The sequence below is a fragment of the Salvia hispanica genome, chromosome 4 (genome assembly GCF_029641045.1).
Source record: "Salvia hispanica isolate PSC_SH4W2 chromosome 4, Shi_PSC_v1, whole genome shotgun sequence".
Classification (NCBI taxonomy): domain Eukaryota; kingdom Viridiplantae; phylum Streptophyta; class Magnoliopsida; order Lamiales; family Lamiaceae; genus Salvia; species Salvia hispanica.
In genome coordinates, this window is record NC_142695.1 from 21,096,211 (window position 1) to 21,167,180 (window position 70,970).

The 70,970-nt window shown below is 36.6% G+C and overlaps 6 protein-coding genes, 1 long non-coding RNA gene, 1 other non-coding gene and 1 pseudogene across 20 annotated transcripts; 5 read left to right on the plus strand and 4 right to left on the minus strand.

The window, feature by feature from the left end:
* Positions 1-8,192: 8,192 nt before the first annotated feature.
* Positions 8,193-9,803, plus strand: LOC125196529 (putative cytokinin riboside 5'-monophosphate phosphoribohydrolase LOGL10). 2 transcript variants are annotated; one of them, XM_048095084.2, is made up of 7 exons: positions 8,193-8,535; positions 8,612-8,709; positions 8,797-8,827; positions 8,973-9,072; positions 9,159-9,229; positions 9,333-9,476; positions 9,554-9,803. In XM_048095084.2, exons 1-7 carry the CDS (start codon positions 8,419-8,421, stop codon positions 9,632-9,634), a joined length of 642 nt encoding a protein of 213 aa, XP_047951041.1. In that variant the 5' UTR covers positions 8,193-8,418; the 3' UTR covers positions 9,635-9,803. The 2 variants fall into 2 exon arrangements, with proteins under 2 accessions (XP_047951041.1, XP_088925987.1); XM_089069861.1 differs by having other exon boundaries at positions 8,406-8,535; positions 8,608-8,709.
* A 1,283-nt stretch (positions 9,804-11,086) lies between these two features.
* On the plus strand, positions 11,087-11,159 carry TRNAE-CUC (transfer RNA glutamic acid (anticodon CUC)). The gene has a single exon. It is a non-coding gene; the product is annotated as a tRNA-Glu (tRNA).
* A 324-nt stretch (positions 11,160-11,483) lies between these two features.
* LOC125197162 (uncharacterized) lies at positions 11,484-20,418 on the minus strand. 2 transcript variants are annotated; one of them, XM_048095872.2, is made up of 13 exons: positions 20,243-20,418; positions 19,789-20,113; positions 19,442-19,610; positions 19,324-19,373; positions 18,866-18,958; positions 18,701-18,789; positions 18,083-18,161; positions 17,852-17,934; positions 16,400-16,478; positions 14,800-15,502; positions 13,468-13,551; positions 12,704-13,355; positions 11,484-12,124 (listed from the first exon to the last, which is right to left on the minus strand). In XM_048095872.2, exons 1-13 carry the CDS (start codon positions 20,272-20,274, stop codon positions 11,986-11,988), a joined length of 2,577 nt encoding a protein of 858 aa, XP_047951829.1. In that variant the 5' UTR covers positions 20,275-20,418; the 3' UTR covers positions 11,484-11,985. The 2 variants fall into 2 exon arrangements, with proteins under 2 accessions (XP_047951829.1, XP_088913709.1); XM_089057583.1 differs by having other exon boundaries at positions 19,442-19,613.
* Positions 20,419-25,166: 4,748 nt separating this feature from the next.
* Positions 25,167-34,102, plus strand: LOC125192423 (uncharacterized). 11 transcript variants are annotated; one of them, XM_089056186.1, is made up of 10 exons: positions 25,167-25,261; positions 25,491-25,672; positions 25,755-25,856; positions 27,383-27,451; positions 27,869-27,940; positions 31,817-31,994; positions 32,067-32,196; positions 32,307-32,612; positions 32,678-32,785; positions 33,555-34,102. In XM_089056186.1, the coding sequence occupies exons 6-10, from the start codon at positions 31,819-31,821 to the stop codon at positions 33,948-33,950; spliced, it is 1,116 nt and encodes a 371-aa protein (XP_088912312.1). In that variant the 5' UTR covers positions 25,167-25,261; positions 25,491-25,672; positions 25,755-25,856; positions 27,383-27,451; positions 27,869-27,940; positions 31,817-31,818; the 3' UTR covers positions 33,951-34,102. The 11 variants fall into 11 exon arrangements, with proteins under 11 accessions (XP_088912312.1, XP_088912311.1, XP_088912314.1 ...); XM_089056185.1 differs by having other exon boundaries at positions 27,383-27,439; XM_089056188.1 differs by having other exon boundaries at positions 27,417-27,451.
* A 572-nt stretch (positions 34,103-34,674) lies between these two features.
* On the minus strand, positions 34,675-35,019 carry LOC125194833 (RNA/RNP complex-1-interacting phosphatase). Its single transcript, XM_048093050.1, has one exon. It carries the CDS (start codon positions 35,017-35,019, stop codon positions 34,675-34,677), a length of 345 nt encoding a protein of 114 aa, XP_047949007.1.
* Positions 35,020-40,146: 5,127 nt separating this feature from the next.
* On the minus strand, positions 40,147-41,612 carry LOC125192067 (uncharacterized). The gene is made up of 2 exons (XR_007171297.2): positions 41,229-41,612; positions 40,147-40,440 (listed from the first exon to the last, which is right to left on the minus strand). It is a non-coding gene; the product is annotated as an uncharacterized LOC125192067 (long non-coding RNA).
* Positions 41,613-46,230: 4,618 nt separating this feature from the next.
* LOC125197537 (subtilisin-like protease SBT3 pseudogene) lies at positions 46,231-48,652 on the plus strand (annotated as a pseudogene).
* A 1,444-nt stretch (positions 48,653-50,096) lies between these two features.
* Positions 50,097-55,178, plus strand: LOC125194178 (protein OBERON 4-like). The gene is made up of 2 exons (XM_048092249.2): positions 50,097-53,409; positions 54,365-55,178. Exons 1-2 carry the CDS (start codon positions 50,535-50,537, stop codon positions 54,931-54,933), a joined length of 3,444 nt encoding a protein of 1,147 aa, XP_047948206.1. The 5' UTR covers positions 50,097-50,534; the 3' UTR covers positions 54,934-55,178.
* Positions 55,179-56,436: 1,258 nt separating this feature from the next.
* Positions 56,437-58,405, minus strand: LOC125196699 (protein TEEBE-like). The gene is made up of 3 exons (XM_048095309.2): positions 58,244-58,405; positions 57,672-58,169; positions 56,437-57,070 (listed from the first exon to the last, which is right to left on the minus strand). The coding sequence occupies exons 1-3, from the start codon at positions 58,317-58,319 to the stop codon at positions 56,547-56,549; spliced, it is 1,098 nt and encodes a 365-aa protein (XP_047951266.1). The 5' UTR covers positions 58,320-58,405; the 3' UTR covers positions 56,437-56,546.
* Between the last annotated feature and the right edge of the window lie 12,565 nt (positions 58,406-70,970).

Below are 70,970 nucleotides of genomic sequence, written 5' to 3' on the forward strand. Positions count from 1 at the left end.
ATAAAATGAAGATAACAAGGTCAAGTAGACAACATGAAAAATGTACCAAAGCATAAGGAAAAAAAATGATGATCTCTTTTCCTGATGTAACAAATTGTTCACTCATTTGCATCTTGGATTGCTTGGCTCTTCGAATCCCTCCCCTGCTTCACCGTTTTCTCAAATTCCTTGTTCTACCGTATTCAACATCGATGAAAAAAACAACAGTTAAATGATGTAGTAGATATTGAGACTTGAAAGGAGACAAATTGAGATCAAACGACCACTACAAAGGAGGATCTTTACAGCATGACGAATACAATTTACAGACTGGAATTGCGTTAATCACACCTAATCGAAAACCAAAATATATAACACAAACAAAATCAGGTTTACGAAAAAAACCCTACTGCAAGGAAAGAGCCAATCATGCTTAAAATCAACACAATAAACAGAACTACATGCTTCAATCAAACCGAACAAAAACGTCCAAATAATGACGTAAATCACTGAAATTCTGACCTTAATGTAAACCCAACTGAACCAGACCACCAAAACATTCTCAACACAACCAAAATCCTAAGTATGTGTTAGATTGAGAAAACTGATACCAAACTACTCTCGATTACTGTTACCTTGTTGTTGTCGGTCGTCAAATCGACTCAGAACCACACGCCAGATGATTCAATCAACACAAAAACTCGAAATAATGTAGCGGATGAGTTCGCTATCTAACAGATTTGTCAGCGGCGTCTTCAATTGAGCATCAATCGGTGAAGACTAGGGTTTTTTCTTCTCAAATTGCGGAGAGGGGGCGTTGGAAATGGGAGAGAATATGGGAAGACAGATTTGAGAAGTGATGGAGAGAGAGTGTATCGTCCATTTAATTAAAATCCCTAATATCATGGACATGCAGTTTCTAAAACCGACTCTTCAGTTCCAAGATTCCAATATTACCCTTGTGATGTATCCGAAAATGGTATTAATGTAGAACGCTGATTTTAAATCCCCACCATCCAAAACTATAATCCAATGGATGATATTAGTGTTGTGTTTAAGAGTAAGGGGGTGTAAGGACCTTAATGCACCCCTATATATATATATATATATATATATATATATATATATATATATATATAGGGATGTGATCATATCATAACCCATATTTATGGTGATAACCTAATAACCCTCATTTTATGGACGAAAAATATCATTTTATGGAATAAAAGTATCATTTTATGCATGCTGAAAAAATATCATTTTATCGTGTATAAATATCATTTTTAGTAAAAATGATACTTTTGACCCATAAAATGATAGGGTTATTAGGTTATCACATAAATATGCGTTATGATATGATCGCACCCCTATATATATATATATGAAATTGAGATTTTTTATACTAATTGAGAAATGAGATACAATATCAGCCACTCATTTTTATTAAATGAGTGGTCCAGATTTTTCCATATGGAAAATATCTTTAGATTAATTAATTATGAAAGGGCAGAATGGTAATATCATAGTAAATTTTATTCAATAAATATTTTTTTTAATTTTTAATTTTAATTTTTTATTAATTTTTTTTAAAAAAATTTAAATTATTTTTTATTTTTTTTTATTTTTTTTATTTTTATTTTTCAACTACATATACAATTCATGTCAACTACACACATATAATGTCAACTATGTGTACAATCCATGTCAACCACACAATTCATGCCAACTACACACATATAATGTCAACTATGTGTACAATCCATGTCAACTACATATACAATTCATGTTAACTACACAATATAATGTCAACTACATGTACAATTCATGTCAAATACTCCCTCCGTCACGCTTTAGGAGTCCCGGTTGATCAATTTTGGGCGTCCCGCTTTAGGAGTCCCGATTGGGATAAATTAATAAAAAAATGCCTACAAAGTGTTAAAAATGGGTCCCAACATCCACTACAACATTTATTTATTGGACACTCAATTAAAAGTGGGTCCCAACATTCACTACAATATTTATTTATTACATACTCAAACACTTTTTTCATAAAACATGTGTCCGACTCAACCGGGACTCCTAAAGCGGGACGGAGGGAGTAGTATTTATTGAATAAAGTTGTTGACATTTGATGTGTAAGTTGACATGAATGTATATGTAGTTGAAAAAAAAAATTTAAAAAAATTAAAAAAAAATTACAAAAAAAATTTAAAAAAAATAATAAAAAAAAATTTAAAAATTAAAAATAATAATAAAAAAATTAAAAATAAAAAAATAAAAAAATTTACAATTATGCCCCTCTGTTGACATAAACTACATGCTCTTGACATTTCACAAATATTCTGGATGAGTGGCTGAGATTGCATCTCAATTCTCAATTAGGTTGATAAATCTCAACCTAACAAGACCCTATATATATATATATATATATATATATATATATATATATATATATATATATATATATATATATATATTTCTAATTTCATAGACCTTCAAATCTGCAAATCTGCAAATCTTCATACAATTCACACAATTGTGCAAAATCGAAAACCTTCAAAATCTCGCTGAAAAATATGTTGGTCTTCAAATTTCAATTCGTAGACCTTCAAAATCGAAGACCAAAATCGAACAATTTTCTGCAATGACGATCGAAGAGCAAAATCGAAGACAATCGGCTGAAGCGCCGATTGTAGCTGAATCGGCTGAAGCAACGATCGAAGAGAATCGGCATTCCAAATCGACGGAGATCGTGAGAGATGAAGGCGGAGAAGTGGATTTGACTAGCGTTGTTTCTACATTTCTGTTCCGGTTCATCGATTGATAGTTTCAATTTTGGCTCGGACTTTCACTTTTTTTCTTCACTCAGGTTAGAGATTCGATTTTTTTTTTCGTGTTATATGTCTTCTTTTTAATTATTTGTGTAGTTATTTTGATTTTGAAATGTCTGATGATTCTTGTGCAATGCACTGATTTACTTTTTTTGACATTTCTTTTAAATTTTATAGGCGATCTAGTAGTAATTAGGAATCTTTCATTGCGACTAGGTTCTTGAGGGCATTGGAAAATTTGAGGTTTATTTTGTCACTTAATTGAAATTTATTTTCACAGATTGTTTCAGGAAAGTGTTTGTTCTCGATATTTTGATTGGTAATAAGTAGTGAAAGCTTGAATTTTTAAATTTTAAGTAAATGATTCAGGTTAAGAAATTGATTCAAATTTTAAGTATATTACTTCGATTTTAGTGAATTAAAACACATCTGCATTTGTTTTCTTATGAATTCGATTTTTGCTGAATTTTTTTGTTGATTAGTGATGGTAGAATCAGAAGTGATGGATTTGTTTAAATTTTTAAGATTATTGACATTTTATACAATAGCTATTGACATAGCTATAATAACAAACTGTATGATTGTTGAATAGTTGTTGACATAATTTTATTCACATAGTGTATGCTTGTTTGAATAGCTATTAGGATGGTTGTAGAAAACATATGTATGGCTGTAGTAGTAAGTCAATAGCTATTGACATAGCTATAATAACAGACTGTATGATTGTTGAATAGCTGTTGACATAATTTTATTGACATAGTGTATGCTTGTTTGAATAGCTGTTAGGATGGCTGTAGAAAACATATATATGGTTGTAGTAGTAAGTCAATAGCTATTACTTTGATTTTAGTGTTTTAAAACATATGTGGATTTGTTTTCTTATGAATTCAATTTCTGATGATTTTTTTTGATTAGCAATTGAAGAAGCGCAAGCTAATTAGACAGACGTGTTCAAAGCATCAACATGCAGCAAGCCATCTTGATATATTTATGTTCAAGGCATCTTGTGTTCTTAACTCTCTATTAGCTTCAACTGTCACCACATGCAGCAAGACATGCTACATGTGATTCAGTTCAATTAATGATTAAGTTCATCCTCATCATCATTATCTATATTTCTACGTTTCAGTAACTATATTTCACAAGGGAGTAGAGAGTGGTTGGGAGAGTGGTTGAATGTTGCGAGCTCGACGTGGCTACTTTGCGCACTTCTTCTTGCAACGATTGTAGTTATTAGCTTTAGTGAACTTCCCAACAAGGTTCGGTTTAACTCGTTGCTTCATTTTTGTTAACTGTTTTAGTAAACTAGGGCAGCTGTATTGAGCTATATGTAAAAATATTTGAATTGCATTAGACGTTAAATCCTTGGTAGAAATTTATGTATTGATGAATTTTGGTGATGATCAAAATAATCCAGCTGATGTAAGTTTGTGCATATTAGGATAAAAAAGCTAAGAAATCTAACAGGTTGTGCCTCTTGGCTTGCTGCAGGAAATTCGTAAAATTCATGAACATTTCACAGTCACTAAATGCTTTCAAATTTGGACATTTCTTTGATGAAGTAAGTACATCATTTTATTTACATATGTTTCTCTGAGTTGACATTAGATTACTCCTACACTTTAGATACTAACATTGTAGTACTAATTTACAAGCAGTATGCAGAAGAAAGAAACAGAGAAAATATCCCTACATCACCAGTTTCTGATCCTAAAGGGGTGAGCCAAATCTCGTCTTTTGTTATTTAGAATTAATTCAAATTAATTTGATATTAATTATAAATTACTAATTCAATAGGCTGCTAAAAAAGTAGAAGGAACAAAAGAGGACACAATGGGTGATGACAATAATGAATCAGCCTCTCACCGCCAGCTGCAGGCCCAATGGATGACACACAGGTTGAAACGAAAAAAGAAAAGCAACAGGAGAAAGGGAAAGAGAAAGAAGAGAATATTGTTAAAATAACTAAAACTAAGATTAAATAACATATTGTTTTTATAAAATGACTGAATTGTTGTTGACATGGCTTGAAAGTGTAGTTGACATTTGGTTATAATTGCTGTTGACATGATTTGTACGTGTTGTTGACGTGACTTATAATTGTTGTTGACATTGTTTCTATGTGTAGTTGACATGGCTTATAATTGTTGTTGACATGACTTATAATTGTTGTTGACATGGTTCTATGTTTAGTTGACATGGCTTATAATTGTTGTTGACATGACTTATAATTGTTGTTGACATGGTTCTATGTGTAGTTGAGATGGCTTATAATTGTTGTTGATATGACTTATAATTGTTGGGTTGACATGACTTATAATTGTTGTTGACATGGTTCTATGTTGACATAGTATGTAACATAGTTGACATGGCTTGTACGTGTAGTTGACACGATATGCACCGTAGTTGACATGACACTTATAATTCACATATCAATAGTCAGAATATCGAATGTCAACAACTCGTATTAAAATGCCAATAACTAAAAAATAACACTGTTCACATATCAATAACAAGAATATAGAATGTCAACAACTCACTTAAAATGTCAACAACTAACAAATAACACTTATAATTCACATATCAATAGCGAGAATATCGAATGTCAACAACTTTATTCAATAAATACTTTTTGACATGAATTGTACATGTAGTTGACATTATATGTCTGTAGTTGACATAAAATATATGTGTAGTTGACATTATATGTGTGTAGTTGACATGAATTGTATATGTAGTTGACATGGATTGTACACGTAGTTGACATTGTATGTGTGTAGTTGACATGGATTGTACACGTAGTTGACATTGTATGTGTGTAGTTGACATGAATTGTATATGTAGTTGACATGGATTGTACACATAGTTGACATTATATATGTGTAGACATGAATTGTATACGTAGTTGACATTAAATGTGTGTAGTTGACCTGAATTGTATATGTAGTTGACATTATATGCGCGTAGTTGACATTAAAAAAAAAAGAAATAGCTAAATCTTGAATCTAACTATTAGCAACTAACTTCCAACTGGAGAATATCACCAAACACCTAGAGTGCATTATGATTAACCTTGATTCTCCAATCCAGCTCACATCCAACATAATTGATAATCAAGATTAACTATATTAATGTCACTATTCAAATTTCAAACCAACAAAAGATTGTGATTTACAATAGTTTCTGCTATTTACAATACTCAAATTAAAATATAAGAAAATAAACAGAACAACGAAAGGAAAGTTCAGTCTAACAAAAATAAAAGTGTTTTGCTCGAATAAGAATATTGAAAAAGGAAATAAGTTACAATAATCTGCGAAGAAACTGTAGCTCTTCCCGCCTTTCCTCACAAAATCCAGCTCCGCCGCCACCGCGTCCTCCATCTCTCTCCGCCGACCAATAATCGAAATCGTTCCATACTCCAGCAAGGCTGCGTCGCCGTCTCGAGATCTGGCATCATTTCCGGTAACCGAACCAGCAATGCTTCCTCCGTCAATTTAATATCTTTCTTAACATCGAATCCCTTTTCCTACTGGAAACCTTACGATCGGAAACAACCACCAGATCTCCGGATTTTCCGCTTGAAACCGACTTAATCCGCCGGAGCTCCATCATTTTCCTGCCAAAATTCTTCGCGTCGACACCTTCCAAAACCGCTTCGTCAGGTTTAAACTCCAACACTCCGTTCTGCTCCGAATTCATCGATCCTCGCCATAATTCATCACCAATTAATCAATCTATGTTATTACTTGTGAAAAACAGAGGTAGCGATTCCCGTCCAGCAGCACCGCCTCCGCCTTCTTCGACATCTCTGTTATTTTTTCTACTTCTTCTTCGCCGTTCTATTTGATCTTCTTGTTCGCGTCTTTGTCGCTGGCGGCGGCGGATTCGCCTTTGGCTGTGGCGGTGGAATCGAATTCATCGTCGGCGAGGGGGCGCTTCATCGATGGATGAGAGAATTGTGGATTTGAGGGTTTGGTTAATTGGGGAAAATAGATGAGCCGAAACGAAAATGGAGTAGGAAAAGTAGCGTTGCAATCCTAATTAAAATATGAAATTATCATTCTGCCCTTTTATAATTAATTAATCTAAAATATTTTTCATGTGACAAAATCTGGACCACTCATTTAACAAATGAATCTCAATTCTCAATTAGACTAAAAGTTTTCAACTGATCACAATCCTATATCTATATATATATATATATATATATATATATATATATATATATACCTCAGTCATTTGTTTTTATTTTAAAGGATTGGAATTTTGGCTATCTTGAGATAGATCAGATCCAATTCATCATGGGGTCGGACACAAGTGGGATCACAATATTGGATGGAAGTGGGATCATATGGGATAAAGTCGTTGTTGCATGTTTGGTAGCTCGAAAACTTGAATTTAATTTTAAAATGGTATAGGGCCCACTGGTGGACACACATGTGATTAGGAAGGGGCTTAAGCCCTTTCCCAATTAATTTTTTTATAATTTTAGTTATATAATATTATAATTTTGCTGGTATTTTATGTAAAATAAAGTACAAAAGCCTTTATTAAAACAATAAATTATAAAAAAATTATTATCCCATATATATCCTCTACTATAATAATTTTCTGTGTCCGTCACTATAGGCTAATGGAAAGGTTGGCCAATCCAATGTGGCACGGACTTAATCCATCACTGATCATCTCTTTTATCAATTATAAAAAATGAACGCTCGTAAAATAGTAGGTGTATAAGTTAATATTAGTTCACTTTGAATGATTGAAATTTTAGGCTATTCTAAAGTTTTGACTAATTACTCTTCACTCCATCCAAAAGAAATAGTCGTAATTTTTTTTATATTTGTAGCTTCACTATAATTAGTTATATATCTATTTATGAAGTTTTCTCACAATTTGTTATTGCTAGCTAGTATCTACTAATGATATATGCATCGCTTACTATTTTAATTATTATTTCTCTTTCTCTCCTATTTTAGTAATTATCTAATAAGATTTGTATAATTCACTATGGAAATTATTTTGCATTCAATATGTAATAAGTATAGTTTGAAAAGTTTGTTTTAAGTATGATTCATAATCGTATCATAATAATAAATATATTAACGGGATGAGATGACATAAAGAACAATGTGGATTGTATTTCTGGGGACACTGTATTTAAAAAAGATACATTCCCCTATTTACTTAAATGGTAATGAAAGATTGATCAAGACTTAAAGAAAGTACAGAAAAAAAAGTCAATATTTAGTAACATTGGTTGGTTAATGAAAGGGAGTACAACAAGATAAAAGCAAGTAAAAGTGATTGTCACATTTACCCAATTGGATAGACAACTTGCTTGCCATTTTGTCTCTCAATCTAATAAGCTGTAGATAGAGAGATTTGGGAAATGGGGGTGTTGGGGTCTTGTCCAACACAAAAGGCCCTAGACAAAAGGTAGTGTTTGGAGATAATAGTCTCAAGGGATTTTGCCCTATCCCCTTATATATACCCTAACCCTCTTTGCACCTCCTTTTCCATACACACTACACTACCTATAGATATATATATACCACTCTCTCTCTCTCTCTCTCTCTCTCTCTCTTTAATTATAGTATTAAAGATGGAAGGGATGATGGTGCCTTCAAGAAAGTTTAAGAGAATATGTGTATTCTGTGGAAGTAGAGCAGGTAACAAACCATCATTCACTGATGCAGCTCTTCAGCTTGGCAAACAACTGGTAATTAATTCATCAAATCTTTTTTCACTTTCTTAAATCACACTTTTCTCACTGAATATAATTTTGGACTAGCTAGGTTGAGAGAAAGATTGATCTTGTTTATGGTGGAGCAAGTGTAGGATTGATGGGCTTGGTCTCCAAAACTGTATTTGATGGTGGCTGTCATGTTTTGGGGTATTAATGTTGTAAATGCTCACTAATTGAATTGAATTTTTCTGCTTCATCTTTTGTTAATAGTAGTAACATTTTGTTTGGCTGTAGAATAATTCCTAAAGCTCTAGTGGCACATGAGGTACAATTTTTTCATCCTTGGTCATCATAGCAAATTTAATTAGACATGCAATAATGATATAATATATTGCTGTTAGTACAATTTATCAAGTGATCAGGCTAAGAGTACCATGTGTGAATATGTGAATGATTTTTTGATGTAACAGATATCTGGAGCAAGTGTTGGGGAAGTAATAATTGTGGCAGATATGCATAAAAGAAAGGCACAAATGGCCAAAAATGCTGATGCTTTCATTGCTCTTCCTGGTTTAATTCATTTATTCCCTTTATATTCAAATTGTCTTTATTTATATTTTTATCAAGATAATAGAATCCCAGTTGATCTTGTTTAGGTGGTTATGGAACCATGGAGGAATTGTTAGAGATTATAGCTTGGTCTCAGCTGGGAATTCATGACAAACCAGTTAATCAATCAGTGATATTTTAATTTTATTATTTTAAACTTAATTAATTAACCTCACATGTGATAATCTGAATTAAAATGTTTGAAACTATGTATATAACAGGTGGGATTGTTGAATATAGATGGATACTATAATAGCTTGCTTGCACTTTTTGACAAGGGAGTTGAGGAAGGTTTCATTGAGAATTCAGCAAGAAATATAGTTGTCTTGGCAGACTCACCAGATCAGTTGATCAACAAATTGGAGGTTAACCATATTTATTATACTAAATTGGAGTTATAATTAATTAGTAACAGATGATTAATGGTTTTAATTAATTGTAGGAATATGTACCAGTTCATGAAGCAGTGGCACCTAGACAAAGTTGGATAGTTGATGATCAATGGGGGACTACAAGTGGATGATCATATATATTATATATAAAAATTTGATGTGATGATTATGTACAGATTAATGATTATTGTGTGTAATAAATGTGGATACAATTATTTGGTGGTTAGGTCAGCAAAACTGAAAATGTAATGTAACCAACTTTCCAGCTTTAGCTATATACTATATGATCTCTCTTTATTACTTGATTTGTCTCTAAAGTGGGCTTGTTCAAAGATCCCATATCTTAATCATTCCTATTTCAATAATCACAGGCATAGATCTTTGTACTTCCATTCATTATATTATCCTAATTATTAATAGTAATTATTTGTGGGTCATTTGCATTATATTAATTTATGTGCTCAATAATTGGTTTTATTCGTTAGTTCAGTCAAAACAATTATTCGGTCATGCATATAGAAACTATCGAAGATTTTCCACACATATATAAATTTAAATCAGATTATCATGAAATATTGTTAATCTTAATTTGTAGGAGAGAATTATACAATTAATCTGCTTATTTTTTTATTATTAATGGTCAAAAATTTATTTCTGGCGTATGGGTTGCTTAGATTGTCGCTGATTTACTAATGAAGATTATTTTTTGTAATTTTATACTGGCATATCAGTTTAGCAACACAATTTTTTGGTATTTATTCTTTGTTGATTTTAGAAGTCTATATCCCCTTACTTACAATTTACTGAAATGTTATTCCTTATCTTTTTTTTTGCATTTCTTGGATTAACGATGCTACTGCTACTTGTAGTAAAAACAAATCTCATGACGTATCGACGCGTCACATTTTTTTCTGTTTTATTGAAGTGAATATATTATACGGAGTATGTTAATTGTAATCTTTGCCTTTGTTTTTTTAAATTTGTGGCCATGGTTACTTTTCATTTTTTTTTTTAATTTTGTTGCTATTATTAAGTAAATTGTTGGTTTTGCATGGAGTATTTTGTTGGCCAAAACTGTTTATCGTGGTTTCATAAGTTTATGCTTTTAACTATAGTAGTACTCCATATGTAATTGCTTCAATTGTTTGGACTTGATAACTATGTTCAAGTAACCTTATTATGTATAATATGGACAATGTGTAAGAAAATTATGGGTATTAGCCGGAATGATTATAGTTTTTTAAAAGTAGATGCACAGAATAAAATTGCATTACAACAATTTAAAATAATTTTAACATCAAATTGCAGCGTCAATTATTTTAGTCTTAAAAACCCTAATTCTTTTTTTGTTGAGTTTGGGATAGGGGAATGATGTGATTTGGTATTTCCGAAAGAACAATTATTCACGTCTTACTTTGAGATTTGGGTAGCAATTTGTAAATGAAAGGATTTCCTATAGTTTTTATACATCTATTAATATCAAATTATCAATAGCCAGCTCACTTTCTGTAATTAATGTAATTTCTCGATAATACAGATTGACATTTTGTATTTTTTATAGACGGCAAAAGCAATACCAAATATCCGTTGTAGTCTAGTTGGTTAGGATACTCGGCTCTCACCCGAGAGACCCGGGTTCAAGTCCCGGCAACGGAAAGAATATTTTTTCTTACAATTTTCCAATTTTTGTTTGTTTTAATTAATTTTGGCAATAAGATATCAATCCTATAATACATTAAATCATTTATCATTAATCAATTTCCAAAGAATAAGTTAAATAAGAAATGGATAAGAGAGATGTAATATAATTACTCATGATTTAAGTCTTCTTTAGACTCAATCCCACTATAAATTTGAAGTGTTCACATGTGCTGTGTACTGCGGTTATTTAATTTACCACTGATTACCATTCTATTGCTAAAATTGTCATTCAAATCATTTGCAAATTGAAACCTCCCTTTCTAACCCAAGATTGAGCCATTGATCATAAGGTAGAGCCATTTGGAATATTCTGGACCTGAAATTTTCAACATTTTCACAGTAACCGTTCCAACTTCCAACTCATCACACAATTTCATGATAATAGCAAATACACTGCTTATCAATAGACAAGTATTTTGTTCAGCTAGCAGCAGGAATGGAGTAAGCATTTAAGGGTTACAACATTGTTCCTTTCTCCGCATTTTCAGAAACATTGACAGAGTGCAGGAAGTCATGCATTCGTCACGCAACTCAAACCATGGGCACAAATGGCTCTTTCCTGCAAAGAGCCTGCTATCCGAACTACATCATCTGGCTGAGAAAGGATTCACGCGAAAGAGAGAATGGCTCGAGAGAAGGAAAAAGAGGAGCCATTCGCTCCATCTTGAAGCTTCAGTTAACACACCATGCAATTGCATCATAGAAGCTCAGTGTGTATAAGAGTATCTCTTTTTTCCATTACTGCTGACTTTAGAACAAAAAATCTGTAGCGAGATCAGAATCAATGCTTTTGCTTCTGAGAAACAAAACGGATTCCTTGCTTCCCAAGTTCAAAATTCTTAGTCTTTCCATCATCTAGAGAGACAGCTACAACTGATGCACCCTCAGCCTCAAAGATATCAACCACGGTTCCCCTATGCCTGGAAAAAGAAAACAGAGAAAGAAAAGAGACATCAAAATGAAGGTTTTGATGAAGTTAATTAAAACAAGAGAAATAGGAAATAATAACAAATCATTGGCAGCCAAAAAATGCTTCTTAACACTTCTGAAAATTCCATGGTGAGATTTGACCTCTTGAGCATGAGCCTTACACAAAAAGTGCTATGAAAAATATGAGGTTTTGGATGAAAATGTTTATAACAGTCCATTGGAGAATGTCTACAAATTCGCAATTCTCCAAATGGAGTTTTAGGATAGTTAGGTTAAGTCAATTTTAAACAGCCACCAAGCAAGAGCACATAATTTTCAATTTAAGATTTTCCCCAAACAAGCGGTAAATCTTGTTAATGATTTGCTTGAATATCATAATAAGGACTTGAAACAAGGAAATATGTGAGGCTCTTCAATTCGAAAAGAAACAGACTGCATTTAAAATTTTGGCCCCCATAATATAATTAAGAACGCAAGTACTATGTATGAAGTCCTAGCCATCTCAGCCCTAGCAGATATTTTATGCTACTTCAAACCCAGATTTTCTGACAGAAGTGAAGGAAACTTACCAGGTATTGTTGGATGACTGATGAATCTCAACTCTTTTCCCAGCAGCATCTTTCCCCAATTTTTGAAGGATCCAGTTGGCATCAGTAAACTCCTTTATTGTGTTATCTTCGTGCTGCTGAGATGTGTCTCCGTCACCTAGTGCTGGTCTCCTTCTCTTCGACCTTTGACCCCTGGTATAAGTGATATCCCCCTTTCCAGATAGTCGCAGAGAATCTGCATTACTCATATTACCTTGATCATTTTGATTTCCCGTGTTTGAGTTCTTTGGAATTCTAAATATCAAATGAGGCTTGTGGCCCTCTGAAGACGCCTGTGACATGGGCTGAAAGCTACTATTTTCTTCAACCAACTCACTGGACATGGTAATGGTAGGCACATCATCTCCACTCTTGATTGAAGAATGTTTGTTCCTCCGAGTACCTGGGAATTCTGGTCCCCTCCTTGCTGATGCACCATCTTCATTAGTTCTTTTACCCAGCAAAGAATGTGCACCCTGTGGATTATCAGATTCAAATGCCTTTGAAAATCCTCCTGCGTGTTTTAAGCTGATGTTAGAGGATTCTGAGTTGACATTTTTGAACTTTATCAACGGGCCCTCTTTTTCTTGCAATTTGGAGCTTTTGTTTTGACCAGCATGATTCATTTTGTGATCTGCAGTATATAGAAGGCAACAAAACCATTTAACAAGACTATACATATAAATTATAGAGAGGCGGATAATGGAACTGTGAGCACGGCATTTCTGAAATTCAGCATGACTTGCCTTTTGTATCCCCATAAGTAGTTGCAGTGCTGGCCCTCTCAATGCTCTCATGACATTTCAGTTGACTCGCATCTTCAGTGCCCACTGGAACCACAAAGAAAATTTGTTTAGTGCGCTATCTTATATTATCAAAAAAAAGCATGACTAACACTAATTTCAGTACAATCTCTCTTTGTCATTATGATAGAGATCATGTCCTTGCTGTAGTTTTTTTGCTGTGTATTGTGTCAAAAAAAAGTATGACTAACACACTTAATGTGTGGGACCAAAAAATATTTTTGAGCGAATGTACAAGACCAAATTTGTACTTTAGTCTTTAAGTATAACATCTATAAATACATTAGCAGTTTCTATCTAAGACTGATAAGGTTTGGAAATCAAATAAGGTCAGCCAGATCAATCATTAAGATTTCACTTGGTGTATATGGTAAGCAATAAATCTTATGGTGTTTCTATACAAACTAAAAGTAGACTGCTCATGTTTACAACCCATCTGAATTTAGCACGTGGAAAGGACAATGCAAAGAGAAAAACAACAATTGAAGAACTGAACTGTGAGTTTATCAAAAGATGCTAGAAAAGGAAACCTTTTTTCATGAATCACGCCTAGCAAGTTTCTACAACATGTTAAGCTCATCTTTCTTACTGTACCTCTTTAGTTTGAAGCTGGACATAACTAGTCAAAGTAAAGGGACTTTTCATAAATGATGTTTCTTAGACACATTTTGAGTACAGATAAGGAAATGGAGAAGGTACATAACATTTTAAACCAACTCAATTGCAAAATTCAAATTTACAAGGTTTATAGTTCCCAGATTTTTACCATAAAAATTCTCAGGTTTTAAAGATCATCCTTTAATTTTCTTTTAAATCTAAGAGCAGTAACATATTTCGAGGATGAAAGCATAATCCGTGAGTTACACGTCCTTAAATATCACTAACTTGAAAGATCAAGTACCCAACTATATACTGATAAATAATACTCCCTCCGTCCCAAGTTAATTGATTTGTATTTCTTTTCGGGACGTTCTAGGTTAATGGACTCATTTCCTTTTGTGGCAAAAAATTAACTCTCTTCTCTCTATTTATTATCTCACAATTTAACTCACTAAACATCTTTTTCCTAATTCTAGAACGCAAAAGAAATGCATCAGTTAACCCGGGATGGAGGCAGTAGTAGTTTGTATTATTAAAACCCTCTCAGGCTCACTGTATAGCAGACCACAACACCTCACCCGAGGTTTATGCAACCTCAAACAAAGTATGCATTCTGAAAAGGAAATGTTTACCAGTTGTAAAAGCAAAATAATTCATATATAGCCGAGTACATACCATTTGAATATCTCCCCTTTTTTAGACTGGAAGCTTCAGATGTAGGAGGACTATTTGCATTCCTATTTCGGCCACCCAAATGTATGACAAGCTTTGGGCCCTGCCCAGTTTTCAGCATTCCACTATGACTATCCTCGCTATTAGTCAAACTCTGAGGTTTGTTGTTCTTTATTTTGATAGTCCTGGATGTCTTAGTTCCAGGAGCTACAATCACCTCATCAACATGTTTGTGATTAGAGATTGCAGCCTCACTGATTGCTTCAGTTAAGATTCCAGCTCCAGATGAAGAAGTTGCATGCTCTTCAGAAAATTGAATTTTTTCATTCTTGTTATCACTGCTTTTATATCCAAAAGGTTGACCATCAGTGTGTCTGCCAAAATTCTCTGTGTTGGTTCCATTGGTAAAAGATATTTCATTTCCCTTCTTCTTGCCATGCTTCTTATTTGAAGATTTCTTTCCATATTCTTTAGTCCTTCTTGGTGATTTTTCATCCCGCCCTTTGAGGGAAAACTTCAAAGATCGGTTATATTCATTCTTTCGTGATGCAGGATCACTCTCTTCATCATCTGAAAAAGGTGAAATGTCAAAAATTTCTTCCTGTGTAGGCAACCCAGCATCTGCTCTCAAGCTGGCTATCAAATCCCTATCAGCTTCATCTCTCCGTTTCCAAAGTTCCTGAACAGCCTCCTCAGGATTCTTAACCTGGACAGACATGGAAGTATAAAATATAATTATGGCAAAAAGAGAGCCAGTGATAAAGCATGAAATTCAGTTCAGGGGGGCAACTATGGTAAAAACAAGGATGTATAATTTTTACAAAAACGATAAAGTCACAATAACATTAATAAATATTTTATGAAAACCATTTCGCATTGATCATTAATTGTTTGATAAAGTTACTTATAATATTTCACTTATATTCTTCATATTTTATAACTATTACACATAGTAACTAAACTGTTAACCCTTAAGAAGCTCGATAAATTATGGAGTAATAAATATTGCAAAAGAAATCTGCAACCAAAAGTATTAGTAGAAAATATGTTCTAAAGTTTCACATAGTAATTTTTTACTCTAATCAAAGCAAAACATAAGTAATGTTTTAACAATTAAAACAAATAGAAATAAAGAAATTAAAGTATGTACAAAGAAACTATAAATGCCCAATATAAAAAACTAAACTAAGCTTAAAAATCAAGATAATTGTCCTTTGTTTTTTTTAAATGTCGCCTAAAAAATGTCTAATATTGCTTAAAAACACCCTAGTTGAAATGTTTATTTTGGACACAGAGATTAAAGAATGAGTGTTTAGTGAGCTAAGTGGAGAGGAAATAGAGTAGGAAAGAGAATAAAGTAAATAAGTGAAGAGGGATTAAATGTGTTGATTTTTGTCATAAAGAGAAATTACTTAACTATAGTAGGGGGACCCAAAAAGGAATACGACTCAATTACGGTGGGACGGAGGGAGTAAAACTTTGGTGGGGCGGATGGAGTAAAACTTAAAGGTAAGTTATTAAAAATTCAATTTTATTTTTTATACAGAAAAAAGATCAGTCAAATTTTGCATTATTCAAAACCAACTGTGAACCGGGAAACCACCTGGCAGCTTTCTCCACGGCATGCAGGGCAAACATATTGGAGATTTCCATCGACTTGAAATTGCATATATTTTGCATCACTGAGAAATTAACCATTATAGTAGTAAAAAAAGAAGTCAATATCTTGAGTAAGAGTCTCAACATTACAAGAGGTTATCGGCGAGGTGAATAAAAACAAAAATCATGCAGATCAAAGACAAAGCATCTCAAAAATAACTTGAAAGTTATTATAACAAAACGGTTCAGCTTATCATTTTGTGCTGGCACAAAACGGTTCAGCTTATCATTTTGTGCTGGTTGTGACCGTTGAATTATTAACCTTATTACATGAAGACAAAGGTTACGATTTGGTAACTTAGCATAGGTACTTTAGGCCGAAAGAGAAACACAGTATAAGCTGTTACTAGTAAAACCTGCATCTTGAGTTCATATGCAAGGCAAGTGCTGGGCTAAGAAAGCGACAAAACTCAAGAGGATCAAAACAGACATAAAAACGCATGATATACAAGGGAAAATTGAATCGGTAAGATCAACTTCATGTGTCTTCTCAAGCAGATTAAGAAGGGAACAAGACGTTGCAAACCTTCTCCTATTTTCATGAACAAAAACTAATGGTTCCAGATTTACTGTTCTTTTTTTCAAGGAATTTTCAATCCATGGTGATTGAAGAATTGAAATTCTCAAATTTAGAGTCTAGAAAGCTGGCCTTAGGTTTGACACTCCACTTTCATCCCACCAATTTTTTGTTTTCTTCTCATGCTAACGGCCTATAACTCTGTTTAGGATTATTTCTTTTTTGTCCTCTGCTAAGCAAGAATATAGTGACATTATCTTATAATTCTGGCCAAAAAAGGGCCATATATAACCCAAATTTATACCTAGCAACAAATAACATCACTTTCTAAGCCATTATATTTTTCTTCTAGAGTGGCTTCGATAAAAAAAATTATGTCAGACAGCTGATCCATACCCTTCCTCCTTCCACAAAATACTATCTTATGAACCTTATGGTGAAAGGGGGCTGCAATGAGTTACAACTTGCACTACCAGAACAAACATAAGGACAGTTTCACAACACTTAGGCAAAGGTGAATACAAAAGCTCTACAGTTCATAATAACAAACTTATTCTTATATATGGCATGAACATTGGTTAAGAAAAGCATCTCGTCTCTCGTGCTTTTAATTCACTGTTTCTCTTTCCAACATCCGTACTGACATGAACCGATTAGATGTCTTGTTACTTCTTGTTAAGTTGTTATACAAGATAAATATGTAATTTAAGTGGTGAAATACAAACCGTTGCAGGTATCTGGGACCAAAAATGCTCTTGATTAAAGCAGATCAATTACATGAACCAAATTCTCATCACAGATTCACATAACACAAAAGGATAGAACAAGAATTTTAAAAAGTAAATAACAGAATCCATATACAAGATAAGAAGAAAAGACCTGATTCCATCACAAGGACAGTGCACCCAGTGTTGACAGATATCACAACAAACCATTGGAGTTGACTCGGAATCTCTATATACCTACAGTTTTCAGTGGAACAATATATAATCAGCTTATACTGCTCGAACAGGCTGGGATCTGCTACATCATGTGCCCAGTATGGAGGCAACTCTAAGAAAATGCAAAATTGAGAGAGAAATAAATTAACAGGTGGACACAGCATTTTACCTTCAAACAGACAGGGCAATAGTTTCCCTTGACAAACAATCTTCCACAAGCATCACAACAAGTGTACCCCAAAAACCACCTGCAACCATTACATTCAAATCAATAAGAAGTGTCCTGCTTAAATGTTTCTCACAACGACTATTTTTTCGCAAATGACAGTTTGACAATTGAGCTATTTATTTATTATATAATAAAACTTTGGCATTGTAACAAATGATGCGTAACATTTTTCTTATCAACTTGTATTTTCTCAACAGAAAGACCTCCAGTTCCTGTATATATGGTGATAATACATGAGGAATACAATAAATCACACATACAAAACAATACGACCAACCCTCAATAATCTGTAGGATGTAATCCATGGAAAACTACTAATCTCCAACGGATGCCAAGTTCAGCTTCCTCATTATACATTTAGCAGATAAAGATTATAGATGCAGTTCCAAACATAAGAAGGGAGTTCAGATTCAAATTCATATCAGGGTACAGTTCCATGACCATTATCAAATATCAAGTACTAATATAGAGAAGCCCAGAGACCCTAAAAGACGCCACAAAAAAAAATCTTCCACACAGAGAACAGAGAGGTACAAATTAGTGCATAAAAATGCATACCGCACACTTAGGCCATTTCCAGGGACAGAAGAACCGCAGCTGTGGCAATTTGTATGTTTCGGGCATAAGTATGGCCCATGGCCAACATTCTGCACGAATTGCGAGTGAAATATATAAGCTCATTGATTGTTGAAAAATATTGCCAAAATAAGAAATACAGTGCACCTTATGTGGAGGTTGCTGACAGTAACAGTGGTGTGCACCATCACACCTCTTACAGAACATAAACTTATTTGGATCTCCAGTTTTTCGGCAGACCTATAGTGATCAAAATAGTAAATGTAGAAAAATATCAAGGTCAAGACAGCATTATTCTACCAACCACTTAAGTAACTAGAGGCTATATGGGAATTTAAACCAAATATAAAATCAAACAAATGCAAAAGGATGTCTTCCTTGATTATACTCCTGATTTTCAACTGTTAGGCAAGACAATTATTTCTAGTGTTAAATAATGGTCTCTAACAACACTTTAATACAAGATCCAAGACATGTTTTGTATCAAAAAACTAGATACTTCTCCATATTGATTTGAAGTGACTCTGTGATTGTCGAGATTGCAATCTCACAAACGTATCAAAAGAAATAACTATGTGATTTTGGAATAAGGAGACTGCATTTACCTCACAAATTCGACAAGAGGGGCAAGTCCAAGAACTCCAGTGAAAAAGATCTGCAATAAACAATTGATTAGGAAATATACAAGCATCCCATAGAAGTTTCCTTCAGCGTGAAATGTACCTCTATTTCGAGACCAAGCTTTCAGACAGCTCCTGTGATACTTCTTCCCACAACTTTTGCATGATAGCATCTTTCTTGCCCTTTCACTTCCTTCATTTTCACCAGAGAAGCATAGCTGGCACACTACCTTGGAAATGGACTGGCCTTGCTCAGCATCTTTTGCAGATACCTGCTACACAACTCCATGAGAAAGTCCCCCTATGCCATCAACAGCCTAATAAACTAATACTTATATTCCTATTTACATGCCATCCTCAATAGTATGACCAGACCACGGAGAAAACACACCAAATTCCAAAATTCAAACGACAAAAACATGAAATCACTACAATTTCTAGAAAACTCACCACCAAATCACCAGACCCAAACCTCCTCGAGTAATCCTCTCCAACAATCGACTGCTTCTGCAGCTTCATCCTCTTCAGCTGAGCCGAAGCTGCAGGAACCTCCGCCTCCTCGCCTCCAAATTGCGGGCGTGGAGGCAGCGGAGCAGGCGATTTAACCGCCACCTTGGGGACCTGAACCTGCACCGTGGCATTCTCCCTGGCCTTAATCAGCCATGGATCATTCAAGAAACGATCAATCGCATGAACCTCCTGCAAGAAATCGGCCCTCCCATTGTCGCTCTGCAAGCTCCGCGGAAAACCCAAAGCGCAGAAACATATCCGCCGGCTGCATTACATAAAATCGATTCCCACATCACAGTGGCAAAAATAGCGGTGGTGTCTATATACAAAAAATTTATGAAAAATAAAAAATAAAATAAAATAATTGGGCTGAGTCCATGAGATAGAAGTGTACCAGGTAATTGGACAGGCGACATGAAATGCCATATAACAGAGGAAGGAGGGAAAATTTTTGGGTGCTACTATTATTTGTATATAAAAATTTAAAACAAAATATTAACCTTTTGTTTTGGGGAAAATTATTTGGGAACTGAATTGGAAAGTGAAATTCTAGGGTAAGAGAGAGAAGATAATGGACATTGACGATTTGGGAATGCTAATGGGGCCTCGCTTGCAATTATCATATTTATATAGTTTCTACTTTGCACCCCTTATTTTCGGAAAATTATAATCTGAACTGTATAAAAATCTCTATATTCACATTTGGAGTTATTGTATTTGCATACAGTTTCAAACCTATGCTTTTGGCAATTTGGCGTCGGTGTTTTTCGAAAAGCTAAAAAAATATCCGTAACTATTCACTTACTTAATTACCTCAATATATCCATTTTTTCCAAAATATGCATGAATTTTCGATCAATTCTAATTGACTACTATTATACCAACTATCTTACATTTACCAAAATATCCATTTTTCATTCTCATCCCACATTCATCATTTCTACTCTCGTTATTCTCTCTTTCTCAGAATTAAGGGTGGATTGGTACGATATAACGTACTAAAACCAACATACGGTATGTACTATATAAAAAATCGATATAAGTAAAAAGCATATATTAACCTTATCGAAATCATATGGTATACCGAATTTTTGATATGGTCAATTTCAATTTTAAAAAATGATACAATATCAAATTATTGATATACTGTACCGAAATTTGGTAAACTAGAATTTTACGGTATGTTAAATTTTAGTAATACAATATACCGCAACACTGTTACCATCGACCTCACTTTTGTTGCCTGCAAGGCCGACACCTCTGATTAGAAGATGAGGAGACGAATGTGCAGCTCGCCTCTTGAAGTTACATTTTTCTTGGAAACTAAAAAAAAAATGTTGCTATGGTACTAGTAACTAAAAACAAAGTTGTTCAAGAACCTTTGGCAAGAATAACCATTGTAATGTTAGTGGATTTTTTTTTTCTAAAAGAATATTAATAATAGTTTTTCCATTTTCCCTCGTAATTATTTAAACTCTCAACTTATTGGATGAAGGATAAATATCTTATCAATTGAGTCGTACTTTACTGTCACACTCAAGGGCGGACCCATGTAGAAGTAGGATGGAGCTAAAGTCCTCAATAAAAATATTTTATAAACATTTTGCTTTTATAAATTTTTGAAATTTATCTAAATTTAATGTAAATTATTGTATAAAATCTCTTACAAGTAATTAAAACACCCAAAAATATAACATATGAACAAAATTTAGAAATCACAGCCCCTATCGATATTTTTTTCGGCGTCCGCCCCTGGTCACACTTATGAATTATGATATTAGTTGTCTTTGTTGTTGAAACTGACTCATTTACGGTATAAGCAACATTTTTGTTGAACGGTTTTCTAATGATAAATAAACAAAACTTAATAAAAAAAATAGCAACAAAGAGTATTAAAGTTTAACTTTATATAGGTTTCTCGCTTATGGGCAATAAACAAATCAAAAACCGAATTAACCGACAAACCATACCAAAAATATGGTTAATTGAATCACATAATTAGTTTTTTCAAATTGTGAAAAATCGAGGTTATGGGTTGTCAATTAGTATGATTTTTAATTTAAAAATATTACGATTAACCAAATAGACAGTATTAACAATATACTAATAATTATTTATTTAATAAAAATAATGGAGTAGTGAAATTTGTTTCCACTAACGTTTTAATTATACTTGCTTGTTATGTTATGTTATAATCCATACAAGAGCACCGGAATGGTCAGTCCGACTCCGATGTGGTGCTGCCGTGCTGGCCCGTCCTGCCGGGAGGAGACGGTGTCGTGCTGCCATTGCAGATCATCTGTCCGTCCCTACAGGCCGCCTGCTCTGAAGGGCTGAGCCCGATTTTTTGGGGATGACACGCCAGGCTTATGTAGCGCGTTCTGAGCGCGTGGTGACGCTGCCTGGTCGCCCCACGAGTGGGCCTCCTTTTGAGCCATTGAATTGTTTTTATTTTTTTAAAAAAAAGGGCAAACAAAATTCACACTTTTCCAAATATTACCATTTTTTTTTACCTATTTTATCTTTTATTTCATTTTTTTTATTCTGCAATCCATCTCAAACTCATCTATAAATATCTCATTCGTAGAAAAAATTTACACCAAACTGTCTAAATTTTCAATCTCTCACTAATTTCTGGTGTAGTATGACTAACCACCAGCATCTGACTGGTACAGGTGGAACACGCAGCCGATATGTGAAATTAAGTCAGCATTGAGAACCAATTATCTTCAGACAATAGATATATGCACATATATACCTTGGTATATATATGTTACAGACGTGCTCCGTAACAAGTCCGGGAAGCTAACTTCTCGTTGGATAAAAGTCAAAACCGGCGCCCGGAGAAGGGTCGGCGGTGCTAAACAATGAAACGATAAAGTCCGGTGCCCTCGCAAGGGTCGGCGGTGAGACAAATAGAGTGGCGTATAGCACACTAAACAAAATGATATTGTATTTCAATAATTCATTGATTGAATTCAAATGATAACAAGATGACCTATTTATAAGTCTAGAATTCTAACCTAACTTATTGAGCAAGAAATAAAATATATGGAAGATACTATGAATCAAATGATAACTAACTAAAAGATATGGAAGATATGGTGAATCAAAATATACTAATTAATTGGGGAAACCTAAGATATGGAGATCGTAACAACTCCCCCACGGTTGAAATCCACCTTGTCCTCAAGGTGGGAACCACGAAGCAACGAAGAGAGTTGAAATCAGAAGCTTTGGCGAGATGTCTCCTCCGGGATCAAACGCAAAAGATAGTTGTTTTGTACCCCAATAACCAACTATCATATGCTCAATGTAAACATCTCTGAGATCGACGTCCTCTTCATTACATCAGTGAATGACATGTCTGACAAACCATTAACCATTTCTCTCCGAGCATCCTGTAGCTCAACAATATACAAATTCTGGAGTTTCTCTGTTTTCATTGAAGGATACATGAGGGAAAATGCATTTGCTCCTACTCTCTTCCCATATGTCATTGCAAGACCTCCATCAAACTCAAAGGTTGCAATTGTACTTGAATCAAGAACACCACCAACCTTATCAATTTTATTCACCTCTATAGCACTTACTTCTTCATCTACCAATTTCTTCTCGATGAGCAGCAAGTCAACTTGATTTAACACTTCAGAATCACCTTCAACTCCCAAGTATTTCTCTTTACAAGAAACAAGCTTCGTAGCCGAGTGGAGGCTCGGTCGATGCAGGCAGGAAGGCGGGCGTTGGAGCAGGGGCTGCTGCACAGTAGTGGGCAATTTGAGGCAGGCCTCGGCTTGACGGAGGTGAGTCGTAGCATGGCAGCAGGATGGTGATCGATGCTGATCCACGTGTAGCGGTGGGGGCGGTGCAGCAGCAGGGGCGGGTGGCGCTGCTGCGCGGCGGTGACTTGGTTGTGGTTGTTGGTCGAGCAGGTGCTGCAGCGGTGGCTTCTGGTCGAGCACGAGTTGCGTTTGTGATGGTGTATGGCTGTGGTTCGAGATGGTGGTAAGCGGATGGTTAGGCGTGGCTGAATCAACAGGAAGAAAGCCTCGGGGCCAGAAAGAGGAGCGCGTCGTGTGTTCTGACGCGTAGGTATCTGATGTTCCACACGGCGGCGGACCGTACAACAGGTCTGGAACCGACTGTGGTGGTGGTTCCGGCAGCGGAGGAGCGCGGATCTCTCCCACACGGCGAGCGCGGATCTCTCCCACAACAGGTCTGGAACCGACTGTGGTGGTGGTTCCCAGCAAGTCGGGCGACGCCTGGGCTGTCTGCAATCGAAGTCCACATGATGATGTTGTTGATAGGGATCAGTGTCGTAGTTGGAGGAGTAACGTCGATACGCTGCTTTTGATGCCTGCAATTTTGTCACACGTCGCTCGATTGCTTCCCAACGTGATTCTAATCTGGACATAGCGGCATCCAATTGATCGAACAGTTGTTCATAACGCCCCAATCCGGTGTAGCTGCGCGACATGATGACGTTGAATAGCGGCAGTGGAACTCGGCAGTGGGAGGTGATCGGGGCAGGTGCTGGGGCTGAATTTTTTTTTTTTTTGATATGGTGATTTAAATTGGGGGATATGGATGAACGAAGACGGAGGATGAGCACAGGATGAAAGCACCAGTTATTACAGACGTGCTCCGTAACAAGTCCGGGAAGCTAACTTCTCGTTGGATAAAAGTCAAAACCGGCGCCCGGAGAAGGGTCGGCGGTGCTAAACAATGAAACGATAAAGTCCGGCGCCCTCGCAAGGGTCGGCGGTGAGACAAATAGAGTGGCGTATAGCACACTAAACAAAATGATATTGTATTTCAATAATTCATTGATTGAATTCAAATGATAACAAGATGACCTATTTATAAGTCTAGAATTCTAACCTAACTTATTGAGCAAGAAATAAAATATATGGAAGATACTATGAATCAAATGATAACTAACTAAAAGATATGGAAGATATGGTGAATCAAAATATACTAATTAATTGGGGAAACCTAAGATATGGAGATCGTAACAATATACCGTATGCTTTGCCCAAGAATCAAGATTTTACACCTCCACTCCACTATACAACTAGCTAAGCAGCCTTCAAGAAAGTATTGTAAGGACTTGAAAGTGGCAAATGAAGGAAGTCAGAAGCCATCTTGACATTCAGCTATGCAAAGTGCAGTGCCATCAAACTAATTCCAATTCCTCACTAAATGTTTGTTATATCTACTAGTATTATAATCCATTTTAGATTGTACTTGCATATGCCTTCAATTCTTCAGATATAGGGTCGGACTCAAGTGTCTCCTTAACCTTAAGTTCTAATTGTCCACTACAAAAAATGCGCTATTTACCGACGGAATTACCGACATACACAAATCCGTCTGTGATTACCGCCGGAATACCGAGGGAACAGTTCCGTCGGTAATTTTCTCACTTTTTTTAGTGGCATTTTATTGTACACGGAATTGTTTTTCTCTATTTGTTAATGTAAAGCTATCACCGACCGAATTGATCTGTCGGTAATCTTAAGAATTAATTTAAATATTCCAATACACAATAAGAGAATTAAATAATCTTAAGAATTAAATTAAATTTCCAAAACACAACCGTTTGCTGAAGTCATTCATTCTTCTGCGCCGAGCTACACCAGTGCCGTCGCCGAGCTGCAGCCTACGCCGTCGCCGAGCTACAGCCTGCGCCGTCGACGAGCTACAGCCATCGCCGTCGCTGACCTACAGCCACCGCCGTCTCCTCCCCTCAAATCGGCGGCATTCTGTTTTCTCGACTCCACCCTTGTCCACAGCTCTAACCTCCAATTTTTGAAGAATTAAGGTGAGAATCCCCTTTTCACCTATCCATTACACCATTTTTTGAAGAATTAAGGTGACAGCGAATTCAAATATTGCAAGTGTAGGTTGGATTTGGGGGAATTGGTTGAGTTTTTCTTAAATTGGATTTGCTAGGGTTCATTTGAGCGCTCTCTTCCACCACTCTTTTACTTCACATTTTCACAGAGGTATTACTCTTCATTCTTCTCCTTTTACATGTTATGTTATAATAAGGGTTTTTTCTACTTAATATTATCAATATATGTAGGAAGTTTTTGTAATGTGTTAGCAGAATTAATTGTGAGTGGGTATATATGCCATCACTGGTCTTCTAATTGTGAGGTGATATGTAATGTGTTAGCAGAAAATTTGCTCTATTAGAAATTTGCTTTACGTTTAGCTGATCTGTTTTGAGGAAACTCGAGTCTCTTTGAGGGAACTCGAGTCTGTTTCGATACCATTGTTGCTGTTTAGATACCATTGCTGCTAGGATCAAGTGCTTCTTCTACCTTCATTTGTTTAGACTTATATGATTTATATCTCCATTTGCTTATTTTAGTCCGATGGTATATTGGAACAGAATGTAAAATTGTTTTGCATAGTCTGAGATTTCCTAATATATGGCAATGGACATAGATGCTTTCTTCTACTTGCACTTTTATGAATCCAAGAGCTATGCACGAATCACGATTCAATGGCCATTAAGGTTGCCTAGGATGGGATATCTGCAGTGAGACTGTTACATGTGATAGAGTTTTGGAATGTACTACTTAGACTAAAGTTTCTTTGTCCATGGCTGGTCTTGATGTTGGCCATTGTGTTATAGTTATAGGACCAAATATTTTGCCATCACATGAGTCAGTATTACCTTCTTATTGGATTTAGGCAGGAATATGTTAAGTGTATCAGCTGTGATCACTGCCTTGTACCAGTAATTCTAGTTGTGATTTTATTTTCTTTTCTATACAGAAATGTTAATTAAAACACATCAGATCTTCATGCTGTAAAATGCTGAGAAATTGATCTATAAAGTGTTCCTTGTCCTGTGTTGCATCATTGGATTAGTTAGTCATTCATCTTGTAACATCATTTTTTAAACAAGGAAATGTGAATCTTTGGGACTATCCCGTTATTTTTTCTTGATCCAATGCTTGCTTATGGTTAATGACAACTTATGTGAATCCAAGTTAATTTATCAATATAATGTTTCTATTTTTCAGTTTTGTTGTTACCTCTTCTATTTTTGCTTCTGAAATTGTTCATTCTGTTTGTTCTCTTCTTTCTCAATCATCTTTAATCTGCATCTATGTACTTGAAACCAACAAATATCCATGATTTTACAAACACCAAAATGACCATTACCATTTAAATATCCATTTAGCTTTACGATCTCCTCAGCTGTACTTGCCATGCTGGAGCATTCCACCTGAAACTGCACATACGCAAATATATTATATTAAAACTAACAGTTTTATTCTAATGCCTTTCACAGGGTTCTTTTCATTTTCCTTTCTTTTGGAACGAAGATGGACTACAATACAAATTTTATTAAATATTTTGCATGAACAGTTTCAGATTTAGTTAAATCTTTGCAAAACAATTTTATCAGTTTATGATATTCAAGTACTCTTGAAGCAATTCCAATATAGTTTCAGTTTATGTCATACGCATTGATATGTACTGATTCTTTTTTCCCTCTTGTTGATTCATGCAGATGTTAATGCTTTGGTCTAACTAATTTTTCACAGGTGATCTCTTTCATGGTGATGAGGTATTCTAAAAGGTTCTCACAAGCTTGTGGACAAAATCCTTTACAGCTATGGCACCTAAATCTTTTATTTTTATCAGTTTTATCTGTTAAGAGTACTGAAATGAAAAACCACAGGTCTTTAGGTCATATAAAGAGAGGAGAAAATGCAAGAACTACATACATACAATAATAAAACCCGGTGGTAATTTGCAGACATAATTATGACAACGATGAGTTATGTAGCTTTCATTAGTCATTTCGTTAATGTGAGGATAACAGCTAATTCATTCTGCTTTCTTTTCTGATCGATTTTTTTATAACAGCACCATGTTTGTGAATTTCATTCATCCTAGATGGAATTAAGTCAGTATACGTGCAACAAATCAATGTTATTTCACAAACTAAGTATAAATAGGGCATGTGTACTGATTAATCACCATTTTTTTGCAGTTGTCTCTTATTCAACGAGCGGAGCTAGGAGATTTATAGCTTGGAGTTGAAGAGAAGAATTTAGCTCCAAGGGTAAGCCGCTTTCCGTTTATTTTCTCTTATTCACGGTCATGCCTACACTCATTTGTTTAGGAGCATGCCTTAGTGTTAGAAATTGGTGGCTAGGCTTGGGGTGGAGCTTTCCTAGCTCCATCGACTTGTTGTTAAGGTGAAGCGAGTGGTATACTATGTGATATTGTTGTGTTATTGTATGATATGTGAAGATGCTTTTATATTTTGATGAATAAATAAGCTGAATTTTCAATTAGGAATTATAAAAATGAGTGGAAATCGCCAGTGGATGTATAGACGTATACTTCCACATGGTGAATTTAATCCAGAATTTTTGGAGGGACTTGACAATTTCATCAAGTTTGCAAGTGGTAAACCTGCATATATGGATGGAGACAAAATCAGATGTGCCTGTAAAAAATGTGATAACAAGTGCTTTAGAGACACAGATGAAGTAGAGTATCATATTTCCAGGTTTGGTTTCGTAAAGAATTACCACATATGGAGGTTTCACGGTGAAAGATCAATAGAACCATCTGAAAACATAGTCGAAAACACAGTCGAAAACACAGTCGAATCAGAATCAGAATCAGAATCAGCTGGAAACATCGGAATGGATTTTGAAATTGGAGCACCTAGCACTTACCACACAATGGTATTAGACGTTGGTGGTCCTCAATTTAACAATGAGGAGGCAGAAGAGCCACCAAATCCTAATGCCCAACAGCTTTATGATATGTTAGATGCAGCTGATAATGAGTTGTGGTCTGGTTGTAGGAGACATTCACAATTGTCATTTGTGGTTCGACTAATGAGTCTTAAGGCAGAGTATCACTGGCCGGAGAGATGCTATGATCGGCTTACTGAGTTGATAAAAGAGGGGTTGCCCGATGGGGACTTATTACCTAATAGCTATTATAAAACCAAAAAGCTATTGCGTGGCATGGGATTACCAGTTGAAAAGATTGATTGTTGTCCAAATAACTGTATGATCTTTTGGCGGAATGATAGTGAACTACATACATGTAGATATTGTGGGACTTCACGTTTTAAGGAACAATCTGAATCCCACAAGAACAGACAAGTGGCAGTGTCAAAGATGTATTACTTTCCTTTGACTCCTCGACTGCAAAGATTGTATGCATCTAAAGCCACAGCAGCAGAAATGCGTTGGCATGCTACATCAATAGATGATGAGGTGATGCGACATCCGGCCGACTCTCTAGCGTGGAAGCACGTAAACAATATTTTTCCAGATTTTGCATCAGAAAGTCGTAACGTGCGACTTGGTCTTTCAACTGATGGTTTTCAGCCGTTCGGACAATTAGGACAACAGTACTCCTCGTGGCCGGTTATTTTAACTCCCTACAATCTTCCTCCTTGGTTGTGTATGAAGGAGCAGTTCATGTTTCTCACAGTTTTAATTCCTGGTCCACGTAATCCTAAAGAGAAGTTGGATGTTTTCCTTCAACCATTGGTAGAAGAATTGAATCAATTGTGGGAAGTAGGCGTGTCCACCTATGATATTTCATTGAAGCAAAATTTTCAAATGCGAGCAATGTTGATGTGGACCATAAGTGATTTTCCAGCATATTCTATGTTGTCTGGATGGAGTACTGCTGGAAGATTGGCTTGTCCTCACTGCATGGGAAACACTGATGCATTTACGTTGGAGAAAAGTGGCAAACAATCATGGTTTGACAATCATCGAAAATTCTTGCCCCAGAATCATCCTTATCGAAAGAACAAAAGGGCGTTTCGAAAGAATAAGATGATTTTAGTGGACCCACCAGAATCAAAATCTGGAGAAGAACTCTTGAATGAGATAGAAAGATTGGGTCTAGTTAGAGTGATGGAGGACTCTAATGGGATGAATAGAATTTTGTCTAATCGTGCTAGTTCAGGTTGGAAGAAAAGAAGCATATTTTGGGATCTCCCCTACTGGAAAGACTTGTTGATTCGACATAATTTGGATGTAATGCATATTGAAAAGAATGTGTTTGATAATATCTTCAACACAGTGCTTAATGTCCAAGGGAAGACTAAAGATACAACTAAGTCGAGGGAAGAATTGAATCAATATTGTGCAAGACCTGAATTAAAGCGCGATGAAACAACAGGAATGTTTCCAAAAGCTTCATACACCCTTGACAATCGTGAGAAGAAGGTCTTATGTGAATGGGTGAAAAGTCTTAAGTTTCCGGATGGATATGTATCTAATTTGGGTAGATGTGTGGACTCGAGTAAACTCAAGTTGTATGGAATGAAAAGTCACGATTGCCATATATTCATGCAACGCATACTTCCTGTTGCATTTCGTGAGCTTCTTCCACAAAATGTTTGGAAAGCGATTACAGATTTGAGTATGTTTTTCAAGAACTTGACAACTCGAGCAGTTAGAATGGATGATATGTGCAGGCTTAGTGATCATATTCCGATAATCTTATGCAATCTTGAGCGTATCTTTCCACCTAGTTTTTTTGACTCAATGGAACATCTGCCAGTTCACTTAGCCGATGAAGCTCGCCTTGCTGGTCCTGTTCAATATCGATGGATGTATCCATTTGAAAGGTATCTTAAGAGGTTGAAAAACAATATAAAAAATAAAGCTCGAGTTGAAGGCTCCATAAGCAATGCTTATTTGCTAGAAGAAGTGTCTACATTTGGTTCATACTATTTTGAGGATCATGTGAGTACCAAGATAAGGAACGAGCCTCGTAACTGTGGTGGAGAAAGTTGTAGTGGCATTAACGAGGATCCAGATGCTCCTTCTATTTTCAAAGAAACAGGACGTCCACTTGGAAAAATGTCAGTAAGATATTTGGACAGTTCAGAATACAAGGCTGCACATACTTATGTTCTACTCAATTGTCCCGAAGTTTCAACCATTTATCTGAAGTAAGTAGTAAAATACCGAAAATGTTTTCCTTTCAATCCATATTTCTATACATATGCTTTATATCTTTTCTTTTTGAAAGGTTGTTTGAAGATGAAATGCTATCAGCAAATCCAAGACTATCAGATTCTGATCTAGGAGACATGGTTGACACACAATTTGCTGAATGGTTCAAAAGATTTGGAGGGAATCAGGGCCCCTCTGACATGAACAAATATATCCAAGATCTAGCAAAAGGGCCTTTAGTAAAGGTCAAAACATATCATGGGTATGTTATTAATGGATATAGGTTTCACACCATAACACGTGAGTCAAGTCAAGCCACGATGAATAGTGGATTGTGCATTAAAGGTGAGATATATGGCAATGAAGAGATGAACTTTTATGGAAGATTATTGGAGGTTTGTGTATTGGAGTATCCTGGTTTCCCACTTAAGAGCATCACATTATTTAAATGTGAATGGTTTGATCCATCACCTTCTGGGACATTAATTCATAAGGACTTCGGATTGGTTTCTATAAACCACACTCGCAGGTTATCCAAGTTTGAACCATTTGTGTTAGCGAATCAAGCTAATCAAGTGTATTATTGTTCGTATCCTAGCATGAATCAATCAAGAAAGGATTGGTGGGAAGTATGCAAGGTCAAAGCAAGATCTAAAGTTGAAGTTCCAAATCCGGTAACATCTTCAACAGTAACTGAACAACCACCGTTTCAAGAGGATGAATTGCATATGTCATTGTTGGATTGTAACCAAACGATAGGTGATAGCATTCCAGTACTTCATCCAAATGGTGGAATGGTCGACATCGATGATTATGATGGATACCCTTCAGATGATAGTATAATAATTTCTGATGATGACAATATTGCAAATGATGATGATGATATATGATAAGGTTAATTTTTTCTATGTTTATTGATTTATTTTGATGATGACGGATATTGTTAAAAATGATTTTTGCCATGATCTGCGCTAACATTCAATTACTTATTTTAGATATGGATCGTCGCGTTCGTCATGCTATAGGTAGTGGACAGACCAGCAACTCATCTCATACAAGACATACTCAAACGCAGTCAGCACAAACTTCTGGTGAAAGGGAAGAGGAGACCGTTGAAGCAACTTCTACTATGCTTGATAGTAGGATTCCACTTCAGAGGAATCCATATACTGGGTTTGTTATTAGTTTACTAATTATTACTTTCACATTATTTATCAATAGTTGATTAATATTTTGGTGTTATAGGAAAATAGCCGATCACAGTAAGATGTCAAGGGTGATTACATCTTCATTTCATCAGATTCAAAACAATACTGGGTTTAACTGGAAAAGGACACCTGTGGAAGTCAAGGAGCTGTATTATGAAGAATTTCGAGTAAGTATTATTTTTGTTACATAGAAAACTATTTTGATTTGCACTAACCTGAGGAAGTCAAGGAGATGTATTATGAATAATTTCGAGTAAGTATTTCATTTTTTGTACAGAAATCTTTTTCTTGGCCCCCCGAATGGGAGAATGATGTGAAGAAAGCATGGGGACAGCGAGCTGGTAGAAGATACTCGGATTATATTAGTGAAGTGAAGGATAGGTACAATAAAGGTCAACCTAGGCCAATTTATGTACCTCAAGAGATGTGGGCAGGATTGATACTTTACTGGCAAGATCCTAATACTGTCAAAAGGTCAATTATTGCAAGTAAGGCCAGACGATCTGAACCAGATGGACCTGGTACGGGCATGAGGACACATTTAGGAGGGTCAACGTCAGTCACAGAGAAATCTCTACGAATGGTAAGTGTTTTTTTATACGCTACATATATTTATATTTTAACTTATATTTATATTTTAATAAATAGGCAGCCGAGAGAGGTGTATCATTGAAGGATGTTGCATATGCCGGATTCAAATCACTCCACACCTATAAAGATGGGACATACACTTGCAAAAAGGCTGCAGATGTCGATGTAAGTTATAGTATATATTAATGTAGATGTTCTTTATAATACATGACAAGCTGGCTATATCTTTGGATTATCTTTACAATAAATGACAAGATGTGAAAACACAAGAAAAAAACAGCATGGATCTATGATAGAATTTGGACCTCCCTCTCGATTAATAAAAGGATTTGTTGAGATATTTAGGGTTGGAAGAAGACTAATTAAGTCTAGTTTTGTATTGGATTTTTGCTTTGGGCTGCTGGCTACCTACATGAAGCATGGTGATAGGGTTTAGCTGCAAATTTGAGCTGAATGTATTCTGATTTCCATATGTCATACTGGAATTAGGTGGCTAGCACATAAATTTTTTGAATTTCTTTTATTTGGTGATTCCTTATACTGGCAACATGCAAGATTGCTTAGTATATTGGGAAATATATTAAATTTGGTAATGAAAGAAAGGAAAAGTTATTAATGATATGATATTGTTATTAAAACTGCAGCAGTGGATATTTACTATTATCTGAAGTTGATTTCACAACATGGATATGAGATTACAAAGTTTGGACTCTAAATGCTATCACAACACAAAAACTATCAAATCAGGGGTATAGGAGAGGTCAGGGGGTGGGGGGTCTGGTTTAGGGGGTAGGAGAGGTCAGGGGCATGGGAATGAAGAAGTTTTCATGAACAATTTGTTATATTGGTTATTTGTTATCAATTATTCAAGTAATATGTTTTTTGAGGTGTAGTTCAATGTTTTAAGTTATGTGTATAATTTTTTATTATCTAGGCGAAGGTGCAAGCGATTGCAGCAACAAAGGGCGAAAATCCAAATTTGAGTGACATCTTCATCAATGATGTTTGTGGAGGAAAGCTCGACAAGAAGAAGAGGATGTTCGGGATAGGAAACTTGGCATCTAACCTTGTGTTCTACACCTCGACAGAGTCCGCAAGAGCACAAACCTTGCGAGATGAATTGCGTGATGAATTAAGGGCTGAATTAAGGGCTGAATTAAGAGGAGAAATAAGGGAGGAAATTAGGGAGGAAATAAGGGGGGAATTTCGACAAGATTTAGATGCGCAAAGTGTCAAAATTTCAGCAATGGAGGAGAAGATGAACCGGATCTTGATGTCTCAACAATCCAATTTCTCACGACTCATTGATGATGATGCTTCACAGACCTGATACATATTGATGGAGGAGAAGATGAATCGGATCATGATAGTCCCAACAATTCCAAATTTGATATAAACTTCCTATTTTGTGTTTTTTTATTCGTACTTTGGTTATGTTTAACTAATATACCTTTTATCTATCATATCTTCATTATTGGATTATTTTGGCTATTATAGGTGATTTGACTGTATAAATGAAAATAGGTGTCTCACACTCTCACTGTAAATTATAGAATCAATTTGTAAAAAATACTTATTAATTACCGACGGAAATGATTTAATTACCGACGGAAATAGTGGAATCTAGTTACCGACGGAATTGGTATAATTACCGACGGAAATTAGTGTGAACAAGAAATCGGCATTTACCGACGGTTTCGCATTACCGGCGACAGAAATCGGTCGGAGAATCCGTCGAAAATATTACCGACGGATTTTATCTTTCGGTAACTATTACCGACGAGCAATTTACGTACGGGAAATTTTGGTCGGAATTTCCGTCGGTAAGCACATTACCGACGGAATTTGGGGAATTACCGACGGAATATTCCGTCGGTAAACAGCGCATTTTTTGTAGTGGTCATAGAACTTTGATACTATTTGCATTAAATCATTTCTTCTGTCAAATTACCACAATAGTAATTCAGGGTAAAAAATTCTAAGAACATACATGACATATACATATATCACATAATTAAATACATGATCTATTGATCTAGAATCTTATTCTATCATCACCAAGTTTGTCCAGCCATAGACATCCATGCACAGTAAGCACACACAATCTTCTGAGACATATAGATATACACCGCAAACGATAGGCTCATCAGAGTTAGATCCTTCCAATCCCCCTTCATTTTGGGACTTAGATTATCTTGCAGCCCCTTTCCAATTTGCTCAACACCAAACAAAAGTTTCTGCAACTTCATGCCGTTGTCTTCCTTAGCTCCCTTGTCCGTTTTCTCGTCGTCTGACTTGCGACTCTGGCACGAGACGGCGGTGATCATTTTTGTGGTGGTGTTGACTAGAAGTGGCTTGTGTTTGTGGTGGCATAAATGGCCGAGTGAGAGAGCAGCCATGGATGAAGCTTAATTAGCCAAGGCAGTTTATGACCTTAATTATATTCTTGCAATAGGAGATTTATTTGGTGGTTTTGAGAAATGTGAGCAGATATATTGTGCTTTGCCCTTTTACTTTCTTGAGAAAATATCTGAGTGTGGATAAGATGAAGGTGTGTATGGGCCTCCTTGATTTGAAAGAGAGCAAAAGGATGAAATCATGAAAACAAGCCTTTTCTTGTAATGAATTTTAGATACTAGTAAACGATTACGATGTTATGTCAAATATATTAAAAAATCTATTTATATTACTAGATTTTTCCTTGCACGGAAAATATTACTATATGCGTATTGAATTTCAAATTGTGATATTTTTTATTTTTTCTTAAAAAATGGTTCCTTATTTTTCTTATCAAGTCTCAAATACCCAACTAAGTTACTACGTCACAAGGGAATTCACTAATTAAATCATTAGTACGTCGGTTATTGATTTTTTTTTATGTAAGATAGTGTAGAATAATTAAAGTTGCAGTTCACAGTCGTCAGTCCAAACTATCCAATGTAATATTATGATCGAAATTCGTTGATTCTTTGACAAATTAATCAATGATATAAGTGGAATAATTGTTATAAAGCGATTTTAGTTTTCTCAGCCTGTGTGTGTTAGTTTCATTTGCCACCATCATTATTCATTACCAATGTTTGTTAGTTGTTACTCCAAGAGGCTCTCCCACATTATCAATCATTTCTCATATAAGTAAAAATATGTAGAAAAATATATACTATATGTTAGATTTTACACAAAAGCCAAATAAAACGAATCAAGTTTTAAAAGTATAATTACTACACTTCAATTATGATTTTTTTCATAATACTATGTTTAACTCTATGAAGTAGGGAAACTTTCATAGAGAACTACGAATTTTACCTATTAACAGATTTCTATAAAAAAAAGTTTGATTTATTATATCTGTTCAAATATTGAAGGTCATGAAAAATTAGAATTGAATTGAGAATGTTTAAAGATCGTGTCAAGTTGCAAATTCATCCAAAGATTGAAGGGGTTGTTTGAAAAATCTCAGACCCGAAATCACTTGGGATGATATTTAGAATTTAATTACATGCAATCATATATTACAATATGATCAAAGAGTTTAAATTTTACAATATGATTTCATATCACATATAGTTGGATACTTGTGATCCCCCAATGATCAAAGGACTTGTTCATTCTCCATGAGTCGGTTTCTCTTCTTCATATTCAAATTATGATCTTCTAAATTATTCTCCATATCTTACTTTGACTATTTTATGAGCAAGAATTTTAGAAAAAACAAAAGAGATTAAATTTGTTAACCTTCCGAAATTTGAGACTACATTCGCCAACCTTTCAAATTTTGATATTGAGACATGCGAATTTTTCAGAATAAGGAATTTTAAATTCTCTCTTTTCTCTTTTCTCTTTTCTCTTATTTTTTCATATTATTATGTCTCTCACAGCATTTTTGAATTGATCATACAAACCCATAATATTTTCATCCAACTATTTTTTGAAAAAAAAAAGAAAATTTCATATATATTAATATGTTTCTTTTGATACAATAGTCAAAATATTTTTAGGAATAAAATTTACACCCACAAAATTTTGACACCTAGATAACAAGTGAGCAACACGATTACAATCTCTAGGGATGAAATTAAATTCGATGACATGAGCTCTTTTCGCAACTGCCAAGATATCATCCTTTATCACCTCACTATAAGGATCCAGTTCAACATCCCCATGTAGTCCTCTCCCCATGTAGTCTTCTGATCAGGTTTTGGTTATCACTTTGCACATATAGATTGGATATATTTTGTAAAATGACCATATTCAAACCATAACAAACAACAATACCTTCCATCAACGTTGTCGAACCAGCTGCTTTAACTTCAGTCTTGCATGCGAAGATAATCATCCCCTTTTCATCTCTAAATACCACACCCAGACCAACTTGACCATTATGGAGAATATTTATATCACTATTCATAACAAAAGTGCCCGTTGGAGGAGGCTTCCATCTCTGCAACCTGTGATGTTCAGCTCTATTTTTCGTATCCCGTTCAAAAGTATCTCACATTTCCATCCAACTTTTGTGGGCCCTCAATAGAATTTCTTTCCAATGAAAAGATTTGTTCTCAAAGTAAAATTCATTTCTCCTCTTCCAAATATTCCATGCAATACAAGCAAAAAATGTAAAAGCTTTTTGAGGTAATTTCTCCAAGAGTGACCAAACCACTTGTTCAAATGAAAAATTATTAAGGAATTGAGATTCAAAACGAAGAGGACCATACCTCCAAATATTTGCCACTTCAGTGCATTGTAACAAAAGATGGTCACTTGATTCATAGCTTAAGCCACATATCTCACATACAGACCCTGCATCAATGCCTCAACGAGAAAGGTTATCCTCAATGGGCAAGTTGTTTACGCAGGCCCTCCATAAAAAGTGTCGAATTCTAGGTGTGACTTTTGAATGCCATAACCTTTTCCAACCTTTTTTCGTTTGACTTGAGGAAGCTCTATATTCATGACTTTTGTCAAAAAGTGTGCCTGCCAAATGATAGGCTGTCCTAATCGAATGACGAATATAATCCTTTCTTATCATATCCCCATATTCGCTTATCATCCAACGATCAAGTGCTAAGTGGCATAGCACAAATGCGATCTGCTTCCTCCTTACAAAAGAGCCGGTACACTACATTCTCTTTCCAAATCATATTTTGTTGGTCAATTAAGTCAGAGACCAACGAGTATTGCCCAACTATAAAAAACCATCATCTATTGACAAGTCAAAAACAATGTGTAATTATTATTGTATGCTCAATGAAGTATTATGAGTATTGTACAATTGTTAGGAAATATTCCCTCTGTCCCACGCTACTTGACACACTTCTTTTTCGCAGTCATTTTGAAAAAATGATAGTACTAATAAATAGTTAGAGTTGAGAAAAAAGTAAAGTAAAAGAAAAAAAATATATAAAGGAAAGTCATTTTTACGTTATTCTCTCTCTTACTTTACTTTTTCTCCACCTTAACTATTTTTTACTTCTTCGTCCCTCAAGAATATGCACTATTTCTTTTTAGTCCGTTCCACAAGAATATGCACTTTTTTAATTTTGGAACTCATTTCTCTCTAATGAGGTGGGACTCATTCTCCATTAACAATACTCTATTTACTTTTTCTCTCTACCTCTCTCTTACTTTACCAATTTTTGCATTAAAACCCATGTCGAACCCAAAGTGCATGTTCTTTGGGGACGGAGGTATCATTTTTCCAAAATAATTGTGAAAAAGAAAAGTGTCAAGTAGTGTGGGACAGAGGGAGTAATAATTTCCGATATTTCGTCCTTCAATAATCAACAAGAAGGAGTTCTATCAATGTGATCCATTCAATATTCACTCTAGTGTCATTTGTCATCCCAAGATATGAGACTAGGTATGGCACTGTAACGCGGCCAGGTAGTTCTTTCCTATTTAGGTTGTGAATTATTATTTTGCAAAAAAGAAACAAGTGAGAGAATCTCTAGTGTCATATAGTTCTTTCCTAAAAATAGGTTGTGAATTTATTATGCAAAAAAACGTGAGAATCTTTGGCGATGAAACGATCACTATTCCCCCTACAATGCATAATTCACACCTACTATCCTCTGCAAATTTCCAAGCAGTTGTCGTGTAGTTCGTTATCCACTCAACACTTTATGTTGAACGTCTATATGTCCGAAATGTGAATACTAATGTAACAGCGCAAGAAAATTAAAATACAAGTCCATCATTCACTATGTCTATATATGTAACAGCGCAAGAAAATTAAAATACAAGTCCATCATTCACTATGTCTATATATGTGTAATTCTATCAAGGGGAGCATTAAGCTCCTTTTACCCCTTTAGATACTATTTCCTTCTTAATATCAACCATTAGATGGATGGAATGGACGGACTAGATTAAAAGAATAGATCTGATCCCGTGTTGCATTATTAGTTCATTTTTGTGCATTATAAGGGTAAAGCTGGAAAACAACAATGGATCCCACGCGTTACAAAATGGAAGGCGCGATATCAGCGGGATATTCATTGAAACAGATTGACCTTCCATCCAATCAGCCTCTCTCTCTCACAATACCTCTCTCTTCTCTCAACCCACGATCAAAACCCTTTCTCTCCCATTTCCATTCATTTGTGAACCCTAGCCGCCGCTAAAATCAGAGAATCTCCACTAGAATAGTCGAGTGCTACCGGCGTAACACCCTTGGGCGACGAAGCAACGTTGTAATCTGGGGGAGATTTTGAATCGACAACAAGGTAGGGTTCTAAAAGCTTCGATTTTTTGGTACTATACCAGTATCAGTGTCGTTTGTAGTCGGAAAAACGTCATATAGTCGTCGATTCAGAGTTTTCAACTAAAAACAGTGACAATTTTGTCACACATTTGGTCGACATTTTTGAAAATCGCTACTGCTTGTTCATGTATTTTTGTTTTTTGTTCGTTATTCAACCTTTTAGTAAATTCGAGTTCTAGATTTGGGCTACGATCGATTTTATTTATCCCATACACTCTTACCATTTCTTGGTGGTGTAGTTTTTCCTGTACAGGGTTTGCAGGGTTAACAATATCAAGTTTTCTGAAGTTGTGGAAATCCGATATATATTTTTGTATTAGGTGATAATATCATTATCTTAAACCATATAATGGATGAAAAGTAACATATAATGCACGGTTTGAAATTTATAATGTATTATATGAATAACATAATGTATAATAAATTAGCTACTTTTTAACTTCTCTAATGGCTATAAATGAACTAATAATGTATGAAGTGTGAATAATAATGTATAAAATGTAATGAATGTGACTACTAATGTATGGAACATTAAAGTGATTGAATGCGCTAAATTACATACGATGAATATTGCACTTTACACTACTAATTGCGTACAAAAAGTTATTTGCTGCGTTACAAATAATGTACAACTTTAATAATATTAATGTACAACGACATAGTAATAATGTACTATATGTGAAGAATAATGTAACTGATCGATCAGGTAGAGATGTGATATTGCGTAAAAAATAAAGTTCTTGTAGCTAATAATGCACTAATAACATAATAATAATAATGCATTTTTATTAATGCATATAATGTGCCAAAATGTACGACTAATGAGAATAAGTTAATGGATAACAAACGAAGACTAATCCGAAGAACAATAAAAATAAGATGGGAAGGAGCTTCGTGATATTCAAAAAATCATCAACATTTCCTTTTGCCCTTGCGCAGTGCATTCTCCTTCTCCATCTCTTTAAGCATTGGACAATTTCTAGATTCGTGACAGCCCCATCTCATCGCAAGCCTTACACCGTCTCAAAGGCCCAGCGGCCTCCTTTATAGCCTTTTCTCTCTTGAAAATCATAACAAAAACATATCAGGAAAAGTATACATTACATAACATACATCGTACATTACTGATTAGCTAAACTACATTATACTAAGTATGTGTACATTATATTTCTGGGTTAAAACTAAACTCTAGGAGAGATTACAGCTAAATCCTATAGGAATGGCTGAAACTCGTGGACTTTGACGACGGTTGTGTTACTTACTCCATGCTACACTCTAGCCCCAACGATTTCTAAACCCTTAGGGAAAGGATTTAAGTTGCGCTAAAACATCAAACACAGTCAATCTTTATGTATAAAATAACAAAAAAAAAAATGCTCTGAAACATATACATTATACATTACAGTACATACATCGTCCATTACTGTTTACATAAATTACATTACACATAGATATTTGTACATTATGTTAGTCAGTTAACACTACTCCCTAGCAGATATGATATCTAAACCTTAGATTAATGACTTAAACTCGTGGATTACAGCCAACGATGTGTTACTTAATTCATACTACACCCTAACCCCAAGGATTGCTAAATCCTAAGGGATAAATTAAACTAGCACCATACAATCAAACACTGCCAATCTTAAACTACTCATGAAATTGTATAACTCAACCAAACAAAAGAGTCAGATCAAGGATTACTGCTGCAATCAGTTTTTAAGATTACAAAGCAGTTTAATACTCAAAACAGGAACAAATTACATTACCTTCTTCCATTATTGCATAATAAGAACAAAATTCACGACAGGTCCAACAATAAACTATGACTTCTCGAAAAAAAATTACCTTCGTCCATGTTTGAACATAAGCTTCGTCCATTGTTGAAGAACCACCTTCTTCCATTGTATTAACGATAATCTTCCCGGAACACTCCCAAAAATAACGCACAAACGCACAAATGCACAAACTGCATACGATAATTACAACCAAGGCAAGTTTCGCACAAACGCACGATTTTATAAAACCGGATTTTTAACGAAGAACTAACGTTGAAAGATGAAAGAGAAGAAAGATTAAAGAACGATGAAAGAGATGAAAAAATTCTGGGAGAAGAAGAGAAAAACCGATGCAATATTTTGTGAGGAGAAAATCATGGACTTTCCATAACCACCAATATTGTCATTCCCTTAAAAGCCCTTTTCATTTTTTTAATTAATAAAAAATGCATGATCAGGCCTTAATTTCGGCCATTAGATGATAAAAATGAATGGTTGAGATTAAAAAGGAAAAAACATAAAATATAGGAAAAGTATATGAATACACCTCATTCTATCAATCCACATAAAATGATTGTATACTAATAAACCACCGACAAGTAATCTAAGATCGAATATTCTACTTTAAAATATTACTGCCTTTGCTAGTTACTCTCTCTGTTTCATTGAAAATAATTCATTTTTCTTTTTGGTTAATCGCAATCAAAATGATATATTACAAAAAAAATGAAATATATTTATCTCTACTTTATTACTCTTTTCTTACGTTACTTTCTCTACTTAACATATAAAATAAAATTACATAAAATCTATATCGCTTAAGAAATAGATCATCTTCCTTGAAATAGAGGGAAGACATATTAACATTTTACATACTAAGACTTTTCAACAAAAGCTAGGATAAGATAGGAAGATCGCGAGAAACCAATCATAAAAATACACGAAGATAAAAGTAATTTAAGGGGTGGACCATACTCCCACCTTCCAAAGTTATGTCATTGAGACCCAAGTATTCCTTCCGTTATTTTAGATGCGTGTTTTGTGTATTAATTGGAGAGCGAAAATAGCATAATGTAAGAGAATTTTTTTCCTATAAAGAAAATGTTATATTTTTTGTGTGATGAATTAAAAAGAAAAGTGAAACATTTTCCTTGCATTTTATTTTACTTTATTTTCTCTTTATTTTAACTATTTATTACTTCATCCGTCTCATAATAGAGTGAGTGCAAAATTACAAAATTAAATTGGAATTGTGAAAGAGAGAGTGGTGCCTGCAAAATGGAGAATGAATGGACAAATTTGCCCTTCACCTCTTTGGGTGTTTAAGTCCAAAAACATTGCCAAAAAGTGCAAAAAACCTTCAAATGTGCATAACTACAAATCTGGGTACCGCTGGTAATATCATTTATGTGCGAAAGTGAAAGATCAGTATCATTTATATAGTTCATTCTTTTTTTTAAAACGTGTGCGAAAAAATGACTCTAAGTAGGAGAGTATTTTTTTCGTTCTAAACTAAAATGCAAATCTATGTTTTAAGTTTGAGAGGGTTAATAATTTAGTAAGTTTTTCTTTTTCGGCAGCAACCAATTAATCAATAAGTTTCAATTCTTTCTTATTTATTCTTTTCTTTTCGAATTCAATATCGCAAAACTCATTTTTGTAGTAATTTATTGTGTTGGAGATTTTTCCTGCGTAAGTCAATGACATGATGAAAAAAATTGGAGTACTACATTAAAGTGGTTGTTCATCTTCTTCGTGTAACCAAATGTTGAATCAATAAAAAAAAAATAGTAAATGAATAAAAAAAAATAGTAAAGTCAAAATTGGTCATGAACATATACTATTTTACCTTTTTGTCCTAAATTTTATCTTTTGGATTTTTTGATCCTGCACATATGAGAATTTGATCATTTTGGTCATCTGTCAATAGTTCCGTTAAAAACTTAACGGTCAACCAATTTAATCCGATTTTAACCAAATTTAACCGAGAATTATAATTTTAAGTCACTAATTATTCCCTATAAAAATTATTTATTTAAATATTATTTTTAAATTAGAATTAAATAAATAATTTAAAAAAACAAAATGGAATACAATTGGCCTCTTTCTCTCTCAATCACTGAATTCTCTCAACGCACCAACACTAAAACGTCTCTCTCTCTCTCAACGATTCACTCACTAATCGGCGAATCGGCGACGGCGAAACCTAGTCCTAGAGCTAACCTTATTCTCGACTAACCCTATCCTAATCAAAGCAACGACCAAACCTTAGATGGAGAAGGAGAACGATAAGGATAAAGAGAAGGAGAAGGAGAAGAGCCGGTATGTATTTGACTCTAACTTCCGTTGCTACAGCAACCCTCACGACTGTCAGTGGAAGTTCGAGAAGAGGAAGAAGGATCTACACAGGCATGGAGCTCCTCCGGATGAAGACAAGTCCAGCCCTTCGACTCGAAATCTGCCTCCTCCGACTGGAAATCGACAGCTACCACCACTTCCCTCTCAAAATCGACCCCTTTGCTGAAAGTCGAAGAGGAAGACTCATACCGCATAACTAGAGTTTGAGAGGAAGAGGTTTGAGAGGAAGCAAGCGGAAGGAAGAAGAGATTAGAGGAGGAAGAAGAACGAAGATGAAACGCAAGTGAAATCGCGATGGATGTTGAACCCTAGAATATTTATAAAAAAAATTTAATTCTAATTTTAAAAGAATATTTAAATAAATAATTAGGTAATTAATTAGGGTGGAAAAATCATAATTCTTGGTTAAATTTAGTCAAAATCGGATTAAATCCTTTGACCGTTAAGTTTTTAACGGAACTATTGACAGAGGACCAAAATGATCAAATTTTCATATGTGCAGGACCAAAAAATCCAAAAGATAAAGTTTAGGACCAAAAAGGTAAAATGATCATATGTTCAGGACCAATTTTGACCTTTACTCTAAAATTTTTTTTGTCTAGTACTAACATTTTATGCATTTTTTATAATTTTGATTGTTATTTTTATATGATATTTTTCAAATAATATACTCCCTCCGTCCAAAGAATATGCACTTTCGGTTAGGCATGAATTTTAATGAAAATTGGTAAAGTAAGAGAGGGGTTTAGAGAAAAAGTAATTAGGTCATGTTTGGTTGTCAGGATTCTATTTGGGAAAGTAATCTGATTCCGTAAATTTTAAATTCCTGTGTTTGTTTCGGTTTTTAATCAATCTGGGAAAGTAATCAGAATCCGAGAATAAGGAAAGTAGTACAACTTCGTAGGATTCTGAATCCTAACTATTCTTAGGTATTCTTTTTCCCAGTTTTAGGATTATTACATATTTCAGCAATATAATATAGTTTTATTATTATTATTATCATTATCATTATTATTATTATTAATTACAATATTTTCAAAATAATTTAAAATTATAAATCATACTTAATTTCACTATAATAAATAACTAGTATATGTTATAATAATTCATAATAGTAATTAATAATTAAAATATAATTATATAATATATAAATTGTATAATAAATAATAATTAATTATATTTTATATATTAATAATTAATCAATAAAGTCATAGTGAAATTTTAATTTATAAAATTTATTCAATTATAATATCCATAAATATTATAATTATAATATAATAATTATTATATCTATTATTATAATAAATGAGTATAATACTCCATGTAACGATAATTATAGTTATATTATTATATATTATGATGGATAATCCATATTTAAATATAATTATATAATAATTATTATTTATAACTAATAATATATTAAAAATTTTACAATATTATTCTTTTTTATAAATAAAAAATAATAAGTATATTTTTAGTTTGGTGTTTAAATTAAATATAAATTTATAATCTTGATATTTTCCAAACACAGAAAAGTAAAGTTACTAGGAATCATATTCTCGGGATTCACTTTCTTAGTAATCATTTTCCTTGCCAACTTTACTTTCCTGCCAACCAAACATGGCCTTAAAGTATTGTTAGTGAGGAATGAATACACCTCAATAGAGAGAAAAGAGCTTTCAAAATTGGAAAGTACATATTCTTATGGAACAGACTAAAAAGAAAAGAATGCATATTTTTATGAGACGATAAAATATGTATTAAATAGAATAATTTACATTGAAGTTTCTAACAACATTTAGTTTTGGGCCCGTTCCTAGAGCTAAATGAACCGTAGATCAGTGGTATAGAAAGAGATTTATAAGAGCATCCTCGTTGGTGACTTTGAGAGGAGGGGCAAACAACAAAATAGAAAGAAATTAAAATAAAGCAAAAATTAAATAATCGAACCCAACCTCCAATTTGGAGTCTTGTCAGCCAGCCCAACATAAAGTGGAGGGCAAAGGACACATGTTCATTTTCTATTGGCTCAATGTATTACTCCCTCCGTCCCAAGGAAGATGACTCCTTTCTTGGGCGGCATAGGATTTTATGCAGTTATATTTTGTGTGTTAAGAGGAGAGAGTAAAGTAAGAGAGAGGGAATAAAGTAGAGATAAAGGTGTTTCCATTTTAAGTAATGGGTCATCTTAGTTGGGACAAACCAAAAAGGAAAGTGGGTCATCTTCAATGGAACGGAGGAAGTATTATTTTTGTTTTTTTTATTTACTATTAATTATTGATTAATCACTACTTTATTTTGTACATGTTTTAAAATCGTATACTATAAACATGAAATCTAAATATTTTAGATAATCACATTTTTTTATGAACATTGTGAATTTGTGATATTTTTATTACTTTTAGTTATTAATTTAATTTATTTAATTATTATATTTGTCTTTATATATCATTACAAAACTCATGTGAATTATTCTTTCAACTATTCATGTGAGCCTATCTTGTGAGAAATTCACGTGAACTAAAGGCATCGATGATTGGCTTGCAATTGTTGAAAAGTCTTAATTTTTATAGAAAAATGATTTTGTATAAACTTTAATCTATAACTAACAAAGGCATCGATGATAATTTGAAATGAAGATATTTTTGGCTAGAGCCATACATTATTTGAATTACACATATTTATATACAATGTGGATAAGATATTACAAAAATCTATATAATCCATTCATCTGCTTCATATTACTCTCCCAAAAATGCAGTTTCCTTTCTCAGTTTCTTTGATTCTCTTCTCATGTCTTGTATGGAGCAATCATGCTTCATCGAAAAGATCCACCTACATTATCCATATGGACAAACCCTCCATGCCCAAGGCCTTCTCCACTCACCATTACTGGTATTCTTCCCTCCTCAAATCTGCCACTTCAGCAGAGGCAAAGCTCATCTACACCTACGACCACGCCTTCCATGGATTCAGCGCTGTAATGTCGATAGACGAGTTGCAGGCTTTAAAGAAGTCCGAAGGGTTTGTTTCCGCCTCCGTGAGCAAAGCTGTCACTCCTGACACCACACATTCCGTCAATTTCCTCGGCCTCAGCACCGCAACCGGACTCTGGCCTGCTTCCCACTACGGAAAGGATGTGATCATAGGCATCATCGACGGCGGCATTTGGCCAGAGAGCCCGAGCTTCAACGATGACGGGATGACGGAAATCCCTACCGGGTGGAAGGGACTTTGCCAACAAGGACCAGATTTCAATTCATCACTATGCAACAAGAAACTCATCGGAGCCAGATTTTTCGATGCAGCATCTCGGGCAGAAGATCCAGAGAGATTCTTTATTTCGGCTAGGGACACCGATGGCCACGGCACCCACGTCGCGTCCATAGCTGCAGGGAATTTTGTGAACAACGTCTCCTACTTCGGATATGCCCCTGGAACTGCAAGGGGAGTTGCCCCAAGAGCTAGGATTGCAGCATACAAGACCGGGAGCAATGATGCCGACACATTAGCCTGCATCGACCAGGCCGTCGCAGATGGTGTCCATATTATATCCATATCCTTACGATACGAAGCAGCCACTCTGTTTGACAATCCAATCGCAACAGCTACCTTCGGTGCCAGGGAAAAGGGGATCGTCGTTTGTAAATCCGCGGGAAACACAGGCTACAGCATAGCCACAATTATAAACGGGATCCCTTGGGAGATTGTGGTGGCATCCGGGACCATTGACCGATGGTTTGCAGGGACGATCACACTCGGAAACGGCAAAACCATCACGGGATTTACCATGTTTCCAGCAAGGGCCTCTGTCATCAACTTGCCTCTCATCTATAACCAGACCCTCTCTGTCTGCAACTCTAGTGAAGCATTGTCACAGTCGAATCTACGCCGAATCATCGTCTGCAGTGTTAGTGACGACGACCAAACAATCACAGAAGGAACTGAAAGTTTCTTTTTCACAATGCACTATCTGATCGGTTCCAACGTTGCAGCAGCTGTCATAATTTCAGAAGATACGAGCTTACTCCGTTCTACATACTTTCCTTTCCCGGGGACCGTGATCAGCCGAGAACAAGCTGTAGAATTGATCGAGTACGCAACCACCAGTGCCTCACCAACTGCAACCATAGATTTCCAGCAAACAATAATCGGGCCGAATCTTCCACGGGGCGTGCCAGCTCCAGCCCTATCAGGATCCTCATCCAGAGGCCCCTCCCAGACCTACCAGGAGATCCTGAAGCCCGACATTATGGCGCCGGGAGTGCTAATTCTAGGCGCGTACAGTCCTATCGGCCCTGGTTCACAAGTTGGAGACAAGTTCTTCCTATCAACGGATTACGCTCTAGTGTCCGGCACATCGATGGCCGCCCCTCACATCTCTGGGGTCGCGGCCCTTTTAAAGGCCGCGCACCCAGAGTGGAGCCCGGCAGCTATACAGTCCGCGATGATGACAACTGCAAATCATCTCGACGCGACAAAACAGCCAATCAAGCAGGCGGGATTTAACCCTCCGAGTGATGCTTCCCCACTGGGGATTGGGTCGGGTCAGGTGGATCCGAACCGGGCGCTTGATCCAGGTCTTGTCTACGACCACACGGCGCAAGACCTGGCGGATCTAGTGTGCTCGATGAATTTCAGCCGCGAGCAGATCCGGGCGATCATAAGGTCGAGCTACAATTGCTCGAGGCCGTCGCCTGATCTGAACTACCCTTCTTTCATAGCGCTGTATAACTTTGACCAGAGAGGAGTGACGTTGACCAGAAGGTTCAAGCGGACTGTGACGAATGTTGGGAGTGGCGCGGCTACGTATAGAATGAAACTCGAGAAACCGGAGAATACGACGGTGACGGTATCGCGGAGGACTCTGGTTTTCAAGAAGAAATATGAGAAGCAGAGGTATTCGTTGAGCATTCGGTATACGGGAGATATTGAGACGGGGGTTAGACATGGGTCGCTGACGTGGATCGAGGAGACCGGCAAGTATGTTGTAAGAAGTCCGATTGTCATTTCCGGCGGAGTTGATAATTACGGCTAGTTTTTGTAACATTGCTTTCTCTTTTCTTTTATGTGGCTGTTATGTGGTTTCCTATTAAATGAGATTCGCCTTGTGTAACAAATTTTTTTGAAATTGAATCAGAATTCAACTCTTTAAAATTACATTCTAGATAAAACGGATCATTCCTCAATTTATTGGAATGGCCTTGACATTTAAATCACATTTGTATAATAGTAACAAATTTAACTACGGCGGTCAAAGCTTTGTGTCCTAATACCTACGTCCTGAAACATGTTAGCATCCGCATCCATGCTCTTGCCAAAAGCAGGGATATAGGTCCGGATCCACCTTTATTCGTTTTTTAATTCCCCATTTTTCTGAAGAAGCACAACATCCATATTTTTACTCTTCCGCAAGAGTATGGTCAAGAGTCACACCATTATATTATTCAATTTAAATACTTCAATTATTAAAATTATTTTCACAATATTAAAATGCAATAAAAATACCCAAAATACTATTACAAATTACTAAAAAATTAAAAATTACATAATTAAAATCCTAAAATTTAAAAATACATAATTAAATTCATAATCAATTTTTTTTTGAAGTATGAATGAGAGATAATTTGATGTAAAGAATGGATGATGAATGTGGGTATTTATAGATGATTTTGGGACAAAAAAAATTTAAAATAAATAATTTTTTTTGAAAAAAAGGCTATATTTCTGGGAATCCCAAAATATATTTTTTTCTTTTTTTTTTTCGGATTATTTTCGATTTTTATGAATTTAAAAAAAAATTAACAGAATAAAACGAGCTCAATTAGGAGGCGCCATGTAGGTGTGCTCTTCGGCACAGCGGTGCTCTTGCTATTGAGCGTGTCCGTGCCGTCGGCAAGAGCACAACGGCGAGTATGGTACTCGCCACGGCGACGGCACGACGACTGCTCTTCCCCAAGAACACCGCTGCGGATACTACTATTTTCTACTTATCATTATTTTCATTATCACAAATTATTAGTAATAAAATTATATTGAAAAGAAAATCTTTTATAATACTCCTCCCTCTGTCTTATAGAAATAAGTCATATTTCCTTTTTTGCCCGTTTCATAAAAATAGTCCATATTTATTTATGATAATCTTTTTTTCTTTTCTTTTACTTTATCATTTATAAGCTCCACCATTCACTACACAATTTCAACTACTTTTTTTCTTTCTCTTTTAATTTATCAAATTACAAGTTAAAATCCTGTCTATTTCTATCAGACGGGGGTGTAGTATCAAAGCATTGCAAATAATCGAGGAAGTATGAATTTTATTCCCTCACCAACAACACACGTTTGTGGAAAAAAATAGAGATTCTTCAAAACAAAAAATAATCATCACGAGTCAATTAGATGGACTTATTTTGATGAAATCTCATAATCACGATATTAATCAATCAATCTAGGACAAAAATAGACCAACCAATCCCCAGCGGTTTACTTTAACTTATTCAAACCACAGTTGACTAATCTTCCTCTTTCTAACCTGCACCATGAGGCGCACTACGCACCCCATCTCCCTTGACATTTTGCTTGCTTCAGTATTCAACAATCAATCAAGTCTTCATCTTTCTCCCAACCCCACTACTTTATAATTTCCGTTGACGGAACACAAAGCAACTCCATTCAAATTCCCCTCGCCCCGCTTTGCTCTCGGCCGCCACCCCCCCCCCCCCACGCCATCTACGCCCTTCAATCCGCCTTTGCTTCTACCTAAAGCTTCCACTTTTCTTCCCAACTTCGCTTTTTTGGTGAAACTAGGGTTAGGCTGGTGAAGTAGCGCTGACAATTTTTATATTGTTGATGATTTTCTGCAGTCGAAGATGTATATGTTCAATCTGCTCAATTAATCGCTCGTTTAGTGTTTGATTTGGAAATCTGAGTCGATCTGTTGATTAATTCTATCGGTGTGGCTGTAATTTAGTATGGTGATGTTATTTATTTGTGATAATTGATTTTGAGACTGGAAATTATGAAGAGGTTGAGGTCCAGTGATGATCTGAAGGATTGGGGAAGAAGAGAAGATGAGGCTGCTCCACAGCGTTCATCTTCTTCTTTGCATAGGAGCTCTTACTACAGGTCATCTGATAGTGGAAGGAAGGTGTTGTCCTCGTCAGCATCCAGGTATGATCGGTTAGAAGATGAGAGGGAGAGTTCAAAATCGATTAGGAAACGGCCGGATTATGATTTGGAGAGCTATGATAGGAGGAAAAGCTATGATAGCCATAAAGACGGGAATGGGAATGGGAATGATAGAGGGATATTGAGCTCTTCGCCGAGGGCTGGTTATGGGATGGATCACATGTATCGTTCTCAGAGCCTTTCTGCACCTAGGAGAGACTTTCCCAAGGGGTTTAGGTCTGAGAGGGACAGGCCTAAAAGGGAAGGCATTGGTGCATCGTGGAGAAGATTTAGTAGTGGGAAAGATGCTGATGATGGGGCCAGGAGTGGCAGTGAGGCGAGTAGAGGAACACGAGTGGAACCAAAGGAAGTTAGGAAGGCAAAGTCTCCTCAGGGTTTCAGAGATGCAAGATCACCAGCCTGGTCTAAGGATTCCGGGAGTGATCGATCAAAGAGTGTTGAGTGCAAGAAATCTGTAGAAATGCAAGTGCAGAGTGAAGGACCCAGCAGTGAACGAGAAGAAGGAGAGTTGGAACCTGATCCTCAACCCGATGTGCTTCCCGCGAAGCCAATTATTGAAGATGAAGCTGCTGATAAGAAGGCCTCGCCTGAGAAGCAGCTCCATAATGAACCCCAGGCTGAAAATAAAATATCGCAGGACAGGGTGAGTTTCTCATCAGTAGAAAAGGGCAACATGAGTAAAGTGGACAGCTGTGATGAGCAAGCTGATGGACAATCTAGGGAGGCTGAAGAAGATGTTGTTAGCCAAAATGGCGATTTGCCTGATTGTCGGGATACATCATTCCAAGCGGCGGAGGTAAATAGAGATGATAGTGATGCAAAAGGAGAACATGGAGGTGGTGACCATGTAAGGGATGATGGAACAGAAGGCTGCTTGGAGGAGGTTGCGGACAGCACATGTGATGCGAAGCTGTCAACTTTACAGGAGCAACAGGAAGACCTGATTGCTAACAATCAAGTCAAGACAGATGGTGTTGAAGTGGCAGGAAGTGTACAAGCAACATCCAAAAGTGAGCTGCCTACTACAGAGAAAACAGCCCTAAGTATGAAGGACAAGGGTAAAAGTGTTGCTTTATTGCCTTCTGATGGTGTTCTCTTAAAAGAGAATTTGGAGGTTGATACTAAACCAAGGGACTTCACAGAAAGTAGAGACATTGAATTGGAAGGCCTAAGTACCAGGGGCTTCCAGTTTTTCTCAAATGATCCAATTAAAAAGTCAGAGAAAGTGGAGCAATCATCACATAGCAAGCCTAATGATGATAAATTGGCTCTTGACCTTTCTCTTAGCTTGCCGAATGTACTATTGCCAATTGGTTCTCAGAGACAAGCTCCGGGTTCTCCTAGCCGCACAAAAAGTGTTCAATCATTTGCTAGCTCGTTCCGGACAAATTCTGATGGATTTACAGCATCAATGTCGTTTTCTGGGTCTCAGCAGTTTACTCACAATCCTAGCTGTTCTCTGACTCATAATGCACTTGATTATGAGAAATCTGTTGGTAGCAAGCCACTTTTTCAGGGGGTGGATTGGAAAGCCTTGTCTTTAGAGGACGCTGCGAATAAGGAGAGCTCTGCTTATCAAGGAATGTCATCAAGAGAAAATGTCTTGCATCAGCAGTCTCAAGTATCCCAAGGCAACTCCAGTGGACAAGCTGCCCTGCAGAAGATGAGAGTTACTGGAGGAAGCTCCAAGATGCTGATTGGTCTTGAAAGGCAATTAAGTAGTAAACAGTTGTCTGGAGTTCAAGGTTTTGGCACTTATGATCATGGAGCAGAGTATTTGAAGGACAATAGGCAATCTCTGTCACAGAAAGACTCTGGTAGTTTACATAGGAACAATGGCAGGGATGGTAAAGATCAAGAACTGGGGATTGGCACTGACCTTGCTGAGTCTATAGTTACCATGATAGTATCTGAACCAATACCTACAATGGCTCGGAGGTTTAATGACATGAATGCAAAGCATGTGCCATCTATTAAAGAGTTTGCCCGTGATATAATCTCAAACCCAAGTAAGCAGTGGCAGCTGAGTGCTTTGCAGAAGGCACTACAGAAGAGGTCAGACATTACTTTGGACATGCTACTAAATGCAAATCGTACACAATTGGAGATCTTGTTGGCTTTGAAAACAGGGCTTCGTGAATTTGTTCTGCCGAAATATGATATTACATCGTCAGATTTGGCAGAAATATATCTCAATATGCGATGTAGAAATCTCGATTGTCGGAGTCTTCTTCCAGTGGATGAATGTGACTGCAAAATATGTTCGCAGCGGAGTGACTTTTGCAGGGATTGCATGTGTCTTGTGTGTTCAAAGTTTGACATGGCATCTAACACATGTAGTTGGGTCGGTTGTGATGTATGCTTACATTGGTGCCATGCAGATTGTGGGTTACGCAAATCTCATATCAGAAATGGGCGTAGTGCATCCGGTGCTCAAGGCACCACAGAAATGCAGTTCTACTGTGTTGCCTGTGATCATCCTTCAGAGATGTTTGGTTTTGTTAAGGAAGTTTTCCAGAACTTCATCAAAGAATGGACTGCAGAAAATCTTTCTAGAGAACTTGAATATGTGAGAAGAATATTTTATGCCAGTGAGGATGTTAGAGGGAAACAGCTCCATGAAATTGCTGTGCAGATGCTGTCTAAATTGGCTAACAGATCAGATTTTCAGGAGGTTCAGAATCATATAATAAACTTTTTCACTGGTATGTTTGGTCTATCTCTCATTTGTTATTAAAAATTCCTTCATGTAAAGCATAATCAAATCACATCATGCATTATATTGGAGCTGGGTAAACAATTGCTTAAAGAGCATTTTATGAAATTCGTGTAATATCCTCTTTTGCTCTAAACTTCTCGAAACATTATTTTGCCATCTGTTGTTGTTGGTATTGTGTTGAATATATCTTAGCCGTAGCATGCAAGTTTTAGGCTATTCAGAATTTGGGTGATCAAAAGTAGATCCCCTCTTGCCCTACGCTTTTGGAAACATTGAGTTGTAGAGATACCAATGGCGGATGTGGTTTTGTTTGTTAAAATTGGTGCACTGGTTCAGTTGACTTATTTGTCTTTTGCTGTTTTCTTGTGTTCGTGTATGTTCTACAAAGTTACTAGCTGCAGAACTTGATCAGCATCACTACTCACTACTGATTTCCCTGATAATACATTATCTATTCACATCTAGATCTGATGGTGTTTAGACTTTTCGGTCTAAGATAAAATATTTTTAACACCACTTGCTGGCATTTGGACTATGATCTTATATAGTTCAGTCATGTTTTTTCAGAGGGACTGTTGCCTGTTTGTACGTTTTACAAAATGTTGCAATTATAATATGCTAATTTTTATCACCCAATGTCCTAAAGCATCTTTCATTCCCATGTAAGTTTGTTTCATGTTTTCAATAGCACTTCAATCTGCTATAATTGTATCTTTTGCTACTACTAGTTGATTTCAGATTTGTCTTCTTCGTTTTAAGCCACTTATTACTTTTGAAACCATATATTTTTTCTTGTTATATAAATGTCACAGTTGATCATGGAAGTTTGAGAGTTTCTTATTTCATGCATCAACATGCCATTTTCACATCTTGGCTTTACGTGAATTTATTTTTAATTGCCTACTAGATGACTTAATTTGCTTGTGGCTCTGTTTTCACAGAATCCAATTTGGAAAGGAGTGGCAACATTGTTGAAAACAGAAAAGAGCCGGAAACAAGAAAACAAGAAGGCAGTAATGGCATTGCTGGGTCCAGCCAAGGAGCTGGGTGGATGAAGCCTGTTTATCCAGAAAAGGCTCCTCTCTTGGGAGATCCGGTCAGTTTACTCCATGACTACGACACCAATAGGAAGGATAAATACACATCGAACATGGATATCCAAAAATTTGCCCAGAAGGAGCATATGTTTGATGAACTGGAGAGCATTGTGAGAATCAAACATGCTGAGGCTAAGATGTTTCAAGCACGCGCAGAAGATGCAAGAAAGGAATCTGAAGCTCTGAAACGTATTTCAGTGAGCAAGAGCGAAAGAATTGAAGAAGAATACACAAGCCGGATCAGCAAACTTCGTTTGGCTGAAGCTGAGGAGATGCGAAAACAGAAGGTGGAAGAGCTCCAGGCTCTTGAAAGAGCATATCATGAATACTTCAGTATGAAAATGAGGATGGAAACGGATATCAAGGATCTCCTGCTGAAGATGGAAGCTACGAGAAGGAATCTCACAACATGATTGACAAGGTTAGTGTTGGATGATGAACTCTCAATGTAGCAGAGGGGGCTTCGTCCGGTGGCGATTGACTAATGCGTTAGTCGATTTGTAGATGTTTATCAGTCTTGTCTAATGCAGTGTAGTGCTAACTAGAATCTGTACAAAGGGTAGCTAATCTCCCAACATTCTTTGTTATGGAACAGAATGCAGATGGAGTAATCCGCTATCAGTTAAACTTGGTTTCGTAATCCACAATGGTTCCTAAATTGAATTTGTTTTCTTTAAAATATCAGTATTTATAAATTCTTTTATTGGTATGCATTTCGTATTTGTGGTTTTGATGGAAATTCAAGGTTAAAGGGATTTCCTTTTGACTAATGTGTCAACAAATCCAATGCATGGAGAAAACAAACTACTGCACTTGTCATATTAAAAGAATTTTTAAAAGTGGAGTTGGGATTTATTTATGATAATTAGTGCGAATCAATGTAAGAACTTTTTCCGGGTTTGCCTAATGGTCCAGCCCTGTCTCCCTTTTTCATCATAATTTTATTGTGAGAGAGTCAGTAATTGTTTCAAAATAAACTAAGGCTCCAAAGTGATAAGTGATACTACCAAAAAAAGGTTATTTTCTTCAACACTGTACCCCAACAACATGATAAGGTTGAAGGCATCAATTATTTCATTCTGTATACACATGAGAATTAATCGTGTATGCCATGCTCTGTATTTGTATAGTGTCACACTGTCACTTAGCACATTTTGTTTGTATCCATTCACTGCTCAGTACCATACATAATCAGCGATTCAATGTCCCCTGATTCTCAATCATTTGGGTATTTTAGGATTTGAATTTTAACAATACAATGTCATGATTGGTTGAATTGTAAGAGGTAATTTTAATTTCTTCACATCATGCATTTGTATTGTCTGCAAATTTAAATCGAGATGACATGATTTTTTCATGTGTGCAAATTTAGGTAAATATTTGAGATAACATGACTATCATTCATTATTTTGTTATCATGCTTAATTGGATACTTCTAAATAAGTCTATTTTACCTTAGCATCATAATTTTAGCTTCCCTATCGTGTTTCTTAGATGGTAACCTTTTAATTTCTCATGCCTAAAAAAAAAATTCTTTTTTAATTGTTGGTGTAATTTATGCACATTGTTTAGGAGAAGTATTCTAAAGGTATAGTAAACACATTATCTCGGCATTAAAAAATACAAATCGAAAATGTTTTGATTCAACTAAGATTCAATCTTGGCCTAGTATTATTTCGCCAATTTTTTTGTCCATGAATGGAACCCACACTCGTTGGAATTTATGTTGAATATATTTCAGGTCATTCTCCCATAGATTACTTAGCCTTGCTTTTTGTATCAGGATTACTCAACCTTATATGCATAGCTCATTTGTTTTCATCCTCTTACTTTATCAGCATTTAATAGTTAGCCAGTTAGGAATGTAAACAATTCATAGCAATATTATTATTGCAATAATATAAGAGCGCAGAGAGTTATTGAAAACGCGGTTTTGTATTAAAGAAAGTAGGAAAGGAGAAGTTAATGCAGTTACAAAATCCCTAAGCATTCCTTCTCAACAGATAGAAAAACTCCCATCAGTTCACTACACCTTAAGGGGAAGAACCTCAACTTGATCAACAACAGGCCCACAAAGACTTCCATAATCCTCAACCTTGGTGTGGTAGAACGAGCTGAAGAATGTCAATCTTGTCCTATCCGACACCGCCGTGAATTTGAAGCTGAACGTTTCAAACTTGCCCTTCCCTTCCGATTTGAAGGGCGCCTTCATCACTGCCTTGGCTGCAAACGCCTCCACCATCATCGACCCATGGCACCCGTTCTTGCCATCACCAACCGAGAACTTGAGGCTGTAGGCCTTGTTCGGGACCGTCCTGATCACTTGTGCAATGGCGCTCTCTCTCCCAGCAACCAGCTCCACAGCAGACTTGCCCATGGGGACGTTGAAATGGCCCGAGTCTATGAATTTAACGGCCTTGAGCGACTCGATGATCCACCCTGGGAGGGGCGAGGTCGAGTCTTCCTGCTTGGGCGGGAGGAGGACGCCGTGGGAGGAGTTGAACAGAATGTGAGGGCCCTCCTCGAATCCGCCGTTCCTCACCAAGTTACCTGACATATCAAAAATACATGTTAACTTTTTTTATGAGTAAATAAATTTAAATTTAAAGACGGAGGAATTGAACCTGAAACCTTTCTACCGCTTGGCAAACTCACATTAACATGAGTTGGCTCAATGGTGAAAATAGTACTTCCTTCCTAAGTTCTTTGTTAATTGAGTTGTTTTTTCTTTTTGGGAAGTTCTAAGATAAATTAATCATTTTTATTTTTGGCAAATAGTAATACTCTGTCTTACTTTATTCACAGTCCACTTAACACATACTCCATTTGTCCTATAAAAATAAGGATATTTTCCTTTTTCGTCAATATACATCAATTTATTTACAACGTCTACCACTAAAATCCACCATTAAACACTAATATTGTTTAACTGCCCTTCTTCTCATCTCTCATTTTCTCTTATTTTACCAATTATGCATTAATTATCGTATCGTCCCACGTCTTACTTTATCAATTATGCATTAATTCTCGTATCGTCCCAAATGACTTTATTTTTTTATGAGATAGAGGGAGTATTTTAATCTCTTTTGTGTGCTAAAAATAAATGGTTCAATTAATTTGAGGCAAAGATCTCAGGTTGGAGCCTACTGACCTCTGGTGGGGGTGGGGATGGGGAGGGGCTTGATAGCGACGGCGTCGAGGAGGGGGCCGCAGGCGGGGTCCTCCTGCTTTCCGGGGTTGTGGAAGACAAGCTTGACAGAGTTGGAGGTGGCGCGGAAGCACCAGGCGTAGGTGTCGCCGCCGTTGCTGCTGTAGAGGGTCTGGAGGGGGAGGTCGCCGAACTGGGACGGCACGGACACCCTCAGCACCTCGTCCTGCGCGCACGTCCGCGACGCGCCGAACGTGAGCGCGTAGAGGGTGCCGTTCCGGACGGGGACGGTCTGGGAGACGGACGCCTCGTTGCCGAGGCGCACCGCGTGGACGCCGTGGGCCACGTTGAAGAACATCCCGCCGGGCTGGGGCCCGCCGGAGATGTACTCAACCAGGCCGCGGATCTCCCATTTGGGGAGGGCGTGCCTGCCCTGCAGCACCGTCTTCTTGATGTCTGTCGCCTTTGGGGCTTCTTCGAAGTTCCCATTGGGAAGCAGCCCTGTTTCACAATTAGAAAATGCTCAGTAATTTATACACAAATTGAAGCTGAAGGAGGTAGGAAGTTGGAGATACCTTCGAAAGGGGCAAGCGCAGAAACAAGTGTGCAGAGAAAGCAGAGAGAGAGGAAGATACAAGTCTTCACCGCCATTTTCAGAATAACAAGTGTTGTCTAGGCCTAGGGCTTGGGTTTATTTATAGAGGTAGTTGTGGGGGAGTGTGAAAACAAAGCATGTGCGTGATGTGAATTGAGTGAAGCAGTAGGGAGTGGGTTTATAAATCAATCACTTTACATTTCTCCTTAATCAATGCTAATTTCAATAGTAATACTAATACCTCGCCAATTATTACTCCGACTCCGACTCATGTTTTCTGCCTGCTTTTGTCACATGCAAAACTCTACATATCGTCTTCTTTTCCGCGCTTTCGTTTTGAAAAGGACAATTCTAGCCAACTGCATATATGATACTACTACTATTATTAGAAGCAATTTTGTATTACTACTATATATTCCCCGCAGTGGAGATATTGTTTTTTGCCGCGAAGATTAAAAAAATAAGTATAACATATTAAATAATAAAAAAGGTGGGAGAAATGAAAAAGTAAGAGAAATTAAATAAGAAGAAATATGCTGATTTTTATTTAAAAGAGAAATGATTACGTCAATATAATAACGATATAATATTATATTTATTAAATAGAAAGATAAAAAAAATATAAAGAATAAGTAGAAATATAATATGGGGCATAATTATAAGTAATATTTTGAATGAGTGAGACAGACAAGTAGGAATATATTTTAAACTTCAATGCTATTTTTAGCAATTTACATTAAATGACATCTCTCTTCTCTTACACCCTTTCTCACCCAAGAGCATACTTTGTGTAATTCCTTTAAAATTGAATTCGTTTCATTTTCTTTAAATGGAGCATCAACTCGGCTAGTTAGGAAATATATATCTAAGGTCATATCCACTATGTTTATCTCAATTCATACCTCTAACTACTATGACATCGTATTCCCTTCAATTTTCAACCCTTACAACTCATACCTCTCTCATTTAATTTGAAGTTCTAATTTTTTAATTATTAATTAGTTTATAAAATTGAAATGCATAATAATTTAATTAACAAAATTACTTTATTAAAGTTCGTTAAAAGTACAGGTCCTACAAATTGAAAAATTAAAAACGTACTTTAGTGATGGAATTCGTTGATGCGTATTCAAATTTCTTTGATGGCATAGGCTTGGAGGTGACCATAAACTTTTTCTCAGCGCATAAAAGCACGCCGACTAGCAAAATCTCGGAGTTCCGAAGGCGCACTTTGAATTGGCTTACAATGGTCGAGCAAAACGCTTGCCACACGTTCCAATTCCATCACGTCCCCTCAGGACAAATCGAAAGGAGTGCGTTGTGGACGCTATTAGCCCGCACTCAATTACTCCACTACATGAATAGGATAATTCCAAAACCTGATAACTTAACCCGATTAATATTCCCAGTATCAAGTACTCGTTCTGAAAATCATAAATTCTTTAAATGGGAAAAAGATAAGTAAAAAAAATACAGTAGTTTTTAAATTGAGCTTATTAAGATTTTTACTTGAGTTTCTTATCACCAATTTTCAAAATATTTTGGCGTTAAAATTATATTTTTTTTCATTTAGAAAATAACTACGTCATACAGTGTAAGAAGGGTTTTGATCAAGTATGAATTTTAAGAAATGTAATCCCTCCGTCCCAATGAAGAAAACCCCTTCTTGGAGCGACACAAGATTTTATACATGCAAATTTTAAAGTGTTTAGAAAGGAAGAGAGAAAGTTATTGAGTGTTTAAAAGTAGAAGAGATAATAAAGTAAGAAAGACAAAAGGTTGTTAATGTTTAAAAGTAGGAGAGATGAAAAAATGTAAGTTGGGTTGTTGAGTGTTTAAAAGTAGGAGAGATGCAGAAAAATAAGAGAAATAAAAGGTTGTTAAGTGTTTAAAAGTAAGAGGGATGAATAAAGTAAGAAACGGAAAGAGTAATTGAGTATTATAAATATTTTTTAAATAAGAAAAAAGTCATTTGGTTGGAACGGACGAAAAAAGAAAGTGAATCATTTTTAGTGGGACAGAGGGAATGGACGAATAGTAGAAAGTTGATTGAAAAGATTAGTGAGTGATGAGTCCTACCATAAAGTAATAAAATGGTAAAATGTAAATTTTAAATAAAATCAGTGGAAAGTGGAATCTATAAAAAAAAAACAAATAAGAATTTTATTAGTGGCAGGATGAAAATGATGGTAAAATGGAAAATTTATTGGTTGAATTGGGAAATAGGTACTAACTAATGGGCATAATGTAAAGCTGCGTAGGGTAGTAAATTATTACTACTATAAATTATAATTATAATTATAAATTCCTTGTCATCGATAATCATGGAAAAATGCCTCTACGGCTCTACCTCTACAAGTGAATAATGGCGCAATCAATGCAGCAATAAACGGGGCGGAGCGGGGAGGTTGGCCTCATTCACAAATGGGCCTAAACCAGTCTTGAGCAGATGCAGGTTTTATGCCACCTAGGTAGCTACCTTCATTTATATTCCTCAACAACCAACTTTTTTTTTATGTTCATATATATTAATATTTTATATTTTTAATATTCTTTTCACTTTTGTTGAATTAACTTAAATGAACAAATTGCTGATCATAATTATACTCATGTACGCAATGTAATTGCTTTCAGTTAATGATAGTATTTTATTTTTACTTCTCAGTTCATAAATATCAATTAAGATTGGTTTTGTTACAATTTATATCTATATTGCTTAATATACTGGGTTGTAATTTAAATAATATTTTAATAGAGTATAAGTTTAAGATCAATTATGATTTTTTATCAGAATTAAATTAATTTGGAAGAAATTGAGAGATATTTAATAAAAGTTTTAGATCTTTTTTATCGGGATTAAATTAATTTGGAAGTAATTGAGAGAGGTTATTTGAAATTTAGTACTCCCTCCGTCCCACAAAAGATGTCACACTTTTCTTTTTAGTTTGTCCCACAAAAGATGTCACATTTTCATTTTTGGAAGAAGTTCTCTCTCATATGAATATAAAAATAATATTTTCTCTCTCCATTTAACACATAAAATAAAATCTCCTAAAATCCCGTGCCGTTCCACAAGTGTGACATCTTTTGTGGGACGGAGGGAGTAGTACTATTATTTTTTAGAATTATACATGAAAAGTCTGAATTATTTTTAAATAAAGAACTAAAAGGGTGTGGGCCAAATTGTTTATTAGTATTACGTAAGTGTTGGGCTTATAAAGAGAAAAGAATGAAATAAATGAGAAAGCCCAACTATTATTTCTAATTTTTTATCGGATGTCCCCGAAGGTATGCCAACTATTATTTATAACTTCAAATAAAAAGAGACAGAAAAAGAAAAATGAGAAATTGTACGCACAATTTTCAAGAATTGAAATGTGCATGCGATGCAGCGTGCGTCGGCCATGAAGTGAAGGAGTCAAGGAAGCCGAGCTACCATCACAACTCACAAGCCTGATAGTTGTTTGCATATGGTGTCTCAATTTAGATCACATAATGTTGTGAAATGGATTAATATTCAGCTCAAGTTTGACTGAAGTTAGTTTTGGAAAGTTAGAAAGTTGTTAGAAACTAGCCGTTAGAAAAGTGAAGGCCAAAACAAAGTTGGTTCTGTTTCGGTTAGGCAGAGAGAGAGTCTCTTGCTTTCTTGCTTTTCTTGTTTGTGCTCATTCATATAAGAGCAATCTTGTTGTATCTGAGAGTTGTAACAGTTCAATAATAGAGTCTTACATTTCGGTCAAAACCTCTCTTCTTCTCCCTCTAGCGCACACTTCTTCTTCAACACTCAAACCAGCTCTGTTCAATAACAATTGGCGCCGTCTGTGGGAAGCGAATTCACGATCGAGAGTTGAAGATGGCGACACGGCTTGATGCGGAGAAATTTACTGGGAAGAATGATTACGGCTTATGGAAAATGAAGATGCGTGCCATTCTCATCCAGCAAGGGCTCGCGGCGGCTTTAGCTCCGGTAGATTCCGAAGAAAAAGGGAAAGCAGCGGCTCTTGACGAGAAGGATCAAGCAAAGCACGACGAGATGCAGCTCAGGGCGCACAGCGCTGTGATATTGTGCCTTGGTGATAAGGTACTGAGGGAGGTACAGTCCGAGAAGACGGCGGCTGCGATCTTGGCCAAGCTTGATGAAGTTTATTTGGCAAAATCCCTAGCCAATCGACTTTATATGAAGAGGAGGTTTTACTCGTACAGTTTTGTAGAAGATAAGTCCATTATTGAACAATTGGAGGACTTCACCAAATCGATCGACGATCTTGAAGCCGTGGATGTCAAAATAAGTGACGAAGATAAAGCGATTCTAGTCCTCAACGCTCTACCAAGTTCCTATGATCAAATGAGGGACGCTATTCTGTATGGAAGGGATAAACCGATCACGCTATCGGAGGTTCATGCTGCTCATGGCTAAAGAACTGCAAAAAGGGGCAATAAGGCGTCCAAAACCTCAAGCAGAGTCTCTCAATATCAAGAAATTCAGCAAGAAAAAGTTCAAGAAGAAATTTGATGAACCCAAAGTTGAAACTGCTGGAGTCAAAGAAACTCGTTCATGCCATTGGTGTAAAAAGCCTGGCCATCTTAAGAGAGATTGTTATGCTTGGAAGAGGAAGCAAGCCACTGAAAATCAAGGGAATAGCAATGTGGTGAGTAGTGATGGGGATGACACGGCTGAGGTTATGAATGTGATGGAGGTGAATGATGAGAGTTCATGGATTATGGACTCGGGCCGTTCTTTCCACATGAGTGCTAATCTAGATTGGTTTCAAGATTTAGTGGAAACCTCAGGATCTGTTCTTCTTGGCAATGACCAAGTCTGCCAAATCAAGGGGATTGGCAGAATAAAGATGAGGATGCATGATGGGTCCGTGAAGATTCTAAGTGATGTAAGGTTCATTCCTCAGGTCAAGAGGAATCTCATTTCCCTTGGTACATTGGAGCTTAAGGGGTACTCATTCAGATCCTCAAATGGAAAAATGGTAGTTCTTAAAGGCTCTGAAGTGAAGATGGCTGCTAAGAGGGTCAGAAGTCTTTACTATCTTGATGCTACTGTCATTGTTGGTGAAACAAATGTGGTAAATCTGCCACAATTGAGCCTATGGCATCTGAGGTTGGGCCACCCTGCAGAAGGAAGCCTTAAACATCTCATAAAAAGGGGCTTGATTGGTGGTGAAGCTGATCAAAAATTAGATCCATGTGAGCATTGCTTGTTGGGAAAGGCCAAGAAAAAACCATTTCCATCAGGTAAACATGTCTCAACCTCTCCTCTTGATTATGCACACTCTGACTTGTGGGGGCCTGCCCCTGTGAATTCTATGGGAGGGGGCAGATATTATATGTCAATCATAGATGACTACTCTAGGAAGGCTTGGGTCTATATTCTAAAGGAGAAATCTGAGGCTTTTGCTGTGTTTAAGAATTGGTGCAGTGAGGTTGAGCTTGAGAAAGACACTTCACTAAAATGTCTTAGAACAGATAATGGCCTAGAGTACTTGTCTAAGGAATTTGAGGAATTCTGTAAAAGCAAGGGGATGAAGAGGCATAAGACCGTACCTGGAAATCCACAACAAAATGGTGTTGCTGAAAGGTTAAATAGGACACTATTGGAGAGGGTGAGATGTATGTTGCTTTCTTCTGGTTTAGAGAAAAAGTTCTGGGGTGAGGCTGTATCTACTGCTGTTGTTCTGCTGAATAAATGTCCCTCCTCTGGCATAAATGGAGAGATTCCAGATGAGAGATGGTATGGAAAGCAATTAGAATACTCAGATCTTAGACCATTTGGCTGCAGGGCCTTTGCTCACATCAGACAAAGTAAATTGGAACCAAGGGCATTAAGGTGTGTAATGCTTGGTTACCAAAAGGGTGTGAAGGGTTATAGGCTTTGGTGTGTGGAACCTAATAATCAAAAGATCATTGTGAGTAGAGATGTTGTCTTCATAGAGGACAAGATGCCTTTTTTTGAAGGATGCTCAGAATGGTTCAGAGAAAGAGCAGCCAGTGGGTGATGATTTTGAGGTGGAGCTAGAGCCTGCTCCAGAGACAACAAATGATCCTATTGGGGATGGTGACCCACCCAATCCATCAGTAAATGATCAGCAAGACCCAGTAAGTGATCAGCCAGAAGATTTGAGTGACTATCTGCTAGCAAGGGATAGGGTGAGAAGGGCCAATACCAGAAAGCCTGCAAGATTTTCAGATTATGAGATGCTTTCTTTTGCTTTGAATGTGGCTGAGCAACTGGAGCATTCTGAACCAGCTACATACTCTGAGGCCATAAATGGACCAGAAAGCAAACAATGGATAAAGGCTATGAGGGAAGAATTTGATTCCCTCATCAGAAACAAGACATGGATTTTGGTGGATAAAGATGTGATGAGAAGAATTATCAGCTGCAAGTGGATCTATAAAAAGAAAATAGAAACTGCAGATCAGGAAAAGGTTAGATTCAAGGCACGATTGGTTGCCCGAGGCTTCACACAGGAGGAGGGAGTGGATTTCAATGAGGTGTTCTCTCCTGTGGTAAAGCATACATCCATCAGAATGTTGCTTGCTATAGTGGCTCAGAGAGGCTGGTTTCTGGAGCAGTTAGATGTCAAAACGGCATTCTTGAATGGGGAACTTGAAGAGACCATTTATATGGCTCAGCCTAAAGGTTTTGAGGTCCCTGGATCCGAAGGGAAAGTTTGTATGCTCAAGAGGAGCATCTATGGCCTTAAGCAAAGCTCAAGACAGTGGTATAAGAAGTTTGGAGAGAGTATGAGCAAGTATGGGTTCAGAAGATCCAAATATGATAACTGTGTATACATAAGAAAGAAAAAGGGGTCTCCAGATGTGTATCTACTACTCTACGTTGATGACATGCTAGTTGCAGGGCCTGACATTGGGGAAATTAATAAGATCAAGGAGCAGTTGAAAGTTGATTTTGAGATGAAAGATTTGGGTGAGGCTAGAAGGATATTGGGCATGGATATAGTCAGAGATAAGGAGAAAGGGAAGCTATGGTTGTTCCAATCTGACTACATACAGAAGATTCTGAAGAAGTTCAATATTGACAACATGAAGCCCACTGGAACACCAATTGCTCAACACTTTAAATTGTCATGTGATCAGAAGCCTAAGACTGAGAAGGAGAAGGCTGAGATGAGTTTGATTCCCTACTCAAACATTGTAGGAAGCATCATGTATATGATGATCTGTACTAGGCCAAATCTAGCATATGCCATCAGCACAACCAGTAGATACATGATAGATCATGGCAAGGAGCATTGGAATGCTTTGAAGTGGACTTTGAGGTATTTGAAGGGAGCTGAGAATCTGGGTATCCTATATCAGCAAAGATCAGAGGTGAAGGAGGATGCAATACTGGGCTACTGTGACTCTGACTATGCTACAATTCTAGACACAAGGAAATCTCAGACAAGCTATGTGTTCACCCTCTATGGTTCTGCTATAAGTTGGAAGTCTGGGTTGCAGGTTGTGGTTGCCTTATCTACTACTGAAGCCGAATACATGGCTCTGAGCTCAGCAGTTAAGGAAAGTACGTGGTTGAAAGGGATAGCAGCAGACCTTGGCATAATGCAGCAAGCTGTGACAATCCACTGTGACAATAATGGAGCTATTTGTCTTGCAAAGCACCAAGTATTTCATGAGAGGTGCAAGCACATAGATGTGAGGCTTTACTTCATTAGAGATGAGATGGAGAATGGCCAGATAAGGGTGGTGAAGATTGATACTGATCATAATCCATCTGATGTTCTAACTAAGTCTTTGAGCAAAGAAAAGTTTGATTACTGCTTGAAGTTGATGAACATGAGTCCAGTTGATGTTTGAAGCTGAATACTTAGTCCAAGGTGGAGATTGTTGTGAGATGGATTAATATTCAGCTCAAGTTTGACTGAAGTTAGTTTTGGAAAGTTAGAAAGTTGTTAGAAACTAGCCGTTAGAAAAGTGAAGGCCAAAAACAAAGTTGGTTCTGTTTCGGTTAGGCAGAGAGAGAGTCTCTTGCTTTCTTGCTTTTCTTGTTTGTGCTCATTCATATAAGAGCAATCTTGTTGTATCTGAGAGTTGTAACAGTTCAATAATAGAGTCTTACATTTCTGTCAAAACCTCTCTTCTTCTCCCTCTAGCGCACACTCCTTCTTCAACACTCAAACCAGCTCTGTTCAATAACACATAATATTGTTAATCCTTATTAAGTTTGTTGTTAGGATTTGGTATACAACTCACCTCCTTCCAGTAACTTCGACTGGGGATTATGTACAGTGGATGTGAGAAACTGAGTACAAATATAGGAACGATGGGGCATAATACAACTAATGAAATAGCTAAAAGAAATAAGTACACTGGACTTGAAATAAATAACTGATATGTAAATAAACCTAGACATCCTGTCGGACAATATACTTGGACATGTATTGGTCACACAAGGTATGGGTCAAGGGTGTCACCTACGGGCTACGGATCATAAATTAGAGCAAGATTTACTCAATTGTTAGCTAGATAATTGAACATAGAAAGAACAATAATTAACAAAACCAACACAAAGAGATAGATAAACATTAAACCAAGATCAACCCCTGAAATCCATACAAACTTCACCAAATCCCTAAAGAAATCTAGCTACTCACGATCTTGACCAAAATACAAGAATGATCAATGGAAATGAAAAATGTGAGTTCTGCTCCTGCAAACTCAGTGGAGCATCAGGCTGAGTCAGTGAGAGCCATTTGGAGCTCGAGTGAGATCAAGAATTGAAGTGTTGGAGGTAGCCGTTGGTGTCTAAGCGGTTATAACTAATTTTGGGTTCAAGAAGTTAGTTAGTTTTCACACTCTTGTAATCCCACACACATATATAAGCTAGATGCTTAATTGTAGAAAAACAGAGAGCACACAAAATTTCACACGTTTTTGATAGATTAGCCTTACTTGTGATTAGCCATAGGCGTTTCAATTTGTAGAGTGTGAGAGTCTTGTTTGTGAGCTAGATCAATAAACTCCGATATACCTTCTCCGTGGACGTAGGCAAATTCTTTGCCGAACCACGTAAGCTCTTGTGTGTTTTAGTTTCTCGTTCGACAACCGGGTAAAAGTGTGTGAGATCGGCGGCGCAACCACAACAAGTGGCGCCGTCTGTGGGAAGCGAGTTGAGCTTTCTTTGAGTGTCTTTTTTTTCTTGATTGGTTTCTGGGCGGATTGAGTTCAGAGGTCAGGGTTGATAAGCCGATCGTTGAATTTGCACACCACCTGTTCGGGAAATGTCTACAACCAAGTTTGAGGTGGAGAAATTCACCGGGAGAAACGATTTTGGCCTTTGGAGGCTAAAGATGAAGGCAATATTGATGCAGCAGGGGCTGTGGGATATTCTGAAGGCCAACGAGAGCAGCAGTGGAAGTGAAGAGAAGAAGCCCGAGCTAGATGAAAAGGAGAAGGGGAGACTGCAAGATATGCAGTACAAGGCCTACAACACCCTTATCTTGAACCTAACAGATAGGGTACTAAGAGAGGTCTCGAAGGAAGAGACTGCAGCGGGTGTCTGGGCCAAATTGGAGTCCCTGTATATGACAAAGTCCCTTGCCAATCGCCTGCACCTGAAGCAGAAACTGCTGACCTTCAAGATTCAAGATGCAAAGAGTATAGCAGATCAACTTGAAGAATTTGGGAAATGTATTGACGATCTTGAGAACATCGATGAAGAGATAAAGGATGAGGTATTGATGTTGTTGAATTCATTACCTAAAAGCTATGAGCACTTCAAGGATGCAATGCTTCTTGGAAGGGAATCAAAAATCACCTTTGAGGAGGTTCTTTCTGCCCTCAAGTTGAAGGATTCACAGAGGTCCACACCAAAGCAAGCTGATCCAGCTGAGAGTCTCTATGTTAAGCCTAATGAGAAGAAGGGATCCAAGAAGAAATTTCACAAGAAGCAACAAGCAGAGAAAATCGAGGGTGGGAAGGAAACTAGGAGTTGTCACTACTGTAAAAAACCTGGCCATCTGAAGAAGGCATGTTTTGCCTAGAAAAGGAAGCAAGAGCAAGAAAAGGGTGGAGGTGTAGAGACAACAGATTTGGCTCAAGAAGTGGAGGCTCATGAAGCTTTGAATATACATTCCGGAGCAAGTATTGAAGAGTCATGGATTATGGACTTTGGGTGTACCTACCACATTTGTTCTCACAAGTCTTGGTTTCAGAGATTGGAGAGTTCTCAAGGGTCAGTAATGCTGGGCAATGATCAGATATGTGAAGTCAGGGGGGTTGGTGAGATTAAGCTCATGATGCAGGATGGCAGCATCAAAGTCCTGACAGAGGTTAGGTTTATACCAAAGATTAAGAGAAATCTCATTTCTCTTGGAATTCTGGAGTCAAAAGGATATAAGTTTGAGTCAGAGAATGGAATCTTGAGAGTCTCAAAAGGTCCTAGGATAATCATGGAGGCCAAAAGGAGAAATAATTTGTATTATCTGTTGGCAGAGACAGTAACTGGAGCAGCTAATGTTACTCAGTCAGAAAGTATGGATTCTTGGCACACTAGGCTGGGTCATGTTGGAGAAAAGGGCATCAGAGAGTTGGCCAAGCAAGGTGTAATCAAGGTAGCTGCATCAGAGAGTCTCAGCAGATGTGAACCATGCATTTTGGGAAAGGCAAAGAAGCTGCCATTCACAACTGGAAAGCACAGCTCGAGTGCACCTTTTGTCTATGCCCACAGTGACTTGTGGGACCTGCCCAAACGGAATCCTTGGGTGGAGGTAAGTACTTTATCTCCATTATTGATGATTATAGTAGAAAAGTGTGGGTCTATATCCTGAAAGAAAAATCTCAAGCTTTTGCCAAGTTTAGAGATTGGCATACTAGGCATGAAAATGAGAGAGGGTCTGTGCTCAAATGCCCCAGGACAGACAATGGCATGGAATTTTGTTCTACTGAATTTGAGGATTTCTGCAAGATTAAAGGTATCAGAAGGCACAAGACAGCACCAAGAAATCACCAGCAAAATGGGGTAGCAGAGCGCATGAATAGAACTTTGCTAGAGAGAGTGAGGTGCATGTTGTTTTCTTCTGGATTGCCTAGGAAGTTTTGGGCCGAGGCGGTGTCCACAGCTGCATCATTGATCAATAAATTTCCATCATCTGCTATTTCCAATGACATTCCTGATCAGAGATGGTATGGGAACTTGGGGGATTATTCTGCTCTGAAATTCTTTGGTTGTGCAGCATATGCACATGTCAAGCAGGCTAAGCTGGAACCTAGGGCTAAGAAGTGTGTGATGCTTAGGTACCAGGATGGGGTGAAAGGCTACAGGTTGTGGAGTCTAGAAAAGGATGGTCAGAACATTATTGTGAGCAGAGATGTAGTCTTCAATGAAGAGGAAATGCCATTCAAAAGGAAGCAGATTTCTGATGAAAGCACTAGTTCTGATTTGCAAAATTTTGAATTGAGTGATGGCCTTAACAGATCAGATTTGGATGAAGATTCTGAGGTCATGGAAAGTGTAGATGAAGGTGGAGTTACTGGGCATCAATCGCCTCACAATAACAATGATGCTCAGCAGGCAACAACTTATAGCCAATTGCCAAGAAGAAATCCAAGGAGAGATATCAGACTTCCCCATAGATTCTCAGATTATGATATGAGTTTCTTTGCACTATGTGTAGCTGAGGTGGTATTGTTCACAGAGCCATCAACATATGAGGAGGCCATTAAGTGCAAGGAAAGCCAGAAGTGGATTAAGGCTATGAGGGAAGAAATAGAGTCCTTATTAAAGAATGGTACCTGCATTTTGGTGGATGATCCGAGAACACAAAAGTTGATTAGCTACAAATGGATATTCAAGAAAAAGGTAGAAGTGGCAGAAGTTGAAAGCATAAGATTCAAAGCTAGGCTTGTAGCCAGGGGATTCACATAGGTGGAAGGGATTGATTATATAGAGGTCTTTTCTCCTGTAGTGAAACACACTTCTATTAGAATTCTGTTGGCCTTGACTGCTTATTTTGATTGGGAACTACATCAACTTGATGTGAAGACTGCATTTCTACATGGAGACTTGGAAGAGACAATATATATGGTGCAGCCTAAGGGTTTTGAAAGGCCTGGAGAAGAGAAGAAAGTATGTTTGCTGAAGAAAAGTCTCTATGGTCTCAAGCAAAGCAGTAGGCAGTGGAATAAGAAGTTCCATGAACATATGGTTACAATGGAATTTGAGAGGTCTGGGTTTGATAGCTGTGTCTATTTCAGAAAAAGGAATGGGAAGATTGTTGCCTATCTACTGTTGTATGTAGATGATATATTGTTGGCAGGTCCAGACAAAAGGGAATTGCAGTTAGTTAAGGAAGATCTTAGGCTCAAATTTGATATGAAGGATTTTGGGGAGGCTAAGAGAATTCTTGGCATAGACATTTTAAGAGAGAGAAAGAAAAAGATGCTAAAGTTGGTTCAAGCAGATTATGTCAGAAAGGTGATTGAAAGATTTCAGATGAAGGATACTAAGTCAGTTTCTGTCCCTTTATCAAGCCATTTCAGACTCAACAAAGAGCAAATGTCTAAGTCAGCTGTAGAAAGAAAGGAGATGGCATTGATTCCATATGCCAATATAGTGGGCAGTGTAATGTATTTGATGATATGCACAAGGCCTGATGTCTCTCATGCTATTAGTGTGGCAAGTAGGTATATGGCTGACCCAGGTAGAGAGCATTGGAATGCTTTGAAGTGGA

What these genes read in the sequence shown, in the direction of transcription:
- LOC125194833 (XM_048093050.1), bottom strand. Translation starts at nt 35,019, where the DNA reads ATGGCTGCTCTCTCACTCGGCCATTTATGCCACCACAAACACAAGCCA.
- LOC125194178 (XM_048092249.2), top strand. Translation starts at nt 50,535, where the DNA reads ATGAAGAGGTTGAGGTCCAGTGATGATCTGAAGGATTGGGGAAGAAGA. An exon ending in TATAATAAACTTTTTCACTG is followed by an intron (nt 53,410 to 54,364) that starts GTATGTTTGGTC and finishes CTGTTTTCACAG; the next exon opens with AATCCAATTTGGAAAGGAGT.
- LOC125196529 (XM_048095084.2), top strand. Translation starts at nt 8,419, where the DNA reads ATGGAAGGGATGATGGTGCCTTCAAGAAAGTTTAAGAGAATATGTGTA. An exon ending in GGTGGCTGTCATGTTTTGGG is followed by an intron (nt 8,710 to 8,796) that starts GTATTAATGTTG and finishes GTTTGGCTGTAG; the next exon opens with AATAATTCCTAAAGCTCTAG. An exon ending in TGCTTTCATTGCTCTTCCTG is followed by an intron (nt 9,073 to 9,158) that starts GTTTAATTCATT and finishes GATCTTGTTTAG; the next exon opens with GTGGTTATGGAACCATGGAG.
- LOC125192423 (XM_089056180.1), top strand. Translation starts at nt 28,188, where the DNA reads ATGAGTGGAAATCGCCAGTGGATGTATAGACGTATACTTCCACATGGT. An exon ending in GTTTCAACCATTTATCTGAA is followed by an intron (nt 30,818 to 30,897) that starts GTAAGTAGTAAA and finishes TCTTTTTGAAAG; the next exon opens with GTTGTTTGAAGATGAAATGC.
- LOC125197162 (XM_089057583.1), bottom strand. Translation starts at nt 20,274, where the DNA reads ATGGCATTTCATGTCGCCTGTCCAATTACCTG. An exon ending in TTGGGTCTGGTGATTTGGTG is followed by an intron (nt 19,614 to 19,788) that starts GTGAGTTTTCTA and finishes GGAGTTGTGTAG; the next exon opens with CAGGTATCTGCAAAAGATGC. An exon ending in AAAGGGGAGATATTCAAATG is followed by an intron (nt 13,552 to 14,799) that starts GTATGTACTCGG and finishes TTGTGGTTCCAG; the next exon opens with TGGGCACTGAAGATGCGAGT.
- LOC125196699 (XM_048095309.2), bottom strand. Translation starts at nt 58,319, where the DNA reads ATGGCGGTGAAGACTTGTATCTTCCTCTCTCTCTGCTTTCTCTGCACA. An exon ending in TGCGCTTGCCCCTTTCGAAG is followed by an intron (nt 58,170 to 58,243) that starts GTATCTCCAACT and finishes ATTGTGAAACAG; the next exon opens with GGCTGCTTCCCAATGGGAAC. An exon ending in CATCCCCACCCCCACCAGAG is followed by an intron (nt 57,071 to 57,671) that starts GTCAGTAGGCTC and finishes TTGATATGTCAG; the next exon opens with GTAACTTGGTGAGGAACGGC.